The sequence below is a fragment of the Papaver somniferum genome, chromosome 8, assembly GCF_003573695.1.
Source record: "Papaver somniferum cultivar HN1 chromosome 8, ASM357369v1, whole genome shotgun sequence".
NCBI classification, from domain to species: Eukaryota; Viridiplantae; Streptophyta; class Magnoliopsida; order Ranunculales; family Papaveraceae; genus Papaver; species Papaver somniferum.
Genome location: NC_039365.1, coordinates 44,424,033 through 44,496,121, shown reverse-complemented (window position 1 = coordinate 44,496,121; position 72,089 = coordinate 44,424,033). Strand labels below are relative to the sequence as shown.

The 72,089-nt window shown below is 35.0% G+C and overlaps 2 protein-coding genes across 2 annotated transcripts; one reads left to right on the top strand and one right to left on the bottom strand.

The window, feature by feature from the left end:
* Nucleotides 1-21,720: 21,720 nt before the first annotated feature.
* Nucleotides 21,721-23,204, top strand: LOC113306845 (myb-related protein 308-like). Its single transcript, XM_026555756.1, has 3 exons — nucleotides 21,721-22,065; nucleotides 22,157-22,286; nucleotides 22,419-23,204. The coding sequence occupies exons 1-3, from the start codon at nucleotides 21,933-21,935 to the stop codon at nucleotides 23,038-23,040; spliced, it is 885 nt and encodes a 294-aa protein (XP_026411541.1). The 5' UTR covers nucleotides 21,721-21,932; the 3' UTR covers nucleotides 23,041-23,204.
* Nucleotides 23,205-42,352: 19,148 nt separating this feature from the next.
* On the bottom strand, nucleotides 42,353-44,993 carry LOC113306843 (acetylornithine aminotransferase, mitochondrial-like). The gene is made up of 3 exons (XM_026555755.1): nucleotides 44,394-44,993; nucleotides 43,785-44,219; nucleotides 42,353-43,067 (listed from the first exon to the last, which is right to left on the bottom strand). The coding sequence occupies exons 1-3, from the start codon at nucleotides 44,814-44,816 to the stop codon at nucleotides 42,537-42,539; spliced, it is 1,389 nt and encodes a 462-aa protein (XP_026411540.1). The 5' UTR covers nucleotides 44,817-44,993; the 3' UTR covers nucleotides 42,353-42,536.
* Nucleotides 44,994-72,089: the final 27,096 nt, after the last annotated feature.

Genomic DNA, 72,089 nt, shown 5'->3' with positions numbered 1-72,089 from the left:
AGTCGTTTATCAACAGTGACAACGACAGAGGGGTGAGGGTCGTATGTTACAGCATCAGTGACAGTTCACATATATCGTTCTCTGTAACAGCTGGTTTGTAACACTTATAACTGTTACAAACCCGGTTTTTAATTATTTTCTCTCATATTATCATCCTTGTAAGCACCTTTTGAGCAATGAATTATCTTTTTGAGTGTGTTTGCATCATGAGAAGCTAAACCCATCACTGGGACGATGGAGGAAGCTGTTTTTCACCCATCTGGTAATTAAATTAATTCTTTTATAACTATGTGCATAGAATTTAATTGTTTTATGATTTCAATTAATTATTTGTTATTTTGTCTGATGTCGCATGCTTAGTTTTGATTACTTTTGATACATCATGCTCACAACTTACAATTAATGTTTTATGAAATCTACTTTGGCAAAGAATAGAGTTAATATTTCTTTTATTTTGAGCTATAATTGCCTAGGATTAATTTCTGAACCACTTGAATATGAAAAACATTGAAATCCTGAGTCCCAATAAATTCTTCATCCCGTGACATATTTTGTATATATTTTCTTATTTTTAGTATTTTCATATTTAAGCCTAGAATCAATCTCAACAAAGTCCAGAGAACGACAACCTTCTTACCACTATATAAAATTCGATCACTCATATGGCTAACCATTTGGTTAACTACTCTTGAACCAACTAAGTGTACATGTTTGGGTACGGTTACACAAACCTAAATAAACGTGCATTTCATTTGTGTGTAACAAGATAAGTTCGATCTAACGGTTGAAAGATATTAGCTTGAATCTAATCAGGTTTTCATCTAATGGTGAATATTGAATGTTTCGTTAACAAGGTAACTTAGATTGCAAACCCTGATTTCAAAGTCTATATAAAGGAGAACTTTAGCAACTGGGAAACCTAATCCCCGAACCTTATGTGTGATACTAATTGTATTAGCTAGAGTCGTTTCTCTTTTAACCTTAGGTTTCTTCTCGAGACTTTGTAGGTTAACGACTTGAAGACTTCATTGGGATTGTGAATCCAGGCCCAACTATTTTCTTTGTAATTGCGTGATCTGATCTTTCTATTTCTATCGTACTAAGTACAATCGTAAGATTGGCTTGAGATTGATTTCTCCGATAGGCAATATTAAAAGAAGTCACAAACACCTTCGATCGTCTCATCGTTTGTGATTCTGCAATATCTTCTTTCCCTAGTCGATTATGATTATTGTGAGGCGATAGATAATACTAGGCTGTTCTTCGGGAATATAAGTCCGGGTTATCAATTGGTTCATGTTCACCTTCATTTATCAAAAGATGAAACAAAAACTCATAGGTATTTATGTGGGAGATAGATTTATCTATTACCGTAGACTTTTGTGTGTGATACATATTTGTTTATTAAAGTCTTCGACTTTGGGTCGTAGCAACTCTTAGTTGTGTGTGAGATCAGCTAAGGGAATCAAGTGTGTAGTATCCTGATGGGATCAGAGACGTAAGGAGCGCAACTGTACCCTGGATCAGTGTGAGATTGATTGGGGTTCAACTACAGTCCAGAACGAAGTTAATTTGTAGTAGGTTAGTGTCTGTAGCGGCTTAATACAGTGTGTGTTCAATCTGGACTAGGTCCCGGGGGTTTTCTGCATTTGCGGTTTCCTCGTTAACAAAACTTCTGGTATCTGTGTTATTTATTTTCTGCATTATATTTTATTATATAATTGAAATATCACAGGTTGTGCATTTGAATCAATCAATTGGGAAATCCAACCTTTGGTTGTTGATTGAAATTGATTGATCCTTGAATATTGGTTTTTGGTACCGTTCAAGTGTTTTCTCTTGTATTCAATTAGACTCGCAGATTTCTAATTGCTTGAGTAAGTATTAAATCGAGAAAGTGAGATATAACTATTTGATATACTTTTATTAAGATTGAGTCTGACTGTCTAGTTGATTCTCTTAAAAGTATATTAGAGTTAGTCCATACAGATTGCTAAGCGAGATATTGGATGTGGTTGTTGTACCCCCCGCTTTTTCACCTTTGGAAATTTATATTGACAAAAAGGGGGAGAATTAATGTGTAGTTCACACTACAAATACATATGGTTTACAGATCATTATGTAAGGGGGAGTGGTTTTCATGTTGAGATGAAGTATTGACTAAGGGGGAGTGATACATATCACCATAGTATTGTTGTCAAAGTTGTGATACAATTGGACTTTGATGTTGTATAATGATTCTATGACACTTTATAACAATGATTGAGAGCAACTGTTTTCTCATTGTTATTGCTACGGATCTTCAACAACAATGATGTGGAATTGAACACATTTGGAATCATTGGAGTACTTGGAAGTGACGAATATTTCGATTAATTTTGAAGAACCAAGGAGATCAAGCATTTGGATGAGAAGGTACAAAGTTTATTTATTTTTTAATCAATATGTATTGATAGTTTTGTCACTAAAATTGACAAAGGGGGAGATTGTTAGAGCACTGCTCGGTCGAACTCGCAAGCGTTGCTATCTCAAGCTTGTTTGTCAATGTTAGTGATCAAATTATAGATGTCTCAGACTAGGATAGATTGTGTAGTTGAGCATTATACTTCACGGTGTTCATCAATTGATGACGAAGAACTACTAAGGCGAACTTGTGGAACTTCATCAACAAAAGGTATGTGGAGACTGAAACTCATCTATCACTTGTAAAGTCTATTTCTACTCTATATCTTATATTGAGACATAAGTCGTGTTACGGTATAGTTTTCTATTATACACATTTGAGATTTTGAGCTGAGTTTAACTCGCTTACATATTTCTCGGAATATGTGTTGGTGAGCTGATTAAAGATTTAATGGGGGTTGTAGTAGTGAGGTTCAAACTCTCGGACTTGTGAAGGATGATTTTTTTAGACTTAATAAAAAAGATAAATATATACAATAAAAATATTAACAATGGTGAGATGTACTGGGACTAATGATTCGGCCAATTTTCATAACATAGGGCTCAATGATTTATTCTCAACAATAATCGCTCAAAACACAAATTATATGGACTCTTATTTTGCCAAAGTAGATTCTCAAAACATTGATTTTAAATGTTAAGCATGGAACATCAAATCACCTAAGCTAAGCATGACCCATCTAATCAAATAACAACCAATTTAATTAAATCATATTTCAATTAATTTTTAATGCAAAAGTCTTAAAAATAATTAACAAAATTACCCATGTATGAAGCTCGGCCTCCTCCGTCGTCCCAGTGATGGGTTCTAACTCCGCATATTGGAAACACGCTCAAAGGAATTTTTCATTGCTCAAAAGAGGTGTACAAATGATGAAATGGAGATAATAATGAAAATCGGGTGTTTGCAACGTTTATAATTGTTGCAAACACCGTTACAAAGAACGATAAATGAAAAGTGGTGTAGTATACAGAATACTACGACCCTCAAGTGACAGTCGTTGTTACTGTAGTATGAACGACTGTCTCTGGTTGTCTAATGTTCTTCGTGTTCTTGAGTTGCAGCAGCAGAAATGGTGGCTCTGCAACTCGATTTTTCTTCACTCTGTAGCCTCCAAAGCTTCCCCAAACTCTCGACAACCTTCGCTAGGATACCTCAGCAACTATTTATAACCCAACAACACCGAAATATCTCGCCATAACTTCATATAATCCTCCATTACTCGGCATTGATGAAGAAAATATTATCGGATATATTTCTTCCAAATTTCGCTCTTCACGCGTCTGTTGGTTGTAAAACTTCCTAAGATAGAGCAACAATTAAGACAAGATATTCTCTAACTAATTGGCCATGTAAATTCCAAGTTAGAATCAAACAGAATCGATATTATCTTCTCTTCCCTGTTTAGCTTTATCTTCATCCCACGACTTTGCTGGCCCATTTTGCTCGATCAAATAGACCATACTAATCCGGTCTAGTGTATTCAGGCCCAGCCCAATCATTTACAGCGATTGAATCTCGTTAAAACAACCCGAGAATTCAACTCCAAAATCTGCAGCGTCTGCATGCAATATTCCCGCCAAAATCGTTTCAAATGGGGAAGAAACTGGTAGCCCCCTATCCAGAGTAGGGGTGCGAATAGCAGCTGCCTTGCGGGTGACCTGGGGGTGCCCCTTAGTAATTAGGTTACCCTTTATCCAAAAGCGAGAGTCCGAATAACACTTGTCCTCCGGGTGCCAAAATCAACTTTTCGAGCCGAATTTTCCAAAAATGTTTATTTCCTAAAAATACATAAAAACACAATATTAGTACAAAAATAGAGTTCCAACAATACGGACATTGAGGACAAATTAGACACAAAAATGTGTCTATCATGAGCTTTCGCTTCAATCAAGTTCATCTTTATCATATGAAAATCGCCGAGTAACATCTTACATGATTTGTGTGATACAATTATTTGATGTAGACTTGGAATGTTTCGTTATGATTATTTCAATAACTTGAAAATTGCTTTGATGCTAATAGTGTGTCACAAAGGCTATTGTCATCCTCTAAGAAAGTTTCAATGATTGAAATAAGAGTTTAGAATACTTAACCATCATTGGATTATAAACATATTGTGCATTATTGCATGTATGTGATCCATGACCGGAACTAAAGTATGCATACCCGTATGCGTACTTGAAGTTGTGAAATTCCATGTACCAAGTACACATACCGGTACGCATACTTGCGTAAGGTATAGGTCCAGGAATTTTTGCTGGGTTTTGGAAGTGTACTAAGTATGCGTACCCGTTTGCATATTGGCGAACCCAAACTCGGACCGGCTACTTAAGTATGCTTACCCGTTTGCATACTTAAGTGGTTAAAGTTTTAAAATCGGTTTTCTCATGAACTAATACATTTATATATTAAGGAATTCATTCTTTGCAAATCGTGGCTATAATGTTCATGAATTGATTCGAGTGAATCAAACCGATTTTGCTTCAATTGTATTCTTGTATACTTTTATGAGAATATAACAATTGAACAACTTTTTAACTAGGTTCATTTGAGTCATTTGAACTAGTTATGGTTAAGATGAATAAGGTTGACATGAGAATGTTCATATTGCTAACCTCGGTTAACTACGATTGAGCCAACATGGTGTACACGTTTAGGTACGGTTACATAAACCTAAATGAGGGTACATTTAATTTGTGTATAACAAGTTAAGCTCGAACTAACAGTTGAAAGTTAGTAGCTTGAATCTTATAAGGTTTTCATCTAACGGTGAATACTGAATGTTTTGTTACCAAGGTAACTTAGATTGCAAACCCTGATTTAAAAACTATATAAATGAGAACTCTAGCAACTGGTAAACCTAATCCCCACACTTCCTGTGTGATACTAGTTGCATAAGATAGAGTCGATTCTCCTTTAACCTTAGGTTTTTCACGAAACCTTGTAGGTTAACGACTTGAAGACTCCATTGGGATTATGAAGCCAGGCACAACTATTTTCTTTGTAGTTGCATGATCTGATATTGCTGGTTCTATTGTGTTTGAGTACTATCTTCTTTAAAATTGGCTTGAGATTTAATCTCCGATAGGCAAGATAAAAAGTAATCACAAATATCTTCGTCTTATCGTTTGTGATTCCACAATATCTTGTTTCGCTACCATACAGTTAATATTATTTTGAGGTGATTGATATTTCTAGGTTGTTCTTCGGGAATATAAGTCCGGTATATCAATTGGTTCCTGTTCACCTTGATTTATCAAAAGACGTAACAAACTCGTAGGTATTTCTGTGGGAAACAGATTTATCTATTCCTATAGGCTTTTCTGTGTGAGACAGGTTTGTTTATTAAGTCTTCGACTTTTGGTCGTAGAAACTCTTGGTTGTGGGTGAGATTAGCTAAGGGAATCAAGTGCATAGTATCCTGCTGGGATCAGAGACGTAAGGAGCTCAATTGTACCTTGAATCAATGTGAGATTGATTAGGGTTCAACTACAGTCCAGTCTGAAGTTCATTGGTAGTAGGATAGTGTCTTTAGCGGCTTAATACAGTATGGTGTTCAAATCTGGACTAGGTCCTGGGGTTTTTATGCATTGCCGTTTCCTCGTTAGCAAAATTTCTGGTGTCTGTGTTATTTCTTTTTAGTATTATATTTCGTTATATAATTGAAATATCACAGGTTGTGCGTTAAATCGATCAATTGGGAAATCCAACCTTTGGTTGTTGATTGAAATTGATTGATCCTTGAACATTGGTATTTGGTACCGTTCAAGTTAATTCTCTTATATTCAATCGGGCTCGCAAATTCCTATTTGTTGACTGCAGATTGAATTGAGAAAGAGAGATACAAAACTCTTTGATATACTTTTCTCTAGATTGAGTCTCACTGTCTAGTTGATTCTCTTGAAAGTATATTGGTGTTTTTCTATTCAGATTGCCAAACGAATTGTTGGGTGTGGTTGTTAGACCCCCGCTTTTCACCGTCCAAGAACTCTCTTTGAGATTAGGTTCATGGATTCAATTATGTAAACGTTCTAATCACAAGAGAGATTGAGATATAGCTCTAGACAATTTCCTTGATTGAGTGAGAGTTGTGTTGAGTATGTCCATACAGATTTCCTACGAAAAAGTTGGTGGTGTATTTTGGTACCCCTAGTGTTTTCAAATCTGCTTCCAGAACATATGATTATCAAAGTTGTTAAAGAGATGGGAAAGCTAATGAGAGAAGTTAAAGAAATCTATCCTCCTAATGCTAACCCATAAGCTGGAGTCCCAGTCAAAGTTTGTGTTAAAATCAATTTAGCTCCCCATTAAGGAGACGGGTCATGAAAATTACAGCTTCAGGGATAACAAGGTGGATCAGTTACTTCTATGAAAAATAACCACACAAGATTTTTCATCATTGTTATATCAGAAATCATTTGAAAGGCTTGCAAGGAAGCTGAAAAATATCTTGAAGCCGCTCGTAAAAAGCCACATATTTTTTTGGTAGATTAGCACTAGACAGAGAACTCAGAAGATAATGGTTAGAAATAGTCCACGACTTGATAGACAATCCTCGAGAAACATAACTAAGCATGTTCCATTTGTCCCTCCAAAGGATGGTATTATGGTGGACCGATATTAGTAATATAATAGTTGAGAATAAGGTACATAATTTAGAAGAGGTAGGGAGACTTGGAAAGAGGCAGAGAAACAATGCTGATTCGAATCTGAATGTAGGCAAAGAGCATACCAATCAGTCCAATTGTTTGAATGTCACCCTGGAAACAACAACAACTCACAGACCCATATCAAAGGGACTACAATTTTGTGACGCTACTGGAAGGAATAAGGTAACTATTTTGCACATTCATAAGCATAATTTTTATCTTTTTAATTATAGTCTGACATGTATTTTAAAAATTTGGTATATTTATATTTTTTTAAACAAATTAGAGCTGCTTGCTGGTTTTTATACAAATAATATAAAGATATTATCTTGGAACATTTGTGGTTTTGGTAATAAGACCACTAGGAATCATCTGCAAAATGCTCGTCAAGTATCATACATAAACCTGATATAATATTTCTCTCTAAAACTAGGAATAAATCTAAAAGAATGTAATATTTAATTTCTAGATACAAGTATCCCACTGTTTTCTTCTTTGATCATGTTGGTTTATCTAGGGCCTTTCTATCCTTTGGAAAGATGGGCTTGAGCTCAAAATCTTCGATGCCCAATAAATAAATTTACTTATTAAACTTGATAGTAGGAATAATAAGTTCCTCCTAACCTTTATTTATACTGTCATTAATGATAATGGTAGGAAAGCTCAATGGGACTTTGGAAGAGATGTTAGAAACTAGCATCAGAATACTTGGGTTGTTCTAGGATATTTAAATTTCATATTATATAATCATGAAAAAGAAGGTGGTATCCCTCTTATTCATTCTGAATTAGATACAAATAACACAATTCTTCAGAATAATAATCTGCATAGCATGTCCTATATTGGTAATTCTTTTAATTGGACAAATAATAAGAGTAATGGTGATTTGATTATTGAAAGATTGGATAGATCCATTACCACTTTACATTGGCTAGATAGTTTCCCTGAGGCTGCTCTATACCATCTTACTGTGATGGGTAGTGATCATTGCCCCATTCTTCTTGACTCATCAAAAACTTCAAACTCTACTAAAAATCCTTTCAGGGTCAATAGAGATTTGTTTAGGGATGCTAATTATCCTGAAATTATAAAGAATGGGTGGAATTGTGGCATGTCTGGTTGTTATGCTTTCAGGCTCACTAGAGGTCTTCTTGAGACTAAGCACATCAAGAATGGAACTATGAAATATCGATACTCAGATAAGAAACATTGAAGCTCAGTTAACTTGTTTAACTAGAAATAGGAACTCCAATAACTCAACTAGAATAGAGGAACTTACCAGGAGTCTGGAGTATTGGTATGATGTTGAAGGAAATTTCTGGAGACAAAGAGGAAAAGATGAAACTAGGAAACTAAATGATAGAAACACTGCATATTTTCACCAAAAGGCTAACTTTAGGAGAAGAAAAACTCAAATTGAATTTACTCAGGAATTTATGGGAGATGAGTAGAACCACTAAACCACCATATCAATTTTCTTATTTGAATAATGTGAATATTTGTATTTCAGATGCCGATAACATGTTTTTAACTGCTATTCCTACAGATGATGAAGTTAAAAAAGGTGTTGTTTGATATGAAAATGGACCATGCCAGGTTCACACGGATTCCCACCTGGTTTCTACCAGATGGCGTGGAAAACAGTTGGAACCGATGTGGTCAAAATGGTGTAGTTCTTTTTTTCATTCCCATCACTTGTTAAAATAGATTAATCATAACTTTATCGCTCTGATTCCTAATAATAATTTTCCTAAAGGTGTGATGTAGATTTTAGGCCTATTAGTCTGTGTAATATCAGTTATAAAATTCTATCTAGACTGTTTGCTTATAGACTCAAAACTATTTTTCCTAAATTAATATCTCCTGCTCAGACTGATTTTATAGCTTGTAGACAAATCCAGGATAACATTGTTATAACTCATGAAGTCTTGCAATCTATGAAAAAGACAAAAGCTAAAGATGGTGGGCGAGCAATAAAATTAGATATGTCTAAAGCTTTCAGTAGGGTATAATGGTCTTTTCTTATAAAGAACTTGGAAACACTTGGCTTCTATAATGCCCGGTGTAAGATGATTAAACAATGTGTCTCTACTGTTTCCTTATCTATCCTTCTCAATGGTTCTCCTAGTAGTGTTTTTTTTCCTCAAAGGGGTTTGAGACAGGGAAACCATCTGTCCCCTTATCTGTTTATTCTTTGTGGATGGGGAAAAACGGTTTGCTGGTTTTTTAGGAAAGTGAAGAGTCGAGCGTACGGACGAGATTCCTCGACCGAGAAAACTGCTGAACCTCACACAGATGCACTGCAAATGGAGTGCTTAGATTCGAGAGATCAATCTGTAGGACTCCGGCCTAAACCAAGTCAATGGACGTTCCAGAGTCAATTCGGTCACAAAGAGGGAGATGGGTTGATCTGTAGGAGGGAAGCTGAGAATTGTGTGGGATCAATGATGATCAAGGATTTTGGATGTGTTGAAGGTTTCTGCAAATTGATAAACTGCTGAAGTTGAGTTATGTGAACAAGTTTTAATCGAGTTGTTGACGAATGATGATCCTCCTTATGTTGTCCTCGATTTAGACTTATTTATATTGCAAAAATGATGAACACCCTGATCCCTATAAGTATGACGGTTTCTTGAGTGAAAGAGTGGGAAAGTGGAAGATCGTGGTGAAACCAGTTCCAGGTCGTGCGGAGACTTGGTTAACGGTCTACCCACTACTTTGCTAACTCCTTCAACCGTTGCACAACTTACTCACATTTTCATCGTGGATGAATCCACGTGCCGTATGCCGCCATAACAAAACCCTAATTGATATCCCCCATATGACGTGATTGGAGTCTCACAAATCGTGGAGTCTGTGTTACAGACGTGTATTTTATTAGTCAGTTATTGACTGTTTAGATAATGAATCTAAGTTTTTATTGAATCGAGCATGAGTGATTGAATGCTCAATGGAACATGTTAGACATTGCTCGAATATTGTAAATTTGAGAAACTGAGCAAGTACTGCTCGACGAATTACTGAATATTGATAGTTGGATCAATGTTCGAGAAATTGAGCAAATATTGCTCAATTCGACGAATTACTGAATATTGATGGTTGGATCAATATTCGAGCAATTGAGCAAGTATTGCTCAATTCGATGAATTACTGATAAATTATTGAATATTGATAGTGGATCAATATTTGAGCAACTGAGCAAGTATTGCTCAATTTGACGAATTATTTATTTACTGGTGACGTGACCCAATAAAATACTAATTAAAATATTGGTAGATTACTGAATATTATATAATTAATCCGCCTGTTGTTTGCTGAATCAACATAAATTTATTTAGTATTTGAACTTTCTCAAAATGATGATTTGTTGAGCGTTTGTTCGAAACCCTAATTTTTGATCAATTGCTCATTAATTGACGAATTACTGAAAATAGGTCATGAGCGAATGAGGGACCGACCACATGGGATTATGGACGTCCATGTGATGCCCAATTGCTCGAGTAAACGTGTATTAGGGTCCTGAGTTGACCGGTTGGTGAAGGAATGATGATTAAATGCTTGTTTCATCATTTATTGAAATAGTGCTCGATTGAGCATTGGGTGATAAAACCTAATTATGGAGGGACCAATATGGCAAAAGTGAGGGACCGACCATGATGGCATAAGACCGGCCCTTGGTGGTCATGGGACAGTTGGTGGGCGTTCGAGCAAACTCCAAGTTGGTAGGAAAGAATTTGGACCCAATATGAGCAATTGCGCAAATTAAGTCAAAATTGTGAAAACGTGTGGGACTGGCTCGTTGCAAGCCTTAGAGCCTCCCTTGGTCGGTCAAGGGAGCATGCTCGTGTCACCATAATGCCCGTGTCTCAGTCCTAAGAGTTTCAGAATTTTTTAATATGCGTTTGAGCAATATCTTGGATTTTCAGAAGAGTTCGATTTTTGACTAAAATTCTCGATTTTGCTCGAATGAGCAAGTATGCCCGTTTGATCAATATTTCGTGAATATTAAAATAATAATATTTTAATATATTTTTCGTGAGTAGCCTACTCGGTCATGTGACCATGTTGACTTTTGGTTTTTTAATGGTTTGAGCAATATTTGAGAAAATATGGAGAAACTATGATTTTTGCTGAAACAGGGAAGTTTCACAAGATGAGAGAAATAAGAATTTATGAAAGATTAGGGATTTCAAGGTTTCGTACCGGCCACGGCTAGGGTATGGCCGTCCGGCTAAGTTTCCCGATCCCGCAACACCTTTCCCTGTTTTGTATTATTATTTTTCATGAAACCGCGAAAATATGGAGAAACCATGAGTTTTGCTCAAACAAGGAAAGTTGTTAGAATGGAGGAGTCTTCATGAGTTCATGAAAATAGCAAAAATAAGGAAAAATAACGGGAGAGGCATGGGACCGGCCACGGCTAGGGCATAACCGGACGGTGGGCCCGGTCCATGGGCGCCTCTTCATTATTTTAATGTTATTATTTTCTCTCTCCTATTTTATGCAGGATTCCTCATTCGTCCATATTTTGGATGCTCATTCGCGCATTTGGGTACTCATTCGTGCATCATGGTTGAGTACACCTGCACTATTTTATGGGACTCACTCAGGAATAGTCCAGATTCCCGATTGTTGAGTATTTATTACTAATTATGAAATTCGGTGGATAATGATTCATGAAATTGAACAATAAAAGTGAGTAGTTTATTATTACCAATCCGTAGAATCAGTCGTGGATTCGACCATGAATTCGGAATAATAATAAAATAAGTATTACCATTCCATGGGATCGTGGATTCGACCACAGAATCGGAGTAATGAAAGTATTTATTACCATCCCATGAAATCAGCCGTGGATTCGATCATGAAATCAAAATAACGAGATTATCTATTACCATTATGAGATCAGCCATGGATTCGATCATGAAATCGGAGTAATCAGATAAAATATATTATCTTCTAGGAATTGAGTGGTGAATGTCACGGTAGAATTAATCTATTGCAGAAGGGATATTATCCAGTTAAAGCGTCAAACTCGTTCTGAGGTGCATAGTCAGGAAACAACGAGTGTTCTCGAAGTCCTGAAGACGTTATTGCTCTCAATATTACGGAGAACCGCCTGGGTCTATACACGGTCTCTCTATATGGTCAGGGAACATTGAGTGTCACCGACTTCCTGAAGGTGTTGTTGCTCTCAATGTTAGAGCATTGCTCGGTCGAACTTGCATGCGTTGCTATCTCAAGCATGTTTGTCAATGTTAGTGATCAAAACTATAATTCTTGATTTCTAGTCTACTATAGCTAAGGTCTCGGACTAGGATAGAAAGTGTAGTTGAGCTCAAGAACTCCATGGCAATCATCATATAAGACGAATGACTACTCAAGGAACTAGTGGAGATTCATCCACTAAAAGGTATGTGGAGACTTGAACTTATCTATCACTTAAAAGTCTATTTATCTCCTATCTTGAGGAAAAAGTCGTTTTGCTATATAGACTTAGATTATACACATTTGGTATTTCGAGCCGAGTTTATCTCGTCTATTTATTTCTCGAAATATGTGTTGGTAAGCTTTCTCTTTAGCCAATTTCATCTTTACCTAGTGACAAAGTCATGTTATGTTTCAATCACTTTGAAAATTGCTGTGACGAAAAATGGTTTGTGAAGAACAACTATATGACGTCATTTGAGAATGTTTCAATGATTGAAATGAGAGTTTAGATTATATAACCATTGGAGGATATAAGCATTGTTGTGGAAACATATATATGTATAAGTCCTTATTCCTTGAACCGAAGTTTGCGAACTTTGTTGATCAAGTGAACCGGAGTAGTGCGTGAGCTAAGTCCGCGAACTGGCGAAGTTCTCAAACCCGAGAATTTCTGTTGGAGCTTGTAAACTCCATCCGGGAACTTAAGTTCGCGAACTCAGTCCGCGAACTTGAGTAGGTTATATCTAAAAACGATGTTTGTGAACTTATTCATATTAACTAAGGAATGTGATTTCAAACCGTGGCTATATAGTTCATGAACCGATTCAAGTTAGTCAAATCTTTTTTGCTTCAATTGTGTCTTGTGTAGTACATAAGATTTCCTTGCAATTGAACAATAGTTCATTTGAGTCATTTGAACTAGTTATGGTGAAGAAGAATATGGTTGATATGAAAGTGATCATATGGATAACCATTTGGTTAACTATTGTTGAACCAACTAATGTACAAGTTTGGGTACGGTTACACAAGCCTAGAAACGTGCATTTCATTTGTGTATAACAAGCTATGTTTTCGATCTAACGGTTGATAAATATTAGCTTGAATCTAATCAATTTTTCATCTAACAGTGAATATTGAATGCTTTGTTACCAAGCTAACATTGATTGCAAACCCTGATTTGAAAGACTATATAAGGGAGAACTCTAGCAACTGGGAAACCTAATCCCCACACATTCTGTGCGAAACTAGTTCTGCTAAGCTAGAGTAGATTCTCCTTTAACCTTTGGTTTCTTCTTATAAACCAGGTTAATGACTTAAAGACTTCATTGGGATTGTGAATCCAGACCGATACTACTTTATCGTAGTTGTGTGATCTGATCTTGCTGTTTCTATCGTACGAGTACAATTGTAATAATTGGCTTGAGATTTCGATCTCTGATAGGCAAGATAAAAAGTAATCACAAACATCTTCGTCTCATTGTTTGTGATTCCGCAATATCTTTTTTCGCTGCGTCGATTAAGACTATTGTGAGGTGATTGATAATACTAGGTTGTTCTTGGGGAATATAAGTCCGGTTTTTTTTGTTCCTGTTCACCTTGATTTATCAAAAGACGGAACAAAGCTCGTAGGTATATCTGTGGGAGAAGGATTTATCTATTACCATAGACTTTTCCGTGTGATACATATTTGTTTATTAAAGTCTTCGACTTTGGGTCGTAGCAACACTAAGTTTTGGGTGAGATCAGCTAAGGGAATCAAGTGCGTAGTATCCTGCTGGTATCAGAGACGTAAGGAGTGCAACTGTACCTTGGATCAGTGTGGGATTGATTGGGGCTCAACTACAGTCCATACCAAAGTTAGTTTGTAGTAGGATAGTGTCTGTAGCGGCTTAATACAGTGTGTGTTCAATCTGGACTAGGTCCCGAGGTTTTTCTGCATTTGCGGTTTACTCGTTAAAAAAATTCTGGTGTTTGTGTTATTTCTATTTCCGCATTATATTGTTTATCTTTATAATTGAAATATCACAGGTTTTGCGTTAGAATCAATCAATTGGAAATCCGACCTTTGGTTGTTGATTGAAATTGATTGATACTTGAACATTGGTCTTTGTTACCGTTCAAGTTATCTCTCTAGTATTTGATAAAGACCCGCATATTTCTATTTGCTTGAGTATAGATCAAATCGATACATTGAGATATTAACTCTTTGATATACTTTTATCTAGATTGATTCTGACTGTCTAGTTGATTCTCTAGAAAGTATATTGGAGTTTGTCCATACAGATTGCTAAGCGAAATATTGGGTGTGGTTGTTGTACCCTCGCTTTTTCACTCAATCTTGCGGAGAACTTCCCAATCGTTCTTCTATGTATAGGTGGGTCTCTCTCATGTAGTCAGGGACGTCCTGAAGGCGTTGTTGCTCTCAATCTTACGGAAAACCGCCCAATTACGTTATTCTACATAGAGGTCATGATGAAATGCGAGGTATCGAAAGCTCAGCTAGTGGAGGCCTTTCGAAAACAAATTCACCATGGATCGTAAAATATGAATCATTACATGCCTGAAAGCCGTGTCAGAAGCATGCAGTATCATGATTTTACGATTTTGTCCTTCATTGAAAATCCACCATCTACATTCTTATAATGAAATGCTTTTCTAGATCTTTAATTACAAGATGAATATGCTGGTCTCGTTCATGGGTTCAAACATGCTAAATCTTGTCCATTTATTTTTCATTTATTTTTTGTTGATGATTGTTTGATTTTTATAAAGTTGTAAATAGAGATGCAAGAAATCTGGCTACTATAATTGACAAGTTCAGTAAGTACTATGGACAAGTTATTAATTTTAATAAATATGCTATGGATTTTAGTATTAAAGTTCCTAACAGTATTAAAATTGATACTGCTAATATCTTGCAAAATAGAAAAATGGTTTTACAGGAAAAGTACCTTGGTGTGCCATTGCTCCTCCAAAAGAGTAAGGTTGATTCTTTCAGTCACTTTGTGGATAAATTTAGAGGTAGATTCAATCTATTTTTGGGACCATGGAAAATCACCATGTTATTGTTTTCCAAATGGCACAGAGTATAAACTCTGATATAAATTCCATTCAAAGGGATTTTTGGTGGGGGAAACATCCAAATGGTAAAGGTTTATACGTGAAAGTTTGGCTGATATGGCTTTACCTAAAGAATGAAGAGATTTAAAAATTAGAAGAACTGAATTTCTTAACAAATCACTTCTGGCAAAACTAACTTGGAGAATGATTGAGGAACCCGATGCCCCGTGGTATAATCTGCTTAGGCGTAAGTATTTTGAAAATAAAAATCCGTTGATTGATGATTTTCCAACTCAAGGATCCTGGATTTGGTCTAGTATCTGTCAAGGATTAGAAATTGTCAGGAAACATTATAATATGGAAACATGTGATGGAAATTCTACTCACATTTGGAAGCATGATTGGGTATGTAATCTTTATGTACCTCCTACATCTGCTTTTGTCTCCTCTAATATGTCTCATATTTGTCAGTTTGTCATAATACTAAATCTTGGAATATTGATACTTTGAATGTTTTATTTGATAACACAATTGTAACAACATAACTAACATTAGAATTCCTCTCTATGGTGTTGATAAGCTGAGATGGGCTCAAACTGCCAATGAAGTCTTTTAAGTTAAATCAGCTTATAAGAAAATTTTAAATGATCACATATGCAAACATCCAACTAAGAATAATCTTTCTATAGACTGGAAAGGTTTCTGGAGATGTAAATTACCCCATAGAATTCAACATTTAGTCTGGAAATGCTTGCATGATTGTATCCCTGTTAGATAAATGATTACTAGATTCACTAGGTATCAAGATACAAGTTGTGTTTTATATGGAAATGGAACTGAATCCCTCCATCATTTATTTGTAGACTGTGTTGTAGCTAGAAGAATATGGTTAGGGGTGAATGCTCATGCTTATGCCTCTATAGCAAATCATAATTTTCATAACGACTTTGTATCAGTCTTCAGTGTCAATAATTCTCAAGTGCAGGTGAATAGAAATCTAATTGAAATAATTAGATGTGTCATCTGACATATATGGAAATCAAGGTGTTCTAAGCTTTTTGAAAATGTGCAGGTCAATGAAGCAAATGTTATCTGGAAGGTGAAATTAGACTTAAGTGAGAATATGGTTGTCACAAATATAGATGCTCCTAGTGTTGTTAACAGGGTTATTCCCACATGAAATTACCCTGAAAATACAATAAACAAAATTAATTTTGATTATTCTTATGTTTTGGCTACTAAATTTACTGGTGCTGGACTAATATGTAGAAATATTGCAGAACATTGCAATGGATTGCGAGGAAGGTCAGAGAAAGCTATGGTCCCGGAACAAACGGAAGCCATGGCATTGTTGGAAACAATAATTTAGCAAAGGAAGCGGAAAAAAGAAGAATTCACTTAGAAGGAGATTCTGTTAATGTAGTAAATGCGCTAAATGAAAATCATTTAGCAGTCAGATGGACTAACTATAATCTGATTTATGATGCTTTTGTTCTTTTTGGAGAGATTTTTATTTTTGGTTTTGCTCTCATGTTCATAAAGATGTGAATTATATTGTAGATTCTATTACAAAATCCGTGAGATCTCAAGTAAGTAGTTTTGATCGGTCGACAGCTATTCCTGATTGGGTTACTCAATTAATCCTACAAGATATAAAAACTATATGTAATTTTGATTCGTTCAATTTAATTATCTTTCCTATTTCTTAAATAAATAAAAAAAGTAAAAAGCATATTTGACTAAATCTTTTAGTAGCTATTTAACCCCAAAAACCTCTTCATGTCCTCTATAATCCACACTTTAGTGATCTATGAAATATTGCCCATTTTCCTAATCATTCACACTTTGGTAACCCTTCTGCAGAAACAACCGTACTATTATATATGTTCCAAAATAAATTTGTTTATATTTATATTGTTTTTGTACTATGGTATTTTATGCAATATATACATAGACCCATCCCTCGCATCTTTGAAACAAGAACCACACACCCATACACTAGATTGTATATTTGTATGGAAAATTTCTTGTTTGGTCCTAAGCCCATAAGGTTATTTATAGCAGGGTCCAGCTAGATTTTACTCTTATTCTAAGGTCCAAAGTTATTTGAAAACATGGAAATGACTAATATACCCCACTGTTAAGTACGTGTGAAATAACATACTTCTACCAAATCGGGATTTTATTTATCTGGAGGTCCAAATTTAATTAAAACATATAAAGGACCATAGATTTGTTTACAAATTTGAGTACATATCTGCCACACTGCTTACAAATATGAGTACATATCTGCTACACTACTTAGGAATCTGAGTACTCCTCAATTCACTTTACTTTATTGCAGCACCAGCACCTCTGCAGTCAACCATTCACCACTGCCTTCAGCTCCATCTTCTCAGTAATCTTCTATCTTGCTGCATCACAATCTTCTTAGCTTAAACCACAACTGCAACAGCTACATCAACACCATTGTCATTTCAATTCAGCTGCAACACAGACTTGTTCTTTTTCCCTGTTTAAACAACACTACCATCTTCATAAACCCATTGAGACGAACATCTCATCCACTGATTTTGTTCACAGTAATCACCACCTACAATTCCTCCTCTATCTCATCTGTATCTTCAGTTTACATCAGCAACCCAACCTTCTATGTTCTTCCAAATCCATTTGCAGCACACCTTCTTTCAAACACACATCACAACCAATTTGTAACTTCATCAAGACCACCACCAATTTCACAAGCTTGCAAATCTGAACCAACAACAACTCATGTTCCTATCATTCAAAATATGTCATTTCTTGCAATAAGTTCTGAACTGCAGCTCCAGATCATCTCCATATCCAATTCCAGTACTGAATCAAACGTAACAAAGAGCATCTATTTCATTATTTCATATACGTACTGAATCAAACATAACAAGGAGCACTTCCTTTAAATATGCGATATATGTACTGAAGATTCATGAACTACAAATCAACAGTATGACAACAACATGTGACAAATCTATGAAAAATAAGAGAATCGAAAGACATATTACAGTATTTCACATAAGTACTGAAGGGTAAGACTAAAAAAGTAGCAAAAACACAGCAAATAGCACTTCCTATCAGTATTATACATACATACTCATGGATCGAACCAAAAAAATGGGAAAAACTTCAAATAAAACAAAATTAGAAGAGTTTTGTATCAGTACGCCATATATGTACTGTCAATTCATACACGAAAAATAACTGTAACAGACCTAAAAACCATAAAAGCGTCAATCAAATCGATTTGATTATCAGAATACAATCAAAAAAACAAATCAAAAGAAGAAAAACCGAACAAAATAATCAAACAAGATGATTAGAAAGCATACCTGGAAACAGAAAACAAATATTCTCCTCGTAAATCATAACGATGCACCATCTTGTTCTTCTTCTTCTTAAAAGTAGACTAGGTTTCTGTCAGTACGGGATATACGTACTGTTGGTTCATACACAACAATCAGCTGCATGTCAAAAATAATTAACGAATCCGTGAAAAAACAGTATTGAAACACTTCTATTTCAATATTCCATATATGTACTTCTGAATCAAATAAAAAAAGGTCTTCAAAACTAGGTTTCTGTCAGTACTGCAGATACGTACTGTTGGTTCATACACAAAAATAAACCGAAACACATCTAAAACCAACAAAATGAAACTGATATGATCAGATCTAGTGAAGAAATTGACAAAAAACATGATTATCCATATAGATATGAACTATTTTTTAATAAAATAAATTAAACAATCAAACAAAGAGATCAAAACATAATCAAACATCCATTAAACTCTGAATATAACCGAATCAAAGAAGATATTTCAGTATTACATATACATACTCATGGATCGAACCCAAAAATCAATTAAAAAACGCGGTGCAACACAAACACACTCAGAGATCATACCAAATCGACGAAAGTAAACTCTTCCAGTTTACTATCAACATCAGATCTAATACCTAAACATTAGATTTTGCTATAAACATGAAAATTTCTCTAATCCGAGAAGAAAAAAACCTAAATTAAAATAAGCTTTTGAAGAAGAAAGGAAAAATGAAAACCTAAACTATACCAACAGTAAGGAAGTGAACCTACCGGTTAATCTTAGTTTGAGTTCACGAATTGATCAAAACCTCAGAAGATCTTCATAGCCGGAGCTCTTCACCGAACCACAGATGAGAAAATGAAGAAGAAGAAGAAGAATAGATCGAGAAAATGAAGAAGAAATGGATTTGGTTACTGCTTTTATATACTTGAGGGTGTTTTCGGTATTTAAAAATACGTCCCCATATGTTCCACATGTGTGCAGGACCAGGACTTAAAAAATTGGGTCCATTTTTCTGTTTTCTTTTTATTACGGACCTCCGATTACTGGGCTTTAGTGGGTGGACCTGCCACTAAGTAGGAACACTATAATAGGATCTACATGTAATTCCTACTATTTGTATTCGATCGGATCAAAAGAATATGAGACACGTGTGGTTTCAGTTTGTAAATTGATTCTTCATTCATATTATTATAACAAAGAAGCCACACCCACCACTTGCTCCTCAAGACCTGGGAGGATTACATAAAAAAATATCCAGTGTATGAGAATAATACGCATTTCTTTGCAATTTATCGCATTATGGCCTCATGGGGTCTCATCCGATCTGGTCCATTCAAGCGTTATCTCCAGTACACATGCATTATTCACTCGCTATAGCTAAACCTTACCAACTGCATAAACTTTGTTATTGCATTGTTCTCTCGTTAAACATAAATTTCATAAACTTTGTAGTTGAGTTGCCGATTGAGTAAATACCCTACAGAGCCGAACAGATATAGTCCTCACACCTTCGGCTGTAAAACGGACCCATCTCGAAAATGAACTTGTATAGATCCGTTCATTGCGTTCAAACATAAATCCCACCGGCCAGCCAGCTCTATTAATTCAACGTGCTTAACATAATCAAGAGTTTTATGAATAATCGTGTAGAGTCAGTGGTGGATAAGATCTCATTATCTTTAGAAACTTCATAAATGACTCTTGAATTATGACGACTCTTTAATGATGTTGTTGATACGAGTATGCGACCTTCTCTCTAAACAATACTCCGTAAGAGCAACTGTAGTGGTGCGATCAAAACCAAAGATCAAAGATAAAAAAAAAGACCAAATTTTGGGTTTAGTCCGTGTTGTGACGCAACGGTACATGATTAAAATTTCGTCAGGCGGACTTTAAAAGTCCGCCCCATTTTTTTTTCGTAAAATTTCATCAGGCGGACTTTAAAAGTCCGCCCCATTTTTTGTAACTTTCATCAGGCGGACTTTAAAAGTCCGCCCCATTAAAATTTCATCAGGCGGACTTTAAAAGTCCGCCCCATTTTTGGTAACTTTCATCAGGCGGACTTTAAAAGTCCGCCTCATTCTTTTTCTTTTTTATTTAATTTGAATTTTCATCGAGCGTAATTTAAATCTCCGCCCGTTAACAAGCGTACTTTAAATTTACGACCAGCAACAAGCGTACTTTAAATTTACGCCCGACTATATTAGAATTTGGGATTTGGTCGCGACCATATTTGGTCTGGAATTTGATCTTTGGTTGGGATTTGATCTTTACTCCATCCCACTGTGTTACGATCTCATCCCAAATTTTTGGTTATACTCGCCCACTGTGGATGCTCTAAGACTAGTTACCTTCTTCTTCCTTTTTTAAATCAATCATCGGAACCCTGAGAGCATATTTGATCACGACATTTCCTTGGTTTGCTGGTGAAAACGTCCACGATGATGTGTTCCCGCGCTTTTCCAGACCAGCAGCATCCCTTCTTAAAATAAATCTCACCATAATACAATACTGTTTATTGATTTTCAAGCCGTCCAATGGTTCAAGCATCCTATTATGTCAGATAGGAAAATCCTTTATAAGGGAACGTACTCCTACCTTGAAGAAGGAAAATAAAGTCAAACCCAATGCTTGACCAAAGTCCAAGGAGTTTGACATGATTTTTAAACTTAGAAATTTAAAGTCAAAACAAAGGACTATGTCTAAGTAATCAAAGAAAAGCAAAGGACCCTTTAATATAACCCTTTCACTATTTCACTTTACCCCCAAAACCCAAAATAAAAATAAACAAAATATAAATGAAGCTTCTAAAAAAGAAAAGAAAAAAACTAACCAAACTCCACGTAAAAGTAGAGCTGAGCTACCAACGAAATCCATCTCTAACTTTTAACATTATTTTGTGTAACAACTAACAACAACTACTCTTCTTTCTTACCAACTCAATCGGTCAGGTCATCAATAATACTCTAATAATAATAGTACTCTCCTCCCCTTCTGCCTTCCCTTCCTCAAATGTCTCCCCTTAAAAACAGATCCAGTAGTCAATCTATCTATTCCCCCTCTCCCAAATCTCTCTCTTTCTCTCAACTCTCGACCTCTAATAACATTCATTCATTCTCTCTATAGCATCTCTAGATATATATAGCAGTCTGCAAATAGTAGTACTTAATCATCATCACCAATCATGGGTCGTTCTCCATGTTGTGAAAAAGCTCATACAAACAAAGGAGCTTGGACTAAAGAAGAAGATCAACGTCTTATTAACTATATCAAAGCTCATGGTGAAGGCTGCTGGAGATCTCTACCAAAATCTGCTGGTAATTATAATTAATATAAATTCTCTCATTAACTACTCATTTTTGCTCAAATTCATCAGATCTTTCATTAATTATTTAAACAAATGTGCAGGGTTACTTAGGTGTGGAAAAAGTTGCAGACTTCGTTGGATAAATTATTTAAGGCCTGATCTTAAGAGAGGAAATTTCACCGAAGAAGAAGATGAAATCATTATCAAACTTCATAGTTTACTCGGTAACAAGTACGTGTTTGTATCCAAATTCTGATCAATATCACGAAAGCGATCGAGATATGTATATATACTTAAGATGAATAATATTGTTTTTTTATATATAGTTTTTGATTTTTGGTTGTCTTATGATGATTATTACAGATGGTCATTGATTGCGGGAAGATTACCGGGAAGAACAGATAATGAGATTAAAAACTACTGGAATACTCATATTAAAAGGAAGCTTATAAATAGAGGAATTGATCCTAATTCTCACAAACCCATCAAGAACAACAACCACAACGTCAGCACTACTACTACAAATGTTTCCTCGAATTATTGTGTTTACGATCGCGATCATGCGAACATTCTTACCCCGATAGTAAAAGCTGAAGCAGAAGAAGCAAATAGTAGTACTAGCACTGGAACTACGACTGAAGAATTATTATTTCAGCGTGATCATCATGCCAAAAACTACAATGAAAGGAAACAAGAACTAGATTTTCCAGATTTGAATCTTGATCTTTCAATAAGTCTTCCAATTCAAGAATGTGAATCCGAAAAACAAGATGATCATCATCAAGAAGAGAAAAAAGGGTTATTCTATCAAGTTTTTGATAAATCATCAGTAGTGACACCAATTGCGACACAAACGGTATGTCTGTGTCATCAATTAGGGTTTCAAAGAAGAGAAGCTTGCGGTTGCAAAAACATGATCATGAATAATACTACTACTACGATGAATAATGGATTCAACTGGTATATTAGACCGTTGGATTCATAGGTATGTTGTTTCGAATATAATTAGCTAGATGTATTAACTACCTTCTTCGCTCTCATGTAATTCGTGTACTCATTTTGTGAAAAGAATTAAAATATATTATTTTTTAAAAAGGAGAGGTAAATTTGATTGTTTCATGGGTGAAATTGAAACAAATTTTGTGTCTCTTTTGAGAATTATTGAAGTGGGTTCAACATGTACTTTTCATGTACCCCATTTGATCGTCATTTCAATGTCCAAAGTTTCAACTTTCAACCAATTTTTCGAAAACGAAATTTCACACGCATGAGAGTTATAACTGTGACCGTTTATCACAAAAATATGATCATTTTGACTCTTTAACGGTTTGGGATAAAAAGCGTATGGGCATTTTTTTTATTTTTTTATTTTTGGATGGGCCAAAAAGAAATTTCATCGAAAAAAGATTCTTAAGGGTACCTTAATCAATGATTACAACCGAACAAAAAAAGGAGAATCGAAAGGGGATTCGGCTACCTAAAAAAAAGCCACAAAAAATTACGGAAGCCGGTATAATGAGTTTCATAGAGAAATCACCATATTTGCCTAAGCCCTAGCATTCTTGTATTCGATTCGGCCCAAAAGAACGCTTGTAATTTGATATCTCTAATGAGGCTTGCTAAAGTTTTCTTTTTGTTATCGAAGGTTCTTGCATTTCGCTTTTTCCATATACACCACCATATAGCAACCGGGATGTTATTCCATATTCGACTAAGTCTTTCATCTCCCCAATTAAACTTCCAATTCTTCTATGATGTAATGACATTGGGATCGTATGACCATCCAAAGTGGCACCCTTCGAAAAAGTAATCCCATATTCTCCGAATTCTCCAACAACCATAAAACAAGTGCGTACTCGATTCATCATCTTCCTCACAAAAACGACATACGCTAGAGACATCCATACCTCTTCTTATAAGTTTATCCGCAGTTATTACTCGATCATGAGAAAGAATCCAAATAAAGAAATTGATTTTGTGAGGGTACTCATTATTCCAAACAACATTGGTTGGATAATCCGGGACACCTTGATCGTCATCGTCATTGGTTGGATAATCCGGGACACCTTGATCGTCATCGTCTTTAATTCCATCCTTAACCGTATATTGACCATGATCACTACCAACCCAAATTCGGGTATCCATAACGCCTTCTTGAATAGAGATGAAAGAAAGGAGATTAGATATAGATAACACTTCGCTTGTAATGGTTTGAGAATATCTTTTCCTAGACATAAACGCCCATCTACACCACCTTCCCTAACTTCATACATACTAGCCACCACAAACTCCTTGGTCCTTGAGGCTTCATAAGCCAACGGAAACATATCACATAATCTTCCTTCACCAAGCCAGACATCTTCCCAAAACATAGTTTCCTTGCCCGTGCCAATCTTGAATCTAATACTTTGGTCAAAGTCTTCAAGCTCTTTATAGATATTAAACCATAAGCTACATCCTTTTGGTCCTTTGGGTTTGAGAGTTTCCCAATCGGTAAAGGTTTCGCCAAATTTCTCTACCATAATATTCCTCCACAATGCATCTTTCTCTAGACCAAAACGCCACCACCATTTCTTTAGCAACGCCGAGTTCACTTTCTTAGTTCTCCAAATACCAAGACCGCCTTTTTCTTTTGATTTTGTAGCAATTTTTCAACAAATATTGTGAATCCTTTTCTTATTTGGAGCATCATCCCATAAGAAATCTCTCACCACTTTATCAATTTTCTTAGTAATGGAGCAATGAGCACGAAAAATGGAGAGATGATAAATTGGAAGACTAGCCAAGACACTTTTGATGAGAGTTAGCTTACCTCCTCTTGCTAGTGTTTTCCCATTCCAAGAAGCAACTCTTTTCGCACAAGTTTCAAACATTTGTTCCCATTTTTGTGTTCCTCCCACTTTGTCTTCTTAAAGGAAGACCAAGATAGATACTCGGAAAACTAGCATACTTGCATCCCAACATGTTAGCATAATTTTCAATTCCCTCTTCGAACCCGACCCCAAATTAGCAACTCTTAGAAAAATTTATCTCCAATCCCGAAATTAGCTCGAAACAAAGAAGTTGGTAACGAAGGGCATCAACTTGTTCTCTTTTAGCATCAAGAAAAATAATAGTATCATCGGCAAATTGCAAGTGATTTATTTTTGTTCCCCCTTCCTTCACCGAGAAACCAAAATTTGATCAACTTCTTGTGCTTTGGTCATCATACAACTTATAACTTCACCAACAATAGTAAAAAGAAAAGGAGAAAGTGGATCTCCTTGACGTAATCCCTTTTCACTACCAAAGTAACCATAAGACGAACCATTAATAAGAACCGGGAAATTTTAGAAAGTTAAACAATTTCTAATCCAAGCCCTCCAAACCCCACCAAACCCCATTTTGCATAAGACTTCGTTTAAAAAATTCCAATTCACATTATCAAATGCCTTTTCAAAATCAAGCTTGCAAACCAACCCCGGTAATTTTTGACGAAGTCTAAAATCCACACATTCATTTGGTATCAATACTCCGTCAAGAATTTGTCTTCCTTTAACAAAACTAGATTGAGAAATGATATAAGAGTAGGAAGATATACCTTTAAACGCTCCGCTAATACCTTTGAGATGATTTTGTACACACTCCCGATAAGGCTAATAGGCCGAAAATCTTTCACTTCCTCCACTCCCGCCTTCTTAGGGATAAGCGCAATAAAATTGTTTTTCAATGACTTATGAAGAACATTGAGGTCATGAAATTCTTCGAAAACCTTCATCAAATCTTCTTTTAGAAAATCCCAACAAACAATGAAGAACTTCATAGGATATCCATCCGGACCCGGAGCACGATCAATTCCCAAATATTTAATTGCATTATTAACTTCCTCTTCGCTAAAGGGGGTCTCCAACCATGTGCTTGCATTCTCGTCAATACGCTTTAGATACATATTTTTGATTCTTGGACGGTTGTTTGAAATTTCTTTAAACGCTATCTCAAAATGATTTTCAATACCCATCTTGATTTCATCTTTATTTCCGGTCCATCGTCCATTGATACGAAGGTTATTGATGTTGTTAAAAGATCTATGACCCTTCACCACACGATGGAAATGTTTGGTGTTTCTCCATCTCGAAAATATCTAATTCTTGACTTTTGCCGCATCATTATGCTTTGACGACGATGAGCCACGTCAAATTCCACTTTAGCCGTCACAAGCATGTCTTCTTAAACTTCAGTAAGACCCCTTTCATCATCGAGTTCATCTAACTCTTTCAACTTGGTAAGTGCCGTGTCGATAGCCCTATCAATGTCCCAAAGATATCTCGGTTCCACACCTTTACTTTCTCTTTTAAGGAATTTAACTTCTTTGAAAAACATTCACCCGCCGTACCTACAAAACAAAAAGACTCCCACCATTCTTTCATTAAGGAGATTACGTTAGTTCCATCAAGGCAAGCTAATTGAAATCGAAAAGGGTAAGCACCCAATTCGAATCCAATGAACAAAACTCAATGGGAAAATGATCCGAAAAAGGTCTTGCGAGGCGCTTGAAATTGATATTTGGAAAATGATCTTCCCAATCCGGAGTGAAAAGAAAACGATCGATCTTGCTCTTCTTGTTAGAAGGCCTACTCCAAGTGTACTTCGTACCCAAGATTTGTCTGAAAAATTCAATGAGATGCCTGAGATTTCACCGAGACGAGTTAGCATGTCAAAGAGCATCCCTGAAATACTCGATTTTTTCTTTGTTTAGTGAAATTGTGAATCATATATATCACGAAGGATGAGATCAAATTAGTTTAAAATCCCCAATGCATTCGCCAATTACGTACTAGATTAAGTGTGTTATAAAATTTAGAAACAAGGATTTCGAAACTTTGTCGAAATAAAACTGTCAAGATATACCAGTCCCTACTAAGATGAGACCGTAACCGAAGTTCATTGTAATTTTAATTGGGCCTATGTTGGTTGGTTATAACCAATGTAGTGATGGCCGAAATCTCGTCAAAAACTTCGGTTTCAGAATTTCCCACAATTAGCCGGAAATCTAGGTTGAAGTTCTTGAAATCTGTATGGATCTTGGATTTTCTACTATTTTGAACGATGACTTTTTCTTTTGAAAAAATTAGTGGTACTTCATTGTATGTATATACAATAATGTATGAAAAATGTATTAAAACATGACTATAAGTATAAAATTCGAAAACGAAGTTTTTGTATTTCATTGAGAAACTCCCTGAAATAAAGTTGTCCCAATATCTCGGTCCCTATCTAGACGGACCGCAATCCGGAATTGAGTACGTTGGTTATAACGTACCAACCACTGATTTTTTTTATTTCTATTGGGTTGAAAAAGAGAATGAAGTCTGCAAATTGATGGGAATTTGTTAAATAGATAACAGCAATCACGACTAATCACCGTATGGAAACGTATATAGTGCAAAATAATTTCGCCTGCATATCAATTTTGTATTTATGATAAAAAGAAATAAATAAATAAATAAATAAATAAAGAACATCATATTTCTATCTCTTATGATGGACGGAAGAAGTGTCTGATGCAAACAATAGTCAAATTTGCTTGGGATTGTATGTCGGCATAACACCGCAAGATTTATTTGGAGCGTGTTGTAATGCTAGAAACGTAAGCATATGATGCTCTGTTGTGCTTTGAAAATAGTTATGTTGTATTGATAAATTTATTTTATGATTTCTGGAATTAGTTTTTTTCCAGATATTTGCATCACAGATAATTTAATAAATTTTAAGATAATTTTAATAAATTAAGAAATTTAACCAATTTTTTGATATAAAAAATAAACCTATGCTTAATTCTACGTAATAATAATAACATTATTATATATTTTTCTACCAAATAAACATCGAAAACGACACATTTGCAACATTAGCTTATCATTGCTTGATAAATTTAGGTATTACATGTATTTTATAAAAATCGGCCAACATAACAAAAATAAAATGGTCGACAACTGATTATAACAACGGCTATTGTATTTGCAACCAAAGAGTGATTGCCATGTCTTGGAGGAAATCTTTTAAATGAGTTGTACATGTTTGTTAGAATGACAGTTTCAAAGAAATGTTCCGTTAGTATTTTCATTCATTCTTCTGTACGATAGAAGAACATCGCTAACTAATTAAATTTTAGAAAACAATTTGATGATATAACTAAACTAAACTTAGGTGGAATGTAGTGATCTCCGATGAACGAAACACAAACATACAGATTAACTAATATTTTCTTGTCGGCAGTCGGCCACACCAAAACCCAAATATTAATATGCTATATATGGACGTATTCATGTAGACCAAATTTTCCCGATGTGGATCAATTATATAGTTGGTGATAATAACAATATAATTACAACATTCTTTTTTAACTAAATAAGCAAACAATGCTTGATCTAGTCTTCTCGGTTGGTCATACTGTTGTGTCTTTTGGAATGTAAAAACGTTATCTTCATTCCTACTTATCAACCACACTTAACCAACTGATTATCTATTATATCTAAGGAAATTTCGTTCACACATATATGCTCATATAAGGTTTAGCGTATGAATCACGACCTAAATAAACTAAACCCCTTCCAAGCAACCAAAAAAATGAAAACCGTTGGGTAGGGTAAGGTAACATCGTGGGTTTTTTGTTTATACATAAATTTATGTGTACTGGACTTTGATCTTGTGTACGTCTTACTTAATTTTTCATCAGTAGTTGTACCAAGCCCAATCCTATTCTCCACAAACTAAATACATCATCTGGTCGGTGAGCAAAATTTCAAACGAAATATTAATTTAGTTAGTAGCTAATCAATAATGATACTAAAAAATTTCAAACTTATTTCTGTGAAATTTGCTTCCCAAAATTAATCTAACAAACAAAAATCGTTTGCATTTTCGGTTTCACAAGAGAAATAAGAAAGTCCACAATTTGTAAAAAAAGAGTTCATGTAAGGCTTACGATTAATGTCACGGTGGTATTGTCATTGGGTGATGATATCAATGATCTGAGTTCGAAACTCGTTGATATTGAATTCTTTACCGATCGAAAAAAAAGCAAAATAAATCATGAGGTTAATTTTGTAATCTAACAATTATGTCAAACAAAATTGGTAATTAGGACATCCAGTGAATATAGGAGTCATTACTTCCAGAAGAAACCATGCAAAGAGATTCAAGACTCGAGAGAAGCCATGTGAGTGACGGGAGCTAGCAATTAGGAGGTGATAAAGGTTAGGTGACCGAATCTTCTAAACAAGATTAAGTAAAGGTGTTTAAAGGAAGTTTGGTTAGTTAGGCAGAGAGAGAGGGAGAGAGAGAGAGACAAGAAACGAATTTAAGTTTGATGTGCATGAGGAAAGTAGGGAAGCATATGGAGTGAACCTTCCTCTTCCTCTCAACCACAATACAATGTCAGGTTTTCATTTGTGGTTTATGTCCTTTTGGACACCAAATATAGCTAGTTTATTTCCAATTAAAGATTGATTAACTAAAGAAGGTGTTATCAGGAGCCTAAACATGGATAGGGAGACTTTTCATTAATGTCAGATTGCCTTGGTTGTGGGACTCTACCCTTTAAGCGGACTTGCAGTCTTAAAGTGGATAATTACATCTACTAGCAATGCATGTCTTGATGAACCCTACTTCCTATATGCACCAAGAAAGGATTATGACTTATGGGAACTTTACCAAAAGAAAATTGGAATAAAGATCTCATTATACTGGATGCTGAGATTAAACATACAAGTAAAAGGAAAACACTCTTTGAAAATTAGTGGTGGAGATTAAATTGTTACGTGCACTCAGCACTCGTTAAAATGGTGGAGTGTGCACAAAATCAGGCTCATTTTTTACAGTGTGTTGCGTACTACCAAATTGCCACTGATCACGCTTAACTAATTATGGGTCTCCTAATATCAACCAACCGTCTCATTTATTAGACAACTAGCTAGGCTTACTGGTAAATCCATGTTAATTAATTAAACAACAATAAGATCCAAACAAACTTGAAACAAAGCTAGCTTACCGCACACGTGAGTACAGGTTGTTTTGTTTCGCGTCTTTTACGCTCCTGGAGTAAATAAATAGCGAATAGATAGAGAGTTGTAGGACCCACTCCACCGTCACCTTATTAGTTAGCGCCAACGTTTAAAAAAACACTTATCCAATTTTCTGTCTCAATCCCTACCTACCTACCAAACCCATAACTAACTGTTTTTTTGTACTGTTCTACAACCTTTTTTCATTATGCCCCTTGAGAAATGACAATCTATCCTCACCTCCTCCTTCAATGCTTAAATTGGGCAACCTACCTTTAAAATTTTGGTCAATAATTTCGATATTACACCTCTTTAATTAACTTACGTACTCAAACAGGGGCGCAACTACGCACTGACTTCCCCTGATTTAAGCCAACCTCAAAGCTCAGGGAAACTTATATTTTGCGGTGGTTTTGAAAGTTTGTTAAAATATTATGCTTAAAAGATAGGTTAGGTCTGTCAATATTTATCCGATATTCAGAATTCTTTTTCGAGTATTCGAGATCCTATAGGATTTTATCTGTTTTATCGGATATCGGATCGGATATTCTATCGGATATTTCTTTCTTAACATATCGGAATCGGATTAGGCTCCATCCGAATTGTTAATATCCGATAGAACAAGGACTTATTTGTGATTTATCCTAACCATATTAGAGTCGAGTAGAAGAGTAAGAAAAAATATCTGATATCCGACATGAAATGTTTGAGAAATTAAACTTAAATTTCAATTATGAATATGTTTTATAGGGTTTTTAATATTTTTAATCGGAACCGGATATTATCGGATAAATATCCGATAACTTAGCTTATCGGAACCGATATCTGATTTTGATATCCTATAGGATATTATCAGATATCGAATATCTGATAACACTTAACCTATGGGATACGGATTTACAGATATCAGATGAATATTCTTCCATTCACACCTCTAAGATAGGCTTAAGCCAGGTGCAAAAAAAAAAATCAAGCCCAATTAACTAATTTAATGCTAACAAGTTCCACATCCAATAATAATTATATTTCAGGGATATCAAACAATGAACTCTTACTGATGTCTGGCATCTAATAGTAAACAGACATGATAATAAAACTAGTGGATCAATTACTGCTTAATTGAAGTCAATTAACCAAATAGGGTGTGTTTTCAAAATTGGGTACAACATGACAAAAAATTAGCTTAAAAATAGTGAGTAAAGGAGGAGTGGTGTATTAGTATCATTTTCAAGCACTTTGAAAATGAATAACCCATAAATATATTATATATATGTATTTTACGTAGAGAGTGAATAATGTATGGCCGTGTGGATGCTGAAGAGTTGTTGTAGTTCCCCTCCTGGCCACGTGAAAAGCTCATTGTTCCATGTCACTCAAAGTGATGTTGTTGCATATGTATAGATTTTGTTAGCAACTACCTCGATCTCTCGTGCCCTACATGTCCGTGAACTTGGCATTTGATGATAAGATATACAAGTGGTTAGGCCACATGGTACACGTAAATCTTGCTTTCACACTAATTTTTCAACAATAAAATAAAACAACAAATAATAGGTTTATTAATGGTGTGGCCTTCTGAGTTCTGACCTTGGGTTTGGTATATCATCTAGTGATTCATAATTGAAATTCATAACTAGAGGTGTAAATCGTGTCGGTCGGGCACAACCCAACTCACGAAATCACGTGCTTAACATGTTGCATGCTAGGTGGAGTTATGCCAGAGATTCATACATGTTGTGCTGGGCTGTGTTAAATGCATGCCGTGCTGTGTCAGGAAAATAAACGTGATGTGCCGTGCTGTGCTAGCACACTTATTTTATGTTTCAAAAGTAAATATTTTTGAGATATTTTAGTTAGTACATGTATTATTACAGAAATAAATTATCATAAGGAAAATAAATTTCAGAAATTGGCTAAAATATTGATTCTTTTGTGAAATATGCATCAAATGTGATGCATCGTGTAGTATTTTACGCATGACGTGGCGTGCTTTCTTCGCGTGTTGTGTCGTGCTGTGCCGCGTGCTATGCCGTACTGATGTGCCTATTTATCTGGCACATCACAACACATTAAACAAACGTGTTGTGCCCGTGCTGGACCGATCACGTGTTGTGCCTTACTGTGCTCGAATTTAACGTGTTGTGTTGTGTTATAAAGATGCTGACGCGTCTCAGTTTACATCTCTAGGTGCAACAAACCGTTGTGTTTCAAGATTTTATTTTTTTTTCCGAACTAGTTTCAAGTTTTAGTCGCTGGTATCATCACCGAACGACTATATCACTGTGTTACAATGTCATCATCACATAGTGTTTATGACGATGTTTGTATATACAGTTGTCGCTGATCTTTCAGAAAATGAGCAATTTAGACTAAATGAAGTCGTTAAGCTGATACTTTGGTATTGTAACAGTGGTGGGGGGCTGATGTTTACTTAAACCAACAAACACCCTAAGTTGGAAAACGATCATACTTTCTTTTTTGGTTGGAAAATCACATTACCTGAGCTACCTAATCAGTTGTCCTAATAAAAGAAACTTCGTTAGGAATAATACATGTATCAACCAAAATTAAATTTACCAAACTGATCTGACAGAGGGACTCCATGTTTCTTTGCATCACCATCATCTAGATGGAGGGACCACAACCCTTTTTATAGGTTCTCAACCTATCATCTTCTCATCTTTATCTTTTAACCATACTTGTACACAAGAATTTGATGAGTGAAGAAAGAAAGAAAGATATCTCCATGACTTTACCAACTTGGAAAAGATGATCAGTGACAGAAAAGAGAGTGAAAAGACAGACATGCTGGGCTGTGAACAGTCAAGTGGTTGGTGGGTTGATAGCCTAATGACGTTTGGTAGATAATTCCCTCCCTAAAATGCTCCCATTTTTTTGTCTGTGTTCAAACTTGAAAGACCGCCCACCATCACACTTGAAAGTGACCACCAAGTCTCTTGACTAGATTCTCAGTTTCTATTGCCTCTCAGCCGGCAAATAAGATGACCATGCCTTTGTTTTGGATTATCATTGGAGCGACCTTAGAAAAATTCTTGCTGTGAATAACTAGTCGAGTCCAGTGCAAGACTAGAGATCTCACTGACATTCCGTAAAAAAGTACCGTCATTAACTAAGACCAGAAAATAAGCAGAGACTACGACTAAAGTTTCTAAAAGGTCTTGTGACCAAATTTAAGAATATGTACACCGTGAACGGAAAGAATCAAAGATTCTAGAAGACTATGATGTTGGTGAAGCACTCATTCATTTTCCTTCCTACTGGCCAAAATGAAAAACACATTTCTAGAAGGTAATTTCCTTTATCTTTTTGACTATTTTCTTGAAAAGAGGAATTTTATCCCACAGTGTAAAGTTGATGCGATCCGTTTAGGAAAAGTTGAGATTAATAGACATCTAAAATTCTTAAAAACCGACCAAAGTAATAAAAGATTTTTCTTTGTACAACTTTTTCTTCAAGAATTCTCAAACGAGTGACGGTGGCTCGGAAGGTGACCCCCAAATTTCTAAAACCCATCCCAGAAACGTTTTTTCAAGGGTAATTTTTAAATCATTCATTGCTGTCATAAATCATTCATTCCCCTTTGCCAATAATAGAAATATTAAGAAATGTTTTTTCATTTTCTTAATATATACTCACTTTATTCTTAGAAAAATAAATAGATTGAAAATAACACTTTTCCAGAAACGAAGACAATATGTTTTTACTTGTACCGTAATATAATTGTTGCATCACAGCACAGGTAAATTAGGTAGAACTGTTTCGATCAATTTACGGGATGCAAGGATATAAATTTAGGATTTGGTAAATATAGGCCCTTTCTAAAAGTTATACTATGTGATTGGATCAAAGTCATTTTCGTTCGAGAAGGATAACAGTCTACAGCAAACATGGAACACCCCATGATACTCGTACCTAATTCTAACTACCCTTCATGGAACCTACCACTTTTGAGTCAGTAGTATCCCGTCCCTGTTGTACATACTCTCCCCATTAACCTACGTAGTTTCGACCTCTACCTAACTAACGTAGCATATACGGGAGAAAGACCGAAAGAGTGCGGCTGAACCAAGCCCATGATTAACTATTTCAGTGCACAGAGCCACAACCTTTGCTATTGCAGTTATTGGCCCAGTTGAACATTCTAAAACACTTTCTCATAAATAAAATCACGGTAATTCATTATAATCGAGCCATCAAATTACAAATAAGATCATCTCAAGTGAAAATAAGATGAAAATACATGGTCGATGACAAAGCTTACTTACTCCTAACTAGTAGCTTGCGTATATAGCTATTTTATTCAATTTTGATTTCACTCCTTTAGCTGCAGTAGCATTTGCAACCCTAGCTAACAGCACATAGACTAGCTAGACTATATGTGTGCAGGTTACAGGCTACTTGTAGACTAGTTCTCTAGATTGAGGCACAACAACAAGAACAACTTTTAACTAGGATCTGCAGGTGCCCAGCAACACAAGCAGATGCTGATGCATTGACCTGAAGCTTGGCTAGACAGGCATCGGTACAGTAAGTAACGCACCGTGCATCCGAAGTGCATCCGTTGAGTATGTTCAGATTCAAGGACAATTCAGTAGCGCATTGGGCCCCAACTGCTGATGCCATCTCTGCATACATGCATATAGAGAAACATTAATATCACTTGATGCAGTACAGTACTTTACGATAACGAAAACAACGGTTATGATAAACACAAGAAAATGGAAACGAAAGCAACTATCATTTAGTACGCACGCAAGAAAATCAAGAAAGGTATATATACGTAAGCAAGTTTGCAGAAATAGCGATCAAGGCAAAGATAAAGAAAACCAATGGAGTCTTAGCAGCGGCCATTGTGATGGATGAATGAACTTGAGACGGATGATTAAGGTTTTGCTAATGCTGGATATGTGGATGATTACTTTGATAAACTTGGGGTGAAGATTAATTGCCAATTCAACCCTCTATTTATAGCACCATATAGCTGCGTTAAGCTAAAGGAAAATAAGTGTAATTGTTTATGTTTTGAGAGGTGGATTTCGGGAAAGGCTCCATATACTCCGGCAAAATCAGCAATGGAGCACACAGACTGTTAGCAAAACCATTTTTAGTACTTCGTAACAATACATAAATCATTATCGTACATCAACATGTAATTAAGAAAGTTTAACTAGTCTCGAATGAATACCGACTTGCTTGTATCGATTAAAAATAAGTACCAACTTGCTTCTTAGTGGTAGCTCAAAGTTAATGTACTTTACATGGGTGCATGGATCCGACTGTGTATCACGTGATGCACTTGTTTTGAGAATGATCAATTACAGTCTCTTACGGGAAATTTGGGGATATGCCCCAAGATGGACTGCCATCTTGTGGATATGCATTAGGATTCCAGTTTTCGGAATATGCTCCAAAGTAACGGTTTCTGTTAAGGAACCGTTAAATAGTCAATTTATCATAAATGTGTCTGAACTTTTTCTCTATTTTTTTCGAAGTTTTTGTTGTCTGAATATGTTCCTGAACCATGTAAAGGTGTTAGTATATAGTATATTTGTCTTTAAATTCGCATATGTAATTCCAAGTGTGTGCGAATGTTGACTACTTAACGGTTTGGGATGAGATTTTGAACGGCTGGGGCATATTCCTCGAAAACTGGAATCCTGTGGCGTATCCTCCAAAATTACAGTCAATTTTTGGGCACATCCCTAATTTTCCATTAATTACTGGATGACGTGTTGTACTTCATAATCCGCTAATTAAACGAGTAAATATTTGTAGAAGTAAATCGTTAGCCAGTTAAACTGTAAAAAAATATGGTTGGATTGGAAATTTGCAAAACTAAACATTGAATTGTAATTATACATTGCTCATGATATACCCGAGAGAATGTGTTGACTTTTTTCTTTTTTGAAAGTTAAACATCTTATAAAAACAGAAAGGAGAACTACACATAGGTATAACATTTTTGTTGTTGTTCTTATTTCAGTGGCATGTTAGAAATATGGGAATCCCCCTACAGAATCCAATCCTCGGAGTTTTGAGGATCTTTGTTTTTCTACTTCCGGTGGCAAAACTGATAATTCTCTATCAATCCCCTTTAATCCAGAATCTCGAAAGTTCATGTCTTTTGCCCACTTTGTTGCTTCCAAGAGAGTTGAAGTTTCTGCATCTTCAGCACTGGCTCTGAGGATTGTTCCAGATCTAGCTGAGACAGTTGTACCTGTATCATTACAAAGAATTAGTTTGTAGCCTGCATTCACAGTAGTGTCTAACCATGAAACATCCAAATTTAGTTTGCTTATTCTTTTGAGGTGTTTCCCATTTTTGGTTATTTTTTGATTGTCTATCAGTGTCTTGTGCATTATTAATCCTATAAGTACCACCGATGTCTAAGTTTTGTGGAGTATTTATAGGTAGAGACCAGTAGTTTGGATGTTGTTGAATAACCAAGGAGGTCTGTAAACTAGCGTTATATTTATTTTGGAAGATCCTCAAACATCTTTCCTTCCAAATAATCCAACACTTCGTCGACATTACCTCAATAACTGAAACATCACATGATCCTGCTATCCAATCAGAATATATACCAAGAAAAGGAGAATCAAAGTGGATATTGAAGTTCATACCAGCAGCGGGAAAAATCATCCATACAGATTTTGCATAATTGCATTCAAATAACAGATGTTGTTAGAGCACTAATCAGTCGAAATGTGTTGCTATCTCAAGCATGTTTGTCAATGTCAGTGATCAAACTATAAGTCTTGATTTCTAGCCTATTTATAGATGTCTCGGACTAGGACATAGATTGTGTAGTTGAGCTTAGTTTTCTTGGCGTTCATCATTTGAAGATGAAGAACTACTAAGGGGAGCTTGTGGAACTTCATCGACAAAAGGTATGTGGAGACTTAAACTCATCTATCACTTGGAAAGTCTATTTCTACTCTATCTCCTATATAGACATAAGTCATATTGCGATATAGTTTTCTGTATACACCTTTGAGATTTCGAGCTGAGTTTATCTCGCTTACATATTTCTCGAAATATGTGTTGGCAAGCTTTCGCTTCAACCAAGTTCATCTTATATCATGTGAAAATTTTCGAGTAACATCTTACATGGTTTGTGTGATACAATCATTTTGTGTTGTCTTGGAATGTTTCGTAATAATTATTTCAATAACTTGAAAATTACTTTGATGCTAATAGTGTGTGAAAACGGCTATTGTCATCCTCTAAGAAAGTTTTAATGATTGAAATAAGAGTTTATAAAACTTAACCATTATTGGATATGTCATGTAGTGCACTCTTGCACATATGTAATCCATGTCCGGGAACCATAGTATGCGCACCCGTTTGCGTACATGTTGGTTTGAGAAATCCGGGAACTTAAGTATGCGTACCCATTTGCATACTGGCGTACAGGTTCATGTCCGAGAATTTCTGCTGGGATTTGAAGTTCGCGTGCCCATTTGCATACTGGCATAACTCAATCTTAGTCCGGGTATTTCAAGTATGTGTACCTGTTTGCATACTTGAAGGTTAAAGTTCTAAAATCGGTTTTAAACATGAACATAAATATTTATATAATAAGGAATGCAATCTTTACAAACCGTGGATATAATGTTCATGATTGATTCGAGTGAATCAAAACGATTTTGCTTCAATTGTGTTCTTGTATAATTCTATGAGAATATAGCAGTTGAGTAACTCTTTAACGAGTTTCATTTGAGTCATTTGAACTAGTTATGGTTAAGATGAATAAGGTTGACATGAGAGTAATCATTTGGCTAACCTCGGTTCACTATTTGTGAACCAACATGGTGTACACGTTTGGGTACGGTTACATAAACCTAAATGAGGGTACATTTCATTTGTGTGTAACAAGCTAAGTTCGATCTAACGGTTGAAAGATATTAGCTTGGTTGAATCAGGTTTTTCATCTAACGGTGAATATTGAATGGTTTGGTACCAAGGTAACTTGGATTGCAAACCCTGATTTGAAAAGTGTATAAAGGAGAACTCTAGAAACTGGGAAATCTAATCCTCACACCTCCTGTGTGTTACTAGTTGCACAACTAGAATCGATTCTCCTTTAACCTTAGGTTTCTATCGAGACCCTGTAGGTTAACGACTTCAAAGACTTCATTGGGATTGTGAAGCCAAACCCAACTATTTTCTTTTTAGTTGCGTGTTCTGATCTTGCCCGATTCTATCGTATTGAGTACAATTGAAATAATTGACTCGAGATTAATTTCTCCGATAGGCAAGATAAAAGTAATCACAAACATCTTTGTCTCATCGATTGTGATTCCACAATATCTTGTTTCTATAGTCGATTAAGATTATTGTGAGGTGATTGATAATACTAGGTTGTTCTTCGGGATTATAAGTCTGGTTTATCAATTGGTTCCTGTTCACCTTGATTTATCAAAAGACGGAACAAAAACTCTTGGGTATTTTTGCGGAGACAGATTTATTCAATCTATAGTCTTTTCTGTGTGAGACAAATTTGTTTATCGAGTCTTCGGCTTTGGATCGTAGCAACTCTTGGTTGTGGGTGAGATCAACTAAGGGAATCAAGTGCGTAGTATCCTGCTGCCTGGGATCAGAGACATAAGGAACGCAACTGTACCTTGAATCAATGTGAGATTGATTAGGGTTCAACTACAGTCCAGTCTGAAGTTAATTGGTAGTAGGCTAGAGTCTGTAGAGGCTTAATACAGTATGGTGTTCAATCTGGACTAGGTCCCAGGGTTTTTCCTGCATTTCCGGTTTCCTCGTTAACAAAATTCTGGTGTCTGTGTTATTTCTTTTTCGCATTATATTTTGTTATATAATTGAAATATCATAGGTTGTGCGTTAAGGTCAATCAATTAGAATATCCAACCTTTGGTTGTTGATTTACATTGATTGATACTTGAACATTGGTCTTTGGTACCGTTCAAGTAACTCCTCTTATTCAACCGGGCTCGCGGATTTCTATTTGTTGATTGCGGATTGAATTAAGAGTTAGAGATATTAAACTTTTCTCTAGATTGAGTCTGACTGTCTAGTTGATTCTCTAGAAAGTATATTGGAATGATTCCTCTCAGATTTCCAAACGAATTGTTGGATGTGGTTGTTAGACCCCCGCATTTTCAGATGTTTAATGGATTCACAAGGGTTATTGCAGAAAATACACTTCAATTCTACATCATTTATGTATTGTCCTGGTTTCTTCCTATCTGGTATAATGTATCATGCAAACATTTCTATACAATTTTTTTGATTCTTTGAGAAACTTTCAAGTTCCCGAAAGCCTTCCAGAATTTATTAGCAACCTGTGAGTTGTTATCAATTGGATTATGATCTCATTTGGATTAAGCAATTTCCCATACAATGATTTCACAGTGAATTCCCCATTTGTAGTCAACATCCATCTCAACCTATTTTTATGTAGCATGCCATCCTTATTAGTAAAAATTCTAATTCCTAGAATCATATTAGAAATATTTTGGGGAAATTCTAACTTTTCTGAGTTCCACTTCTTTGTTTTCGAGTTTATAAGCTCGAAAACAAGTGTTATAGAGTTTTGTCCATTTCCACAATATGTTACTAGATAATCTGTAATGCATGGAATCCAATTATCATACCAGACATTGATCGTACTGCTGTCACATACCTCCCAACAACTATATTTATGAATAAGTGAAACACCGTAAAATGCATTTCTTTATCCATGAATCGCTGTAATATTTTTTAACATGGAAAACAGAGGTATTACGGAAATATTAATTTATCCCGTAAAATGGAGCACCACACTGCTTTTGATTGGGTTATTAATCTACAAGCCAGTTTAGAAATGATGGTTTTATTCATTTTATGTGCCTCTTTAAGACCTAGGCCTCCCTGACTAATCATTTTGCAAAGAACTCGATTACTGAAGAAAGTGTAAGGATAGATGTAATGAGAGAAATGTAAATTTCTACTTATTTGTTATTACAGTTGTTATTTGTTACTCTCATAACAGAAATGTTATTTGTTGAATTGTCTATAAACAGATCATGTAGTGTTCTCATTTTGGTTCAATAAACTCTTTAGACTCTTCTTTAATCGAACCATCAAATTACCTTCATTAGTGTTTTCTCATAAATAATAGTAATTCATTATACTCGAGCCATTAAATTACAAATAAGATCATCTCAAGTGAAAATAAGATGAAAATGCATGAATATATGGTCGATGACAGAGCTTACTCCTAACTAGTAGCTTGTGTATATAGCTATTTTATTTAAGTTCTAATTTCATTCCTTTAGCTGCAGTAGCATTTGCAACCCTAGCTAACAGCACATAGACTAGCTATCTAGACTATATGTGTGCAGGTTACAAGCCACTTATATCCTAGTTCTCTAGATTGAGGCACAACAACAAGAACAACTTTTAACTAGGAGTTGCAGGAGCCCAGCAACACAAGCAGAAGCCGAGGCATTGACCTGAAGCTTGGCAAGACAGTATTAGAAGATAGAAGACGTATTCAAAGGAAGTTGAGTGAATAGAAGATAGTGAAGAAGACAAAGTCTTCATAAGCTAGTTTGTAGCTAGTTGTTAAACTTAGGTAAGCTGAATTTTCCTAGTCAAAGATAAGATAGTTAAGATGTTATCTTGTGTTTACTGATCCTATCATCTCTATAAATAGGATCAACATGTAAATGTAAAATCATCTCAGTAATCACACTGAAGATCAAAAATATCATTCACCCTACGGGGTTCTGTCAGTGGATGTAGGCGTTAGTGCTGAACCACTTTAATCATTGTCTTATTTGATTTCGTTTTCCTTGATCAATGATCCCTCGATACCCTAATTTATTAGACAGGCATCGTTACAGTAAGTAACACACTGTGCATCCGATGTGCATCCATTGAGTATGTTCAGATTCAAGGACAATTCAGTAGCGCATTGGACACCAACTGCTGATGCCATCTCTGCATATTCATATGTACACATGCATATAGAGAAACATTAGTATATATCACGTGGTGCAATACAGTACTTTACGATCGATAAAATGAAAGCAACAGCCATGATAAACACAAGAAATGGAAACGACAAAAAACTACCTATAAGAAAATCAAGGAAGGTATATATACTCACGCAAGTTTGCAGAAATAGCGATTAAGGCAAAGATAAAGAAAACCAATGAAGTCTTAGCAGCGGCCATTATGATGGATGAATGAACTGGAGACGAATGATTTAAGGATTTGCTAATGCTAGATATGTGGATGATTACTTTGATAAACTTGGGGTGAAGATTAATAGCCAATTCAACCCTCTGTTTATAGTACCGGAGCTGAGTTAGGCTCCGTATACTTCGGCAAGATCAGCAATATGGCGCACACAGAATATTAGCAAAACCATTTCCAGTAAAAATACATTAATCATTATCGTACATCAACTTGTAATTAAGTAAGTTTAACTAGTCTCGAATGAATACCGACTTGCTTGTATCGATCAAAAATAAATACCAACTTGCTTCTTCGTGGTAGCTCAAAAGTTAATTTAATTTACATGGGTGTATGGATCCTAGTGTGTATCACGTGATGCACTTGTTTTAAGAATGGTCAATTACAATCTCTTATATATTAATTATTGGATTACGGGTTGTACTTCATAATCCGCTAATTAAGCAAGTAAATATTTGTAGAAGTAAGTTGCTAGCCTGTTAAACTGTAAAAATAAATAATTAAAGGCAGTTTGCAAAACCAAACATTACCGAACACAACAGGGAGTCGAGAACTGAGAACATGGGGAGTTGCTATGTTGCCTAGCGCCTAGGCTCCCAGAAAGAAGAAAACAAATTACTCGACGACTCGTGCGCCTAGGGTAGGCAGCTTGCCTTTGACAACATAGGGGAGTTGAAATGTACTTATAAGTAGGAATTAACGTTTAGTTCCGAGTTGCTGGGCTTTGTACTCCAGAGAATGTGTTGATGAATGCGGTATTTTCTTCAAATTACAGTGGCATGGGATAGGTGTCACCAATATACCCATTTAGCTAAGAGTAAAATAGATATTAGAAAAAATTTAGAACCATGGGTAATGTCAATTGGTTGCTAACCAATTGGTGGGCAGTTGTATCTGCTGGCAAGTGTGAAGTAAATCAAGCATGGGATTCATGGCCATGATGGCAGAGCATTAGTTAGGCAGTAGTGCAGCTAGTGCTACACAAGTATTGTTACCATATCACAAAAATAAAGCACATGCTGCACAACAGAAAACCAGTAATTTTAATCTTTCATTATATAACCTTGTTCACTTTCCGAGTACATAAATGATTTTAGCAAGACGATGACTATAAGCTTACAAACTCTATAACAGTTTTCGAGAAAATTTTCAAGAGTACAATCCACCCTAATTTGAATAATTTGCATAAAGCATGTTACATCCACTAACTTTCATCAAGTGAAGACATACACTTCGACATGATGTTGACCCCAAGTTCTAATTCTTGCTCAGATATAACCAAAGGAGGGACGATTCTTACCACATTTCCTTTCCCTGCAGTTAGAATTAGAAGGCCAGAATTACGGCAAGCATCAACAAGAGGAGAGGCAGACACATCCAACTCAACCCCAATAATAAGTCCTGTTCCGCGTATTTCTTTAACATGTTTGTTTCCTCCCAATTTCTGCAATAACAATTCTTTTAAATATTCCCCTTTCTTGGTGACACTGGCTAAGAACCCAGGTTTTGTGACTTTATCAAACACTGCCACAGCTGCATTGCAGACAAGTGGGGATCCAGCAAAGGTACTTCCATGATCACCATAATTGATAGCAGAAGCAACTTTGTTTGTCATCAAGACAGCACCAATAGGAAGACCTCCAGCTAGAGGCTTGGCCAGTGTCATTATGTCTGGGAAAACACCATATATTTCATGTGCCCAAAGATACCCAGTTCGACCTAATCCACATTGAACCTAAGAAACCAGAAATGTAATTAGATTCAGAATTGAAGACAAATATACTCTACAAGAGAATTTGAAGTAAAACTACACATGATCGGCGTGTAAGGGAAGATAGCGAGACTAGTTACTGAGAACAGAGAAAATTTCCAAAACTAATATAACAAGATTTAGGTTATCAGCCATGAAGTTGCAATCAAACAAATAGTAGTTGTAGGAGTAGGAGCTTTAAGATCCTAATAAAATAAAAAGAGAGCCATGTTGAGTAAGAAAAGTAATAATCAGAGCTACTTAACCTGATGAAAAAACCTATAGATACTACCACCACCTCAAATTCCCCATTTCGCCCTAAGAATCTAAGATCTTTTCTCCTGTCTGCTCTAACCATGTCAATCTGAACATTTAACTAAGACCTAAGTGACTATCGCACCAAGAATCAGAGCATTTAGCCTTGAAAGTCGAAGATCTTTCCTCCTATCTGCTCTAACCATGTCAATCTGATTACAAAATTTCTTACTTAGAAGCTTTAACTAAGACCTGAGTGACTACCGCACCAAGACTAGATTTGGGGCAAAATTCTGTGGTAGATAAGGACCAAGGTGAACCAAGCATACCGCAGATTTTAACTTTTGAATAAAACAGAAGACGGTAAACAGCTATGTGTATAGATGAATCTAGTGGGAGAAGAAGGAAAAAGCCAGCAACAGGTAATGAAAAAGATAGATGATGTACCTCATCGAATACCAGGAGAGCTCCAGCAGCATCACATGCATCACGCAGTGACTGCAAAAATTCTTTTGTTCCGCTGTATATGCCTCCTTCTCCCTGGATAGGTTCCACAAAGACTGCCGCCGTTTTTCCCCGTACAATTGCTTCTTTTGCAGCCTCTATATTACCATACTCTAAGAAACTAACTCCAGGCATAACAGGTTCAAATGGCAACCTGTACTGTTCTTTACTAGTCAGAGCAAGAGCACCCATTGTCCTCCCATGGAAACAATTAGTAAATGAAATAAACTCCGTAGCTGGCTGTTTCTCATCAGGGTTTGAAAACCATTGATATTTCCTCGCAAATTTAATAGCTGCTTCATTTGCTTCAGTTCCAGAGTTTGAAAAGAAAACACGATCAGCGAAAGAACCATCCACTAGACGCTTTGCAAGTTCCAACTGCATCGACACAGTACTACACTTGAGCAAACATTGAACATAAAATTGAATATGAAGATAAAAATCAAGCTTGCTAGAACTTTTATAAGCTGAAACCCATATCACTTAAAATCAAATGTAATATGTGATGCACAGAACAAAAAAAATATATTTATGCATCAAATGAATGTTTACCTGAGGCACTGAGTAATAGACATTACTGACATGAGTAAGAATATTAGCCTTCTGAGTGACTGCATTCACCCAATCTTCATCACCATGCCCAAGTGCATTGACTGCAATACCTGAGGCCATATCCAAATACTCTTTCCCTTCAACATCATATAATGTACATCCCTTTCCACTGGCAATCACAACTGCAGCTCTATTATAAGTTCCAACAAGAAGATTTGCTTCTGCTGCCATAAGCTCTTTACTACTCCCAAACCCTAGCTTAGTCGCATTTGTAGATGTCAATGGTTCGACACTAAGAGATGCACAAACTTTATGAAAATTCTGAAATCGAATAGGATATCTTCCTTTTCCGAGATTAAACAAGCGAGAATGATCTCCAATCGGAGAAACATAGCCACTGATCAAACTATTCAAACAACTCATCTTCAAAAAAAAAATATCCTGAAATCCCAAATCACCGAATCGATTAACTCTCAATCTACAAATTGATTGAAAATAATGAATTCGATTGTAAGATCTCCCGAGTTCTATGAGAATACTACGGACAATGAAGGAAATATGGGATAGGTTTCAAGCTTGGGATGTAAAAAGAGAGTGAGCGAGAGAGAATTTTCAGAAATTTCCTTTCCTACCTAGAATTTCCCACGTGTTTATTAGTTGTTAGGGGTTGTTTGGTAGTTACAGGGTTTGAAAGGTGATTAGATTCTGAAAACTTTTTGGTTATGTTGTCGTTGAGTTCAATCTAGGAAGTGGAGAATACTTTTGAAACTGTGCTTAGGAAGTAGTTTTAATTCCTAAGCCAAACACATGCGCTCAACTGATCAAGTGGTGAATAGTCCAAAATACTTTTTTGTTACTTTTACAACCAGGCCCAGCATCTCATTCGGACACAAACTTACGAAGCATAGATAGAGTGAGCACGAAAATGATGTATAACAACATTTGGTGCAAGAAAAAGAAAGCTAAAACCAAAAGAAACACTGAAAATTACTTTACGGGGATATCCAAATTGAGCAAAATGCGGATGAAAAGATAGCCATGGAGGACTAATTGATCTTTGTAAAACTTTGAATAAATATTGCTGCACAAAGTTCTTATTCAAAGTCGTAACAATCACGGAGAAATCAAATTTTTATGCTTGTTTAAGGCAAGTGAGAGAGTGAGAAAAATAATTGCGAAATCTAAAAACTTAAAGGCCTAAATAAGTAAAGCTCTCATGTTGAATGGTAAGGGAACCTTCGCTTCCTACTGGCCGAAATAGGTCTTTTTTGAGTTTTGTGAAACGAGTGTTTTGGTGAGGACACTTGGCGACATATGATTGACTAAAAACAATTAGGGAAAAAAATGGAAACTCTTCCTTGCCGCGTTCTAAACTCTTAAGGGATAGACTTCAAAACCAAATCCAATTTGGAATTCGTTAATATTTCGATTCCAAAGTGGTAAACCTGCCATATTCAGAAACCGTGATTACATTAGGAAAAAAAAGTGTAAAATTGGTAATCTATATAGAGGCTTTAATACTGCAGCATGCAAAGCTATGCAAAATTGAATTGATGCTCACCATTGTCTTCTTCTTGAGGTAGTCTATTTAGCCTTTTCTACTTCCCGAGGTTTTGGTTTATTTTTCCACATGAATGCATCACTAAAAAGTTGGGATGCTATTCTGTTAGGGTTTCGGATTTGAGAACTTTTCACACCAAAACTTTCTGGATTTGTGGATTGAAGTTGGGGATTTTTCTTTACAGTTTTGATTGTTATGTTTATACATAATATCCCTGGAAAATCATGGGAGAAGCTTATGATGACAGCTTGGGCATATAGGGGAGGGAAGTCTTGAAGTTCGATTACTATATTGGTGCTCATCCACTAGATAGAAGATTCACCAGTCAGATTCATAGATCCCATGCTTTTAATCTTTTTACCGACCCAAGGACTGACCATCAAGTATATCTTTATTCCTAGACATAAAAGTCTTTTCTGCAGCTGAGGTTACTCACTGATGTGCATTGCTTTTATGTTGCGTGCAGTGTCTGTTGATATTGTTGTCTCATTAAGAGCCAATCAATGAGGCTTTTATTGGTAACCTTCCCACAATTCCATTTTGTGACACAGATTCACCAGTTACTCACTGATATGCACTGGTTTTATGTTGAGTGCACATGGTGTCACATCCTAGGGGGTGCTTTATACTCTGTCCGCTTCTCACTGATCATCTGCATGATGAGGAATCTTGGGGAGCAGTACTCATGCAGTTTACGTACACCCGTCAACATGCATTACATATGGGCGCTAGATTATATATGGCGTCCAAACGCGAGCAAACATGTCAGAATATTCACATGATGCGATTTTCCCAAGTAATCAGACTTACGAGGTAACTTAATACGATGGTTACAAATGACGCTTATGTTCTTTGTTTTTGCTCTTATGATGTTGTGGCTGATGGTTTTGCTCTAAATTTTGAGTGGTATGATATTGCAGTGAGTAGTTAAATTTTTCTCAAACTTCCAAAAAACCAAAAAAGGTAAAATGGTAATGTGACCGTCCAGGCTTCTCAAGACAGATATTAAAATATCATTATTTTAATATATTCTTAAAATATTGGTCGCACGAGCAAAGTTCTACTTGCTCATTCAAGCAAAATCGAGAATCTCAGTCAAGATCAAACTCTTCTGAAAATCCAAAATATTTCTCGAACCCACACCAGAATATATCAAAATTCTCATAAAAAAGCCACGAACAACATGGTGACACGGGCATGCCACCTTGATCGGCCAAGGTCGGCCCTTTGGCTTGCAAGGGTCGGTTTTCACCTCTTTTGATATTTTGACCTGATTAATCTTCTGCAATTTGTATTGGGTTCAAACTCTTTCCAAACAACTTGGAATTTGACTGATCGGCCATCATCGGGACCCACAACCACCAAGGGTTGGTTCCATACCCCTTAGTTGGTCCTCTTCTTTCCACAATTAGGTTTTATCACCTAATGCTCAGACGAGCACTATTATTTTAATGATTAAACGAGCATTTAATTATCCTTTCACCAACTGGTCTACAAATGACTTTGGTACATGCGCATTCGAGCATCTGGGAGCTACATGTTTGTCCCATAATCTCATGTAGTCGGTTCCTATCTTCCTCATGGTTTATTTTCAGTAAATCATCGATTGATTAAGAATCAATCAAAATTAGGGTATCAAACCAAATGCTCTGCAAAGCATAATTATGAACAAATTCAAACATTAATATTTTTATGTTGATCCAGCGATCAACATTCTAACTAATTATACAATGTTCGTCCAGCTACCATCATTTTTAATTAATATTTTATTTGGTACCGCTACCAAGAGCAATATTTTCTTAAACGAGCAATATTTGCTTAAACGAGCAATATTTGTTTAAACTAGCAATATTTGTGTTGCTCATCTATCAACACTAAATTGCTTAAATTAGCAAAATACACGATCAACTGGGTCCAGAACTCACTTCTAGCAATATTGATTCAATTATCAATATTTAATTGCTCGACCGAGCAATATTCCTCATGTTGATTCAACAACATTCGAGAATTCCACTGATCCAGCTATTATGGTTTATCAATCAAAATTTGGTTCGTCAGTCGACCTTCATAATCTTTCTTCATCATTCGATAACTAATGACGCAGAGTTCTCAACAGCACCTCCTACCAACAAGTCCTTGATCGATAAATCTCATTGGACGCTCGTCGATTCAAGTTATCAAACACCATTATTACCTCAACCGGTAAAATGATATATCACAATCCATCAAGACTCAACGTCTTTTCATTAATCTGTCTAAGCAGATACCTTATGCTCGACTCAACTACCATCGCCCAACCATGCCTCCAACAATTTTTTTGGTCTCTGTAGCAAGTCAATTGTAAATATACTGCCAAAACCACACCTGTCAATTGGGGACTTGACATTTTTAGAGTACGTCTCTTTAGAATATAAATCTTGGAACCTCGAAATCCAACTCTAAATGTGATTGGAGGTCAACCTATATCATTAACAAAATTAGATACATGGTCTAATACTCTGGTGTATGAATTTGTCTTGTATGCCTTCTCCCTTGACTTATTGTTCGCATGAATGATTAAAAATATTTATACGGATTGGAAATCACTAAACTGTACAAATCGAAATAATATAAATTACTAACATTAGTTACAAAGATATTATTTATAAACTACCGAACAATCTAATTATACTACTTCTAGAGCTATGGAAAACCTTTCCAATTTGAGTTCTTCCTGAATAATAGAATGAAAATGCGAGTAAACATTTGTAGGATAGTTCATATATATATATATATAAATCGACACAATATCTCTCTGCAACATAATGAAACCAAAACGAAGAAAAAATCTGCAAGCACAATGAAACTAAAACGAAAAGAAAAAAAAGACAAAATCCCGAGTTAAAGGCAAAATAAACAAACTTTCATGATAGAACCAAAATCTTGAATTTCCAAGAAAGAAGAAAAAAATTGAGTTCCATATTTGACTTGCCAAGTCTGAAAATAACAAAGCATAAAATTTGATTCATGATATTTTACAAGTCAACTAAACTTGTTGCCACCTCATATTTGAAGAGCATTCAGTTCCATCCTCCTTGGAGATGGTCTAAGAGCTTCTCCAATGGTCTTGTGGTCGGCTTCCCATGTGGTAATATGGGAATACATCCATTATTATCTGTCAACCAATTCTCTATATAATAACAGAGTTTTTTAGAGCGTTCTCATTCACCGGAGCTCCACGTTAATTCTGAATTCTCACTTCTGGTTGATTCTCGCCCCACCATTTTTTTTAGTAATAAAATATTGAATTTTAACTAAAGAAATATTATTTTTCTAAAAATAAAATAACTAAATCTTGAAAAATCTTCTTCTTGCCTTGCATAACAAAATATTGAAAAACTCCTAACATGTCAATAATAATGCCAGTAATATATCAAATCACGATTCCTTCATGATAATCAAACAAATAAACTGAATGATCATCACGTGATGAGAAAATAAATCGAATGACCATCAAGTGTCAAGTGTCCGTTTACATACATAAAAAATGTTATTTTCTTAATTACATCCCCAACTATCGATTGTATCCGTTTACATCTATATTATAAGGGACAATGGTGTTTTCCATATGGACGGTTATCTATATTTCGGACATATAAAGGACGGTTCAGATCGAGTCATATATTTTACATTTTTAGCATATAAAGAAGGGTTGAGATTGAGACACTGATTTTAAGATTTTAAATCTACATTTCCAAGGGTTCAGATCGAGCCACATTTCAGTCTCCAATTCACCTTCCCAGTGTCATTTATTTGGAGTTATTCTTCACATTCAATGTGAAACCGTTTCTTTTATTATAAATTAAACTCCCTCTTAATTCATGCTTCAAGAAAAAATGATTATGCTGTTTCATCTTCTTCATCGTCTTTTTTTTCATCAAAAATAAATAAATTAAAAGATATTATTATGCCCGTAATATTTCAATTTCTCCAATGTGTAATATATTTCTACCAAAGAAGATCTCATTATCATCCACTGCATATTGAAAAGACGATTAGTTATTATATTTGTTCTCTTATAGTTTATACTTTTTTATAGTTTATTAATTTTCATCAAAATTTATTTTCATCCAATTGGTGTTTTTAAATCTGGTTTATTGAGAAATGTTTCAGATTTTTGATTTTTATTTTGTGGTTTTAGGGTTAATTTGTGTAAATATTAGACTAGCGCTCATTAGATTCATCAAATGGTATTAAAGCGCAGTAGCTGCAGCGTTTTCAACTTAATGTTTGTATTTCTCTCTGCTCTTTGAATTAGAATTTCATTTTTAAATTTGTATGGTGAATGTTTTTATTTTTCCCCAATTAATTTTATTTTAGATTATTAACTTCTGTTTGAATTTGATTTTGTGCATCCCACTTCCTCTTCACAAGAATTATAAAGGTTGATTATTTTTCAAGTTCTATATGTCATTCTTAATCCTGTAAATTTACTTTTTGGTATGATTTCCAAGTCTCACTTGAATACGTAAGCACTACCAGTTGAATTAGCTTTTAGTTCATCGTACTTCTTTTTGTGTTTATAGCAATCTTGCCAGCTTTAGCTAACCTAAAATTTTTCACCTTCTGTAGACCTCAAATATGGGCAAATGGAAGTTGATTCTACGAACCAAATACCAAAAAATAGACATTTTCTATATTCAACTGCACCAATTATTTTAATCTATGTTGCTATTGGACACTACCAACATATTTTTCATAAAATATTTTCTAGCTTTTCCTTGTTCAAAAAATTCCCAACAAACAGATTTCACAGACCGATGTCGATATGATTATAAGGTAACACACTAATAACACAAACTCTGACTTTCTGTTATCCTGTAAAAATTGAAATATAGAGACTGTTGATAATTGGTAATATCTTATTTCGAAGTTAAAAGAGCCAAATGATATGAGAAAACTTACAATTCTACAACCTCCTTGTTCATGTCAACATCTGTAGACCTTCTGTCAAAACATTCACATAATTGATAATTTACATTTGCTCATGCCTCTGTGGTGTTATACCGAAGCTGCTACACTTCCCCCACTCACTTCCCCCACTCCCTTCCCCCATTACGTGTCATGGTTCTTAGCCCTTGATCCCTGGATTGAGATTAACAGGGGGTCTCATTATTATTGGATTTAACCAATAGATGCTTGATACAAAGGCGGGGAAAAGAAGTGGGGGAAGGGAGCAGAGGATGTATATCATTTTCGGTGTTATACAAAACTGAGCTTAAAACTTATTGAGAATTGTACGAACTGAACATATAGTAGGTCCCTCGGAAAAAATACCGAATTTTTATACTTTATCCGAGCTCAATTGGTATTAAGGGTCTAAAAGTAGCTTGCAGTGAGACCAACAGTACATAAACGCAAATAACCTTTCACCCTACCTTATATATATCGGGCAAACGAATCTGACCTTGTGCAAACCCCCTAAATAACATGTTAATAATAACGATATCATATATTATACTTCGTGAACATTGCTACAATGGACTCTAGCAGTGCTAAATTCATCTGAAATACATAACAAAAAGATTTTTACTAAACCTCAATGTACGATCAAAAACTGGTATTTACCTTGACAGAGAAAACCAACCTGTGTCCCTTCTTCCTTGCTTTAAGTGGTATTTCATTTCCGAAAAAGTTTCGGTGAACCTGCAAATTTAAAAAATTAAAATGATAATACAGTTAAATGCAAAGGAAAGATTTTAAAATATTTTATAAACTAACTTAAAATTAAGAATTTAATTAGACTTCTAAGAGATCTAACTCAAGTAAGAAAATCACTAAAATCATCACATACACACCAGAACAACAAATACAATAAATGAAAAACAGCCAAAAAACTCCAACTTATCAATACAACAAAAATGGACCAAAGATTGTAAAACCAAGAGTGCCAAAGTAAACAAAGGACAACAAAGTAAGACTAATTTATAAATGTTTGAAACTTCTTTTTTGTTAAATCAAATTAAGAAAATCAAAGAACCTAATCAATGAATGGATCTCCTCTATGATTATTCACATTACTATATAATACCTTAAAATAAATTGTGCAGTTGAATACAGAAAATGTCTATTTTTCGGTATTTGGTTCGTAGAATCAACTTCCATTTGCCCATATTCGAGGTCTACAGAAGGTGAAAAACTTTAGGTTAGCTAAAGCCGGCAAGATTGCTATAAACACAAAAAGAAGTACGATGAACTAAAAGCTAATTCAACTGGTAGTGCTCACGTATTAACACTTCAAGTGAGACTTGGAAATCATACCAAAAAATAAATTTACAGGATTAAGAATAACATATAGAACTTGAAAAATAATCAACCTTTATAATTCTTGTGAAGAGGAAGTGGGATGCACAAAATCAAATTCAAACAGAACTTAATAATCTAAAATAAAATTAATTGGGGAAAAATAATTTTCAAGCATCTATTGGTTAAATCCAATAATAATGAGACCCCCTGTTAATTTCAATCTAGGTATCAAGGGCTAAGAACCATGACACCTAATGGGGGAAGTGAGTGGGAGAAGTGTAGCAGCTTCGGTATAACACCACAGAGGTAGGAGCAAATGTAAATTATCAATTATGTGAATGTTTTGACAGAAGGTCTACAGATGTTGACATGAACAAGGAGGTTGTAGAATTGTAAGTTTTCTCATATCATTTGGCTCTTTTAACTCTTTATCCATGTACTTCGAAATAAGATATTATCAATTATCAACAGTTTCTATATTCAGTTTTTACAGGATAACTGAAAGTCGGATTTTGTGTTATTAGTGTGTTACCTTATAATTATACCGATATCAAGGAAAAGATAGAAAATATTTTATGAAAAATATGCTGGTAGTGTCCAATAGCAACATAGATTATGAATTGGGATTGTGGTGCATGCCGAACGTCTGTTGGTTCAATAAAAATTCAATTTTTTCAGGGAATAAAATAGGTAATCAGTTTCTTGATGATTTATGTTCACGGTAAAATGATGGTGGCATATGTCGTGTTATTTAATGAGACTAAAACTAACTCTTACATCTCTTTCCAATATTGTACTTAGTTCCCTACACTTTTTTTATTATCAAGTGCATATGATTCAATCGGGATAAGATCATGTTGAGTTAGTGTGTCACTTTCGTATATATTAGTCGTTTGAGATCAATTATGTTGAGTAATTTATTTTAATATTGTAACAAATTATAAATCTTGTAGGATAGTGATGAAGAATTTCCTTAATCCTTAGGAACAATATTTCCTTATAAAAGTTAATTGGTAACACTATCTCATAATGAATATAGGTATGCAACTGGAGAAAGTTTGGAACACCAACAACACTACCATCTTGTATTAAAAAATTACTTTCTCTTGCATTTGGTCGTTGCAACAGTCTCACTTCAAACTACTCTTTTAAATAAGCTATTAAATTTCATGTCTTTTTAATATAATGTGGAACCAATATTTTTCTCAAATTATACAGATGAACTATTGGAACTCATGCTTTTGTAAATAATTTTTTCCGTTTGATCGTTGGCATGTTGATATCGATGAAAGATTTTCCTAACAACAATCCACTTATACAGCTGTCGGCATTCATTCTCAGTATGAAATGGGTTATCTTAAATAGTTGGTTAGACATAGGTTAAATTTGGCCTCCTGTAGTCATCAAGCATTAATGTTCCTTTCAAGGTTATGTACAAAATGGTGTGCATACATGTATTCTCTTTGATTTCTGAAGTAAGTTAGATGTTAATCCTATATTTTTGTACGCATAGGAAAATTTGAAAAAGTGTGTATGGATGTTGGATTTTGGGAACATGAACACCAGCATATGCATCATCTCTTATATTCTTTTTCTCTCTGTATACAATTTTTAGAACTTATATTCCAAAGTTTCAAAGAACTTTGTAAAGGTATTGGAATAGTATGGGGTAGCAATCATGTAAAAGTTGTTGTCGTTCAATTTTGATGTTTCCATATTTTACAAATATTTAAGTAAAATTCCAGAATTTCGCTATTTATTAGCTTTATATGTTTTTGGTTAATTATTAGTCTCAAATTATGCATTCAAAACAAATTTAAGTATGCTTCAACCAACTAAAAAAAGAACAAATTTAAGTCAAAATAGGTGATTGTTTATTAGAGATCATCATTAAAACAACGTCTTGAGCAGCGTGTCTACCGTACGTATGTAAAAAAGTAAATTCTAACAACACTAGGAAAAAATGACACAATGTAATGATGTTGGAGTTAGATTTAACAGGACATATGTCGAAATACGATAAGAAACAATCATTCGGCAACACCGAAAATAAATTAAATCATGTGCCGTCACGGCATGGATCATATCCTAGATTAGTTCCCGTGCTACACATCGGGCTTTTTTTTCTCCCATTATTTTGATTTGGTGTGTGCGGGGCTTCGCCACGCCCCGTGGAGATGTATTTTTTATTTAGTGTTGTCCCTCCCCGTCTCGATGCATCAAAACATAATGGGTTTTTGAGCTTGGACGGTCGGATAACATTTTGAGAGACAAACATTGCATCCGACCATCCCAGTCTCATCCCAGCGAAAGACATCCGACGGTCGTCATTTCTGAAATCCTTCTCATTATGTATCCAAATTTATTAATCTTTAATTATTGCATCAAACATTAAATGAAATCATAATATATCATATATGCATTAATTGGATTTAGTGGTGGCATGATGAATCTAATGGGAAATGAGATTTATTTATTTATTTTTATTCATAAACTTATAAGTGAGTTATGCATACACACTATTACTTAAATGATTTTGTGTTCATTTTTGGATAATGTATATGAATAATTTTACAATGTATTTACAGACATTATTTTCGCTTAAAAAAAAAAGAAAACTATACTTGCAAAGGAACACGATTTAAAGTCTAGCAAAAAAAATTTACACCAGTCAGATATCATATTAAAGCAGTGCCGTTACGACACGAGTTGTCTCTAGATATTTATTAGAACTCTCTGTTAACCTCATGTCATGCCGTTATGGCACGGGTTATTTCTAGTTCTTAAAAAAATGTAATCTTCCTAATTACATCCCAAACTATCAATTAAATCGAGAAAAAAATAAAATTTCAAAAAAAACCTGATTAGCCCGGTCATAAATCTCTATTCTGCAAAACTTGATTAGCCCGGTCATGAATCTCTTTTCCGCAAACCTTTGTTGGTGATCCTGCACATCAGTTGGATTTTTGTTAGTAATCTGTATGAATGATTTGGAACAAAAATTATTATCTGAATAAAGCTAATACAAAACAAAAAAATGAGCTAATAGAAAACAAACAAGCACTCAAGAAACTATGATTTCCAAAAATTATTTTTCTTAATTTGTTTTTTTCTATAATTAAAAAAATAAAGAAAATGTAAACAAAATCCTTAGATAATATTTTTCTTATTAAAAAATATTATTTCATGGTTAATAATTAATTAAAAAAACAAAGAAAATGTAAACAAAATATTTACATATTTCATGGTTACAAAATCTTTAATAATTAATTGACGATTTCTATAATCTTTATTTCATGGTTACTAATTAATTGCGCTTATTTTTTAAAAAATAGATAAAAATTGAAAAATTCTATTGCCATATGTGGAGGATATGCACAACATTTTGTCTCAAATATATACATTGGCTATCCAAAAATAAAATACGGAGTGAATGCCGATATATTATACTTAACTTTTTAAGATCGTGATTGATATTATTTCTATTTTAAAGGAATTTTTGTGTTACTTGACTCTCTATATAAAGAAGTCAGCGAAAGCCAAAACTCATTGTTTGGTTGTTGCTTTTCTTTTTTAGGGTTTTAATAGGTTTTTTTTTTTTTCTGGTTCTTATAATTTGAGATTTGTTGTCTGTTTTTTTTTTTTTTTTTTTGCTTTTGCATGTATCCTTGGAAGTCTAACCATCGGGGTGAAACAAGAGGAGAATATTAATTCTTTCGGAGCTTCATGGTATTAATTCCAAATCCATTATTTATTCTAAATCCACGCATATACCTCCTTTTTTTTGTTTTTTTTTTTGTGACAGTGCGAAATCATGCACCTGTGGGTTTTCCTAAGATTGGGTTTTATCGGGCCGATATTGATGACCTCGACCTCCCAGAATACATTTATGTGGTAACAAAATTTTCAATTTTCTTTTATTTTTCATGGAGTTTTCTTTGGTTGTGGGTGCAAGATATCAAATACGCGATGAGGTAATGAAATTGTCTAATTTATTTTATTTCTTTTGTTGTTTTTTTCTGAAAGTATATTTATCTGTTTAGTTTTCATTTATACAATACTCAAAGATTTAATATCAATTTATTTATTTCAGGTGGAACATGATTTGGAAGATTTATTATGAGATTGATTTACGTTTGCATTATCTTCGAATCCAAACGTCTCTTTATTCTCTTTCTTTAATTATGTACGAATCTGTGTACTGATTTTCATCTCTTGGTTTACAAGAAGGCTCCGGTTTTTAAGTCTCACTCGAGTGTTCTACTTTTCAGCGACCAAAAGTTACATTTTGGGTTTATGCTTTGCTCCAATATTTATCCTGTTTGCACATATCTTTTACACTGTTGCAAGTATAATTCATTTCTTTCCTAATTTTACCATTTCTTTCCTTATTTTTCATGTTAGTCGGTGTACTTGACAAGAAATTAAATAGTTCCTTCCTATAGTTTGAATCGAGTAACTTGAAGGATCAAGTCTTTGTGTATCTCCATTTTGATTCACCGGTTTGTCTGTGATTGTATCTGGGATATTAGATATTTTATTTTTAACTATGTTTCTAAAATGAATACAATTTAATGTAAAACACAAACGAGTCATGTTCGTGACATCCTTTATTTTTTTCCTTGGTTATTAATAGGGCTGTCAATGGGTACCCATTATCCGGACCCGGAACCGGATCAGGTATATTTGGGACCCATTAGCTACTTAGGACCCGGCGGGTAATTACCCGATTGGACCCGAATTTAAACGGGTCCAAACGGGTAATACCTGTTGGGTACCCGCGGGTATTGGGTACCCGTTTATTCATTCTTTTATTCATGTTTTTAGCAAAATTACAAGTATTTTTGCTAGTTTTAGCTTTGATATTTTACTCATTTAAATTTTTTCTCTTACATTTAACCTTTATTTAGTACATTAATAAGAAATAATAATAAATTTTTATAAAAATTACTTAAATCCAAGCCAAAAAAAGAAATATATTAAGTTTTTGAGGTTTTTTAAATAGTTTTATTAAGACCCAATGGGTACCCGGAACCGACGGGTACCCGGGTATTTATACGGGTCCGGTTCTGGGTCCACAAGTTTAGGAATCGGACCCGGAACCGTTAGGAACCGGACCCGACCGTTATAAGTAGGGTCCGGATCCGGGTCTAGTGATACCCGGGAGGACCCGGACCCGTTGACACCCCTAGTTATTAAGTTTGAACATAATTAGGCTTTTTCTTGTCGTCGAACTAACGTTGTTCTTACTCTTATACCTGAATATAAAGGATTACCAAAGGTTCATGCATCGCATTTTATAAACTGTGGTATAAAGTGTTCCTGGAAAAAAATTCAGATTCTTAAAAAAAGAGTGTTACTTCAGATCCAACCTCATGTACAGTGTTAATGTACTTCTATAATCATCATAAATGAGAAAAAAAAAGTACTGTACCAATCCTTACTTTAACCATTGCTTAATGAGAAACAATGTACTACCTTTCCTTGGAAATGCAATTGTATTTGCAAAAGATCATGAAAAAATATATATTCTCTGTGCATGAAATTGCTTCAGATAGTTGGCATGGTGCTTGCTTTTGAGTCCACCTTGCATGAGATGAATGTCTGTAATCTTGGCTTTAGTAGGATGCTGAAGTGTGTTTGGTCAGGACCGTCAGGTATTATATCTTGAGGCACATGCAGTCGGTTGTGCTAATTCTCTAAGTATCCGATCGGAAATAAAGTAGATGCTAACTGAGACAGTAGATAATGCTAATAAAGTCTTTCGTGTACAATGTAAAATATATGTTCAAATACTTGTTGGGATTAAAGTTAACAATGGGTCTACAGCGAGATTTTGTTGGGAATTTAGGGTGAGTTGAAGGAGACTAATGCAAGTTGATACAAACAGAGATGAATGACAATAATGATTTGATCTTTAAACGCAGCTGAAAACACTTAAATTCTTGATCCTTGCTACTGGCCGGACCACCAAGAACATTTTTAATGTACGAGCTCATGGGGTAGACGTAAAGGCAGCGACGAACTAATATTGTTGATCAAGAACCATTTCATTTGGTGCGGAAATGATGACACGTTTATTGTCCACTCGATGTCGCAGGCTTTATTTGACTGGGATGTAATTTTGATTTTTCTTTGGCATTTTTTTTACAATATGGAGGTGGAAAAGAAAGAGTTGACTTTTTTTTTTATCTTGGTATCGATATTTTTTTAAAATAAAATAAATAAACAAGACTCTATAGCCACAACGATGTAGCTACACCGGAGGACTGTTGTCCTCCTAAATTTTTTTCCTTAATATCTTTTGTTCGCAGGGAATTATTCTCTCCTGTTTAGAAAATTAGGATGAATATAATTTTACCTAACTTTAACCTGGGTGGCACGTTTGGTAGCAGAAAAAATGTCACCTTAGTGAACCTTAATGAGAAATAGTGCAGAAATGGACTCTTCACATTAACTTGGGTGGCATTCAACCGGATCACCACTAGGCCTGTCAATGGAAGAATATCCGTCGGATATTTAGAAATCCGATATCCGACATGTTAAGCACTACCGGATATTCGATATCCGATAATATCCTATAGGATATCAAAATCAGATATCGATTCCGATAGGCTAAGCTGTCGGATATCCGATAGTATCCGGTTATAACAAAAATGCTTAAAAACCCTTGTAAAACATTTTCATAATTGACACTTATGGGATATTTATCCGATAATATCCGATATTAGACTCGAAATTAGGATAAATTATAAATAAGTTCCTATACTATCGGATATCGGATATTAACATTTCGGATGGGGTCTAATCCGTTTCCGATATGTTAAGGAAGAAATATCCGATAAAATATCCGATCCGATATCCGATAAAACGGATAAAATCCTATAGGATCTCGAATACTCGGAAACGGATACCGGATATCGGACAAATATTGACAGGCCTAATCACCACTGCCCAAAAAAGATCACCATTTGTTCTAAGAAGTGATTTACGAAACAAACGGTCTTTGCATGGTTTTTCACATGGTCCTGGAAAAAATGATAAAAAATTGTTACAGTATAGAATGATTGGATGCCGCTGTTATGATGTCCTGTTCAATCCAAATCGACTATATTCATATATTCTTTTCTATTTCCCATTTTTTTACACTTTGTGGCATACATCTAAATCCTAAATCTCGAATTATGAATCTTTTGGAGTCGGTTATGGATGGGTCCGGTTTTGAATGGCATGGACCAATTTCAGATAGAAATTAAAGAAAAGTACCTTTGGGCGCCTTCTTATTTTTTTAGGGATTGATGCCTTAAAACTCAAAAATATTAGTGTTTTTTAGTTTTTCAGTCACATATCTCCATGAAAAACAACTATGAATTAAAGGACTTGAAAAGTCAACAAGAAATTAAGAAAACGATGGAATAGTTACGTGAGAGCGAACTACAAAATATCTTTTACAACTGTATCCTTTTACATTTTTTATTCCACAATTCAAATTTTCTTAAAACATTTTTATTTCACAGCTGATTGTTTAAGTTGTTCTTAATAAAAAAAATCATTGTTATTTCTATAGACAATAAGGCTTATCAATATATATTTTGCAAGTAAACGATAAATTAATTAGCGGTTACTTGACATAATTTCAAGTTTACGGCAAAACATGAACTTAATATTCCATACAAAATCATACAATTGATTATTTTTCTTTTGGAATTTTCTATTGACATATACAGTTAAAAAATGAAAATGATTTATACTCAGTGAGATGTATTGATGTGACACACGAGGTGGAACTGTTAGATCATTGCTCGGTTGAACCCACCAAGCGTTGGTATGTCAAGTTTGGTTGTCATATTTTAGTGAATCAAAACTCATGTTAAGAGTCGCTTGATTATGTATTAGAGTTAAACTTCGTATGGGTTAACTTGAAAGTTAGGATATAAGACATTACAAGTATTGCGAAGTCTTGAAGATGTGAAGAAGCAAGGATCTACAACGACAACAATCATACTTCCACTTGAAGTTAATGATGTTTGACTTGAACTGTTTCATTCCCTAACGTATCTTTCAAGTCGTGCATATTGAAAACATAACTGTGAAGCATGTTTGAACTCTAGATAGACATAGTATTAAGGAAAACAATACGAAGTTTATTGCTTAACCATTAAACTTTGTAGATAAGACATTGCCATAATCATTTGAATGCTATTGTGATTATGTATGGGTATAAGGTGAGGATTCATCCTAGGGAATAATGTTTACATGTGTTCTAAGGAAGTAAGTTCATAAACTTGTTTGTGGACCGAAAAGGAAATTGCCGGGAGTTATTGGTTTTGTTATTCATTGCATATCTTATGAACAACCAATATGTGTGATAGATTTTAACCGCTCACAACTTGTTGTGTTCTTGATAGAACTATTCACAAAGTCCTGACTTTTGTATTGGTATAACTTTTATTAGTAAAACCAATCTTAAGTAATTACCTAGTATGATCGGATTGTATGTGCCTTGGGGAAAGGGAACTGATCCTTGTTGGGGAAAGGGAACCGATCCTTGTTGGGGGTAGGGAACCGATCCTTGTGAGGGAAAGGGAACCGAACCTAATGGGTGCAGTGCAATAGGGAACCGATCCTTGTATGGGGTGCAACAAGGTTTATAGCAGAAAGAGGAACCGATTTTGTGGACATGTGCAACACATATGAGTTTAATACCATATATATATGGGGAACCGATCGTAGTACCTAGTCAACCTAATCTTTGGGAAGCTAGTGTGACTATGCGTAGTACTCACATGGAGGTAGAACCGAAACTTGTTTTGGTAGAACCGTAAACCCATGATTGTGATTGAATGTTGGTTTGATCAATCACATAGTTCTTGAAAGTCAGATGAACCAATTATAAACTTGTTTGGAAGTGTGGCAAATCGGTTTCAAGGTTGTAAGTGTGAAAGAGAACTTACAAAGTAAAGATATCGACAAACTTTGAACACGTGTTGCGAATGTTTATTTCTATAATTGTTCAAAGATATTCCTTAAAGGCTAATGGAAGAGAATCCTAGGATCGAAACATAAGTAAGTTCAGAATCTTTGAATTAAGGTTATTAATTTAACTTTGTTGGGAAATTATGGAATTAGTAATGTGCATTTACTAATTAGATTTTCCGAGAGATTTCGATTGTATTTTTGGACAGAGCATTTCCAAGAATTATGAAAACCGAATCTGTGCATTTATGAATATCTTGACAATACTTTTGGTTTTGGAAATTCCTTGGTGTCCAAACTTCCTTTTCTATAAATACACGAAATTTTCCTTTCTAGCAAACTAATCCTTCGTAACAACAGACTTCCTATTTTGTCTTTGTTACTGGTGTAGCCGCCTATCGGAGAGAAGAATAATCTAATTAGGTGAAATCTCTTATGACCGTTCGTTTTAAAGTCTTCTTTGGGATTGAGAAGCTCTAGCACGACCCGTTGGTGGGAAACTAGATAATTGCGGTTTATCTTTGTTTTCGATTGATTTGATTGACTAACGGTGGTTGAAATCTGATTGCACCTAGTTTGTTTATTCTTGAGAATCTTCTCTTCTGATATAAGATTCACTCAAACTAGTTCATAGTTTCGACATGGATCTTTAGACTGTTGTTAGTTCTAAAGACGATCTTGTGATAATCCATTGTTAACAGACTCTGTTCTGTGCGTGATTGATCACAAGAGATTCAAGTGATTGTGTGCAGGTGTTTATTGAAGATTCAAGAATATTTGAATACAAAGAAGATATTGAAGATCTGACTTGGGTTTTATAATCTTTGGTGTGCAGAATACTTGTTTGGAAAAAGAGGATCCAATTAATAATCTGTTTATCCTTGTGGTAGATTGGATTGATTAATTGAGTAGATCGGCATCAACACGATTCTTCGGATTAAAGGTGTTGTTGGCTTAATCTTAACCGATTACCTTTGGGTGATTGAACATAAGATAGATCTAGACCCGACGAAGGAGTTTATGTTGAGATAAACGGAAGAGCCTTTGTCTGACTCATATCACTTGGTTGAATAGAGTTGATACCAAATAGATTTCTTGTTTCTTTACTGTTTGGAATACGAACCAAAGGGATTGTTCCAAGTACATGACTTATTCACAAGTCAAAGGCGTGGGAATACAAACGGAACTAGGTATACTATAGAGTTAGGTACTTGGTCTCAACTATAAGAAGTTAGGTGTAATTTTTGTGTAGCGGCTTAATCCTGAGAGTATTCAATTCTGGACTAGGTCCCGGGGTTTTTCTGCATTTTTGGTTTCCTCGTTAACAAAATCTTGCCATGTCATTTACTTTTATTTTCCGCATTATAATTGTTTTACTATAACTAAAGTAAATTACACAAACGTTAATTCCCATTTACTTGATAAGCAATCCTATTGTGCTTGGTTAAGTCCGAACCTTTATATCAAGTAACATACTTAGTTGTTGTATTGTCTCGATCTCGTATCCATAGACGATCGCACGAAGTGTGAACCGATTAGTTGTATTGTCTCGACTCAGTCCATAAACAATCACTTTCGGATAAAGGACTTATAGGTAGGAAAAGTTTTAGCTTGAGGTATATTTGGGTACCCTCGCCTTTTCAATTGGTATCAGAGCAGGCGAACACGAAAAGATCTAACAATCTGTGTTTGGTACGATCCATCCTATAAGAATGAACTCGAGTTCTCTTGAATCGACTTCAATTAACGTACCGCCAAGATTTGACGGAAAAAACTATCTATGATGGAAATCTGTTATGAGATCTTTTCTTCAATCACGAGACTTTAATACTTGGCTGTTAGTCGTTGATGGTTATACTCTTCCAAAGAGAAAAAACTCAGAAACCGAACTTAAACGTTTAGCAGAGTTTTCGAACGAAGAAAAGGCTCTTGCGAAGCAGAATTCAGATAGTTTGGATGTTATTATTCATGATGTAATCCGTGACTTACAACATCATGTGTCTACATGTCAAACTTCGAAAGAAGCTTGGGATAATCTTCATATCGTATTCGAAGGAAACTCTTCTGAGAAAGAAGCTAGACTTCAAACTCTCACTTCCGAGTGGGAAAACCTTCGAATGGATGACAACGACACCTTTGAGGAGTTTCACATTAAACTCTCTGAGATAATTAATGCTTCTTTCTCGTTAGGAAAGAATATTTCTTAAAAGGATATAGTATGCAAGATTCTCAGATCGTTTCCATCAAGATACGATTCTAAGAAACATGCAATCATAGAAGCAAACGATCTTTAAACTCTCACACGAAGTACATTCGTTGGTAAGTTAAAGATCTTTGATCACGAATCACAGTCTATTAAAAGTAAAGGAATCACTTTTAAGGCAAAAATTCCAAATGCTCAAATGGAAAGGAATAGACAGTCAAATGATTCAAATGAAGAGATTGCAGAAAATTCTGATGATGAAATTGAAAAATCATTATCATTCATTACTAGACAGTTTCGAGATCTCTTGAATAAAAGAAACAAGAGATTCGTTAAGGATACTTATCGATCTTCTCGACCGTATGATCGAGTACTTGTAAAAAGGGATCAAGAAAAAGATGATTAATATCAGCCGCGGTGCTTCAAGTGTAAAGGGTTTGGTCATATTTCTAAAGACTGTCCCAAGCTGAATAAATATACTGGAAGCAAGGCATTGGCTGTAACTCTAGATGAGTCCTCTGAGTCATATGATTCTGAAGATGAGGAAACATCTAATGTTGCATTAGTTGTCAATCTTATTCCTTCCTCCTCCATTAGTGATTTATCCATTTTAAGAATGACATGTCTTCCGATGTTATTAAATCATCTAATGGTAAAGGGAGAAATAAGACAAGATGCAAAAACTGTCTTGATAGAATTGCTAAAAGTTACATAAGCAATTTTGGCATATCCCAAGATACTTCGTTGGTTCGAGGTAATAGAAAGAAATATTTTCATACTATACTAGATCAAGAACACTCTGGTTTTTCAAAATTCCATAATGAGAGAAAATCTCATACTAATGCCACTTGATCGGTATTAGGATTCTTTCCTCATCTTGTGTGCCAATTTTTTAATGAGGAAGAAAAAAATTCAAGGCACTTTTGTGTAGATTATGGAAATAATATCTAGCATTTGAAGATATTTTATATATTCGTATCTTTAGGAATATTATATTTTCGGTAGTATGAAAAATATAAAAAGACTCTTCTCCCATTTTGATCATTCTTTGTCCGAACTATGGGTCTGGATCAAATGGTTTCTCTGGAGAAGATGCAAGATCAGAAAGATCATCTTAAAACTAAGTCCGGTTTATCTCTCGACATTAAGGGTAAAATCAGAAAGGAGATTGGATTAGCAAGAAGGAGAAAGAGAATACTATGAAGAAAGATCATTGTATTAAGGCATTGACACACTTTTGTGTTCAATCGAAAAGAGAATTACATGCTCTTGCAGAATCCTTCACGAAGATTTCTCATCTGCAAGAGATTCTGGTCAAGCAACAAGGCTTTCTACTTAAAGAAATTCAAAAGCTGAAAAGTAGTAATGCACCTTCATTCGGTTCTGATATGAAGGACTAGGTTGCAAATATATAATATACATCAATTTGTGGTTTCTTTCATTGATTGTATTGGTCTATTATGAATAAAATTATTTTATTTGAGTAATTTTTTCTTGTGATAGTTTTCGGTTTACATAGCATGTGCTTAATTGCTTTTATATTATTGTTGTGTATGATTATGAGATGTATGTTTTCGGTTTTATTACCTTAATGTTCGATCTCATATATTGTGAACCCTCATGGTTTGGGTGACTTTTTGATTTATCGGGATTAAGTTCTAGCCCTAGTAGGCTTTATCAAAGGATTATGAGGGGTTCTAATGGAAACAGTATGTGAAAAAGTCACAATATGTTGAATCGGTTTTAGTTTAGCATAAAAGCATATGTGTTTCAACGGTTTTCAACTTTTGCTTGTAATAGTTAAAACCGGTTTTCAACAATTCTCTGGTAAAGGTTGCGGTGTGTTGTTATTCTTTTGTTTACGCATAAGGATGACAACGTGGAGATATTTCGATATCAATTCTCCCTGGACGAAGATGCTACCATATTGGAGAAGTGGATGCGAAATTTGAGGTAACAATATTGTTAGTTAATTGTTTTCCTGTTTAAGAAAAGCCTGAGTTTATATTATATATATTTGTTGCTTTTGCTTAACGAAATTCAAGTTCAATTGATATTTATTCCATGATGTGTGTGTGGATGTGTGTTTCAATTGGTTCCTGTTAAGAAAAACTATTGTTATATTACTTTATTGTGTGGTATCAATCGTTTAGGCTTACAAAACTTAGGTACAATTAATGTTTGTGTGTGATTCAATTGGTTCCGGTTAAGAAAAACTATTGTTAGCTTGCTTTTGTATAGTTTCAATGGTTTAGGCTTACAAAATTCCGGTACAATTGATGTGTGTGTTCAATTGGTTCCGGTTAAGAAAAACCTTTGGTATTTTGATTTTGGTATAGTATCAATGGTTTAGGCTTACAAAATTACGTTGCAATTGCGGTGCTTATAATGTCTATGTTTATTCAATTGCTTCCGGTTGAGGTGAATAATTTTGCAAGTTGGTTTATATTGGTTTGTATGAATTATTTATGGCTTAACGAAATAATATGTGTACGGGATGAGTTGTTTAGTCCAATTCGATTTCGGATAAGAAACTAAGTTAATTCTGATCTTAGTTTGTCTTATCAAAGTGAGGTTTCGGTTATTCAAGTCTAATCGAATGCCTAAACAAAGAAATGCTAGTTAACTAACCTAGTATTTGGTTTGTTTAAAATTGAAAGATCTAAGTATATGGATAATTAGAACCTGATGAGAAAAATGGAGTTTATCTTTATTTTGGTCTTATCAAATTAAGCGGTTGTTCTTGAACAATCGGTTTAGCAAAGGGACTAATGTGATTAGTTGTTTTTTGTTTGCTAAACTAAATGGGAACAATTATTTAGGGCAATTATTTCCTTGGTAACATATCACAATAAGACTATTTGTAGTTTCGGTTTTGATATTGGTTATCATAACGTGATGTGTGGAACCTTCGTGCCATATCTACAGGTTTGCAAGTCTATTCTGAGATTTGTAAGATTCTTTTCGTGTTGTCCTTTATTTTTTCGTTTCTTTGTCTTTTTTTGACAAAAAGGGGGAGAAAATATATGGAGTAAACAAGTGATACTGGCATTGATTTTATATTAATTGGTATCGCTAAGGAAAAGAACATTGGTGCTTGAATGTTATATCTAACGAAAGAGTGAAAGCAGAAACTAAGAGGGAGTAACATGTCATATTGATTGGTATAACAAAGACGTGCAGATTGAATATATACCTATCTTCCTTAGGGGAGTAATAGCTTTGTTATTATAATGTCAACAACAACATTTTCAAGGATTGAATGTAAGCAGTTCTACTGTGCTGTTGAATCTGGAATCAAGCGGAGTGTAATGAATTCTTGTAATTTGTTTATCCATATGATGTAAGAGTTTTGTCACAAAAATTGACATAGGGGGAGATTGTTAGAGCATTGCTCGGTTGAACCCACCAAGCGTTGGTATGTCAAGTTTGGTTGTCATATTTTAGTGAATTAAAACTCATGTTAAGAGTCGCTTGATTATGTACTAGAGTTAAACTTCGTATAGGTTAGCTTAAAAGTATTAGGATATGAGACATTACAAGTATTGCGAAGTCTTGAACATGTGAAGATGCAAGGAGCTACAACGACAACAATCATCCTTCCACTTGAGGTTAGTGATATTTGGCTTGAACTGTTTCATTCCCTAACGTATCTTTCAAGTCATGCATATTGAAAACATAACTGCGAAGCATGTTTGAACTCTAGATATACATACTATTAAGGAATACAATACGAGGTTTATTGCTTAACCATTAAACTTTGTAGATAAGACATCTCCATAATTATTTGAATGCTATTGTGATTATGTATGGGTATAAGGTGAGGATTTCATACTAGGGAACAATGTTTACATGTGTTCTAAGGAAGTAAGTTCATAAACTTGTTTGTGGACCGAAAAGGAAATTGCCGGGAGTTATTGGTTTTTTTATTCATTGCATATCTTATGAACAACCAGTATGTGTGATAGAGTATAACCGCTCACAACTTGTTGTGTTCTTGGTAGAACTATTCACAAAGTCCTGACTTTTGTATTGGTATAACTTTTATTAGTAAAACCAATCTTAAGTAATCACCTGGTATGATCAGATTGTATGTGTCTTGGGGAAAGGGAACCGATCCTTGTTGGGGAAAGGGACCGATCCTTGTTGGGGGTAGGGAACCGCTGCTAGTGAGGGAAAGGGAACCGAACCTAAGGGGTGCAATGCAATAGGGAACCGATCCTTGTATGGGGTGCAACAAGGTTTATAGCAGAAAGGGGAACCAATTCTATGGACATGTGCAACACATATGAGTTTAATACCATATATATGTGGGGAATCGATCCTAGTACCTAGTCAACCGAATCTTTGGCAAGCTAGGGTGACTATGTGTAGTACTCACATGGAGGTAGAACCGAAACTTGTTTTGGTAGAACCGTAAACCCATGATTGTGATTGAATGCTGGTTTGATCAATCACATGGTTCTTTAAAGTCAGATGAACCAAGTCTAAACTTGTTTGGAAGTGTGGCAAATCGGTTTCAAGGTTGTAAGTATGAAAGAGAACTTAGAAAGTAAAGATGTCGACAAACTTTGAACACGTGCTGTGAATCTTTATTTCTATAATTGTTCAAAGATATTCCTTAAAGGCTAATGGAAGAAAATCCCAGGATCGAAACATAAGTAAGTTAAGAATCTTTTAATTAAGGTTATTAAATTTAACTTTGTAGGGAAATCATGGAATTAGTAATGTGCATTTACTAATTAGATTTTCCGAGAGATTTCGATTTTATTTTTTGACAGAGCATTTCCAGGAATTATGAAAACCGAATCTGTGTATTTATGAATATCTTGAGAATATTTTCGGTTTTGGAAATTCCTTGGTGTCCAAACTTCCTTGTCTATAAATACACGAAGTTTTCCTTTCTAGCAAACTAATCCTTCGTAACAACAGACTTCCTCTTTTGTCTTTGTTACTGGTGTAGCCGCCTATCAGATAGGAGAGTAATTTAATTAGGTGAAATCTCTTACGGCCGCTCGTTTTAAAGTCTTCTTTGGGATTGAGAAGCTCTAGCACGACCCGTTGGTGGGAAACTAGATAATTGCGGTTTATCTTTGTTTTCGATTGATTTGATTGACTAACGGTGGTTGAAATCTGATTGCACCTAGTTTCTTTATTCTTGAGAATCTTATCTTCTGATATAAGATTCACTCAAACTAGTTCAAAATTTCGACAGGGATCTTTAGACTGTTGTTAGTTTTAAAGACGATCTTGTGATAATCCATTGTTAACAGACTCCGTTCTATGCGTGATTGATCACAAGAGATTCAAGTGATTGTGTGCAGGTGTTTATTGAAGACTTAAGAAGATTTGAAGACAAAGAAGATATTGAAGATCTGACTTGGGTTTTATAATCTTTGGTGTGCAAAATACTTGTTTGGAAAAAGAGGATCCAATTAATAATCGGTTTATCCTTGTGGTAGATTGGATTGATTAATTGAGTAGATCGACATCAACATGATTCTTCGGATTAAAGGTGTTGTTGGATTAATCTTAACCGATTACCTTTGGGTGATTGAACATAAGATAGATCTAGACCCGACGAAGGAGTTTATGTTGAGATAAACGGAAGAGCCTTTGTCTGGCTCATATCACTTGGTTGAATTGAGTTGATACCAAACAGATTTCTTGTTCCTTTACTGTTTCTAATATGAACCAAAGGGATTGTTCCAAGTACGTGACTTATTCACAAGTCGGAGGCGTGGGAATACAGACGGAACTAGGTATACTATAGAGTTAGGTACTTGGTCTCAACTATACGAAGTTAGGTGTAATTTTGTGTAGCGGCTTAATCCTGAGAGTATTCAATTCTGGACTAGGTCCCGGGGTTTTTCTGCATTTGCGGTTTCCTAGTTAACAAAATCTTGCCATGTCATTTACTTTTATTTCCGCATTATAATTGTTTTATTATAATTAAAGTAAATTACACAAACATTAATTCCCATTTACTTGATAAGCAATCCTATTGTGTTTGGTTAAGTCCGAACCTTTATATCAAGTAAACATACTTCATTGTTGTATTGTCTCGATCTCGTATCCATAGACGATCACACGAAGTGTGAACCGATTAGTTGTATTGTCTCGACTCAGTCCATAGACAATCACTTTCAGAGAAAGGACTTATAGGTAGGAAAAGTTTTAGCTTGAGGTATATTTGGGTACCCTCGCCTTTTCAGGAACCATTTCTTGTAGGGGACCACTTCCTTTCTCTCTTGCGGTACAACCTGCGGGTTCAGGATGTGTATCAGTTCTGAGCAAAAAATACTATAATGTCAGTGAATTGTTGTGATTGTAAGAAGCAAAACCACTGGTTGAGTACTTCATTTGGTCGTAGTTTTTCTCCACAAAATCGTAAGTGGGTATCATTCTGTTGAAACTTTGTGAGTCCTTGAAAAAATACTGACCAAACATTGATGGGGAACGAGTAGAGGCACTATCTCAAGAAATCAATACAACAATCTCAAGAAAAGACTTAAAAAGTAGCAGTGTAACCGTAAACAGTTTAATCTTCAAAGGTATGTTTGTGTCTATCTGAGAATAATCTAAGATTTCACTTCATGGATCAAACACATATCACCAGGGATGGTCTATAAGGACAGTGAAAAATATTCATTTGTACATATGATATTAATTTTACAGAACTAAAGAATACATTATTTAATTTTAATTAAAATTCCTTTATGTGAAACGATTTTACTCTTTTTTCAAACAACAAAGACAAAATTTCTCTTTGAGCATCATGTAAAATAAGCGAAAATGGAAAAACAAGTCATTGATAGCGCGTTCGGACGCACATCTACTTCTAACTTCCACTTCTCTAGAAACAGAAGTCAGAAGAAAAACTATTTTGCTTTCCCAAAAACTGACTTCTCTGCTTCTAGAAGTCGTTCTGAGATATTATCGCCAAACTGACTTATCACTTTTTGGTTTCCAAAAGTCAAAAACTATCTGAGTGTGCACCCAAACACGTTATGAGTATCAGATAAAACCTCTCCCAATAATCGTATTACTTTTACAATATACCAGTCAAACCACATGACATAACGAAGATTGAGGATATTTTAAGACATCAAGAGGTTGAATAAAAATATTTAAAGGTAAGAGATGTATCACCTAACCATATTTTTAATAATGTAAATACACATAATGATTGAAAAGGGAGATAGCATAAAAAAGGACAAAAACATAAACTTGAGAAATTAAATGAATATCAAAATTTGGAGGAATTAGAGCCCAAAACTTCTTTTTCTAAATAAAATCGAAAATTTAAGAGTGTGTAACTTTTAGTAGATTTATGGTCCTATAATAATTTTGTACTCTCTAATAATGTCAGACTGTAAGTGCGTAATTCTTATTATATTTTTATCGATTTGTTTTTATTTTTGCATTGAATGTTGTAGATTTTTATTATTTTGTGCACCCATGCAGAAAATAAGAGTCAATAATTCAATTGGAGGATGTAAAATAGAATTCAAAAAAGGAGATGTGATGTTATTTTGCATTGAAATATGCAAATTTTACTGGAATTTGTGTATTTCTTACTCTATAAGCTAAATTAACATCATTTCTCTCATTTTTTGTTATTGTTACATTCTCCGGTACAAAGATAACAAAACTCTATTTTCCAATAGCTTTTAAAGTCATTGAATTTTTATTGTTCTTTAACAATACCTCTTGTTCCGGTGAAACTAATTTTAAATCACGGATCCAACATTTCATAAGTGATCAAGAGACCCGTGTGTAGCACGGGTGAACACCTAGTTTTCCTAAATACAAGGAAAACAAAATTTTCATCTCCAACCCTCTTGCTTTTTCACCAATATTTTGTCTAGTTGTCTCTTAGTTTCAAATCGGATAAGAGATTTTTTTTTACTTAGTTTTGATTTTTTTTTTGTGGAAAAATAAAATTTTACCTATTTTCCGCCATGGGAAACCCCATTCCAAATGATCAAAAAAAAAAAACTCTATTCCTGTGATTATCATGTTTCATAGTTAACGATTCAATTTGATAAACAATAATATTTTATATCATCAAGTAGTTTTCTAAGATGAGATATAAAGTTTGATTACGTATTGTAAACACCCTTAAATTATCATAGGGTAATGAGGAGACTAATCACATTACACAATACAATTATCTGGAGAACTCTGTCTCTTTCTGGAAGAATTCCCTGCTTTTATAGGCAAAGCCTGTTATGTCAGTATCGTACACGTGTACCCTAATACCTTTTCTAATAAGACTTCTATTATTAGTCGTACACATGTACTATTACAGCTGGGATTATTTACGCACCCACTGGTTATGTTTTTCGGGGCAACCCACCTTTGGGGCAGCCCACTCGTGTTGTACCATCGTCCATAGTGACCTCGACTTTGCTAATGGTGGCTTCGGTCAAAATCATGTGTTTATATTAGCCCCATGAATGTGTTTTCAAGGCTTACAGACTTGGGAATAAGTCATATCTTGTATCCAGGACGTGCTTTCAGATTATTCTCTCTTCCGTGGAGCCCCTTGTCAGCCACGACTTCGGGCTTTTCTTCTTGCCTCTTCGGAGCCCCCTATTAGTTGCAATTCCAGATCTTCCTTTTGTCTTCCTCAAACCCCCTGTTGATCGTGACCTCGGATTTGGAC

Coding starts and splice junctions, on each gene's coding strand:
- LOC113306845 (XM_026555756.1), top strand. CDS start 21,933: ATGGGTCGTTCTCCATGTTGTGAAAAAGCTCATACAAACAAAGGAGCT. Junction 22,066..22,156: donor ATCTCTACCAAAATCTGCTG/GTAATTATAATT, acceptor ACAAATGTGCAG/GGTTACTTAGGTGTGGAAAA. Junction 22,287..22,418: donor CATAGTTTACTCGGTAACAA/GTACGTGTTTGT, acceptor TGATTATTACAG/ATGGTCATTGATTGCGGGAA.
- LOC113306843 (XM_026555755.1), bottom strand. CDS start 44,816: ATGAGTTGTTTGAATAGTTTGATCAGTGGCTATGTTTCTCCGATTGGA. Junction 44,220..44,393: donor TCTATTACTCAGTGCCTCAG/GTAAACATTCAT, acceptor GTGTCGATGCAG/TTGGAACTTGCAAAGCGTCT. Junction 43,068..43,784: donor CTCTCCTGGTATTCGATGAG/GTACATCATCTA, acceptor CTGGTTTCTTAG/GTTCAATGTGGATTAGGTCG.